General features: G+C 41.6%; 2 protein-coding genes across 7 annotated transcripts; one reads left to right on the top strand and one right to left on the bottom strand.

The window, feature by feature from the left end:
* Nucleotides 1-2578: 2578 nt before the first annotated feature.
* Nucleotides 2579-10540, bottom strand: Thnsl1 (threonine synthase like 1). 6 transcript variants are annotated; one of them, XM_036188132.1, is made up of 6 exons: nt 10405-10540; nt 9026-9118; nt 7495-7551; nt 6964-7123; nt 3242-5542; nt 2579-3098 (listed from the first exon to the last, which is right to left on the bottom strand). In XM_036188132.1, exon 5 carries the CDS (start codon nt 5496-5498, stop codon nt 3255-3257), a length of 2244 nt encoding a protein of 747 aa, XP_036044025.1. In that variant the 5' UTR covers nt 5499-5542; nt 6964-7123; nt 7495-7551; nt 9026-9118; nt 10405-10540; the 3' UTR covers nt 2579-3098; nt 3242-3254. The 6 variants fall into 6 exon arrangements, with proteins under 6 accessions (XP_036044025.1, XP_036044020.1, XP_036044023.1 ...); XM_036188127.1 differs by having other exon boundaries at nt 2579-5542; XM_036188130.1 differs by lacking the exon at nt 7495-7551 and having other exon boundaries at nt 2579-5542.
* Nucleotides 10303-36173, top strand: Enkur (enkurin, TRPC channel interacting protein). The gene is made up of 5 exons (XM_036188133.1): nt 10303-11191; nt 19735-19880; nt 22036-22259; nt 27418-27564; nt 35671-36173. Exons 1-5 carry the CDS (start codon nt 11115-11117, stop codon nt 35842-35844), a joined length of 768 nt encoding a protein of 255 aa, XP_036044026.1. The 5' UTR covers nt 10303-11114; the 3' UTR covers nt 35845-36173.
* The last annotated feature ends 24775 nt before the right edge of the window (nt 36174-60948 follow it).

Here is a 60948-nt window from a genome sequence, read left to right as displayed (position 1 = left end):
CAGAGGAAGAATAAATGCTAAGAAGTGGCACAGGAGAAAATGTCTGTGTGGCATTCTGCTCTTGACTCCAGAGACTCAAGTACCTCAGTTTTTACTACCCACCCTACACCACACTGCACAGTGGAGTACCCACCCTACACCACACTGCACAGTGGAGTGCCCACCCTACACCACACTGCACAGTGGAGTACCCACCCTACACCACACTGCACAGTGGAGTGCCCACCCTACACCACACTCCACAGTGGAGTGCCCACCCTACACCACACTGCACAGTGGAGTGCCCACCCTACACCACACTGCACAGTGGAGTGCCCACCCTACACCACACTGCACAGTGGAGTGCCCACCCTACACCACACTGCACAGTGGAGTGCCCACCCTACACCACACTGCACAGTGGAGTGCCCACCCTACACCACACTGCATAGTGGAGTACCCACCCTATACCACACTGTACAGTCTAGTACAAACACAGTGGAGTACCCACCCTAGACACTGTACAGTGGAGAACCCACCTACACAGTGGAATACCCACCCTATACCACACTACAGAGCGGAGTGACCACCCTATACCACACTGCACGGTGGAGTACCCACCCTATACCACACTGCACAGTGGAGTACCCACCCTACACCACACTGCACAGTGGAGTACCCACCCTACACCACACTGCATAGTGGAGTACCCACCCTATACCACACTGTACAGTCTAGTACAAACACAGTGGAGTACCCACCCTAGACACTGTACAGTGGAGTACCCACACTACACAATGGAATACCCCCCTATACCACACTGCACAGTGGAGTACCCACCCTACACCCCACTGCACAGTGGACATGAGAAAGTGGGATCATACAGCCTTTGGCAGCTCTAAATCTTACTTAGAACATGGAGAAATGTAGATGGGTAGAAGTGTGGGTGCTTGGAGAGGTTTTGCTATGAATGCTAAACTATGAAAAGAGCATCTAAATACCACAGGGAGTCAGGCTCCCTTGGAGACACTGAAGAAACAGGAGAGGAATGGAGCAAGATACTAGAATGAAGCACGTTCTCAGAGCTGAAGGACACTGGACACAAGGCTCATCTGGACACTAGCCCTTGAAAGGAGGACCACCACCGAAATCGCATGGGAGGAGAGTGAGCGAACACTGCTGCTCATCTCCCCTTTACAAGAGGGAGCTGAAGCCGGCCATGGCGCACGCCTTTAGTCCCAGCACTTGGGAGGCAGAGGCAGGTCCATCTCTGTGAGTTTGTGGGCAGCCTGCTCTGCAGAGTGCATTCCAGGACATCCAGTGCTACATAGTGAGACCCTGTCTCAAAACAAACAAAAAAAAGAAGTGCTGAGGGATGATGCGAACCAAAGGCCACACGAAGACACCAGATAACCATTTAGACACCAAGAGAACCAACTAAGAGTAAATTAGGCAGACACAGCATTTTCTCTCTGCTGCCTGACTTCCAAAAACTGTCCTTCAGGACTCCATCTGCTTTGGAACCCTGATTACTTCATAGCAATATTTTCCTCTTGTTAGCTCATGTATTTATTCAAAGACTGAGTCTCACTATGTAGCACAGGCTGGTCTCAAGCTCGCAGTCCTCCTGCCTCAGCTCCCCTGGTGCTGGAACCACAGGTGTGTGCCACCACACCTCCTTCCTTTTTGTGTTCAATTCTACCCCACCTGGCTGTACCATTTGCTTTCCACTTCTTCACACACTGCTTGGCAGCAGATATTTTGTGTTGTACATCACTTAGCCTTCATGTGTTCTTCCATTAGTTGTTGAGTCCAAAAATCAAGTATTTTAACATTATCCCATTTTTTTTTTGAGAATGCATTACCATGCACACAGCAGCATGAGGATAATTTTCTAAGTATATCCACTGAAGTAAATATTCTGAAATGATAGACTGTATACACAAATACCCACAGAGCTTTGAGTCTCTATTATAAACTGCTTCAGGTTTTTCATTTCTGACTTTTTTTTTTTCCTTTTCAGACAGGAGCTCATGTATCCCAGGCTGGCCTCAAACTATGTAGCCGAACATGACTTTTAAGTCCTGCCTCCACCTTCCTATGTGCTGAGGATGAAAGCCAGGGTTTTGTGCAAGCTAGGCAAACACTGTACTGGGATATTCCCAGCCGACACTACAGGCTTTAGAATTCCATTTTAAAAGCCAAAGCCAGAGATCTGATGCTAATATGTAATTGGTTTAATTTCAAACTTTAAAACAAATTGTTCCTTACCCATGAAAACTATTAATCTTTTTTATCATTTTAATTTTTAATATAACGTCTCTGTAAGGTAACTAGACAGAATGTCACCAGCAAAGACCCAGTCTGTGAGGAATGCCATCTTGTGGTGGAGAGTAGCCCACTGCACTTCAGGTCGGTGACAACCTTTAATCCAGAAAGTAAAATACAGAGGAAATACACACACAAGTCACAGTTAAAATCACTGCCACTACACAGGAATGGACATTAAGCATTTGCATCAATTTGTATGGACTTAGGTGTCCAAAAGTGTTCATTAAAACTGAGACAAATAGAAACAGACTCCAAATAATACAGAAGGTGGCTGTCTATAATTATACTTTTATTAAAACTTTTAGACATTACTGATTTGGGAACACCTTCCTCTTGAAGTAGGTTTATTTATTTCTGTGTTCACTATTTCTGTTGACTGCTACACGATAGAGTTAAATGTTGGCTTGATTTTCAAACTTCATCGGCCTAACTATAAACTTTCTAAGAGCAGTGAATGGTCTGGGAAACACGTAAGCAACTGTTATCCAAAATGGAGTTTGAACAGGTTAAAAATACGATGACTCTAATATTAGTGAACTTCCTGCTTCTCTGTGAGTTAATTATCTCAGACAGCAAACTGTTAGAACAATAAACAGTAAATGGATGGATACAGATGCAGTACTTAACTGTGCTTAAGTATCTTTAAATGCTAAGCTAAATACCAGATATTTTGTTCCTCTCAGAAGTGGGGGTGAAGGAGAAACTGCCATACCCCACATGAGCAGAGACTAAACCTTGACAGCACGAGGTCCCAGGGACTCTGCTGGCATCTGTCTCTTCCGGAGGACCTGAGGAGGCACACCACAGGTGTAATGGTCAGTCCTGGGGATCAGGACACGGAATTTCCAACAGATGCACACATAAACATTTACACAAAACAAAATGCTATTGTAGTCCAAATCGACTCTTGAGATTTATTTTTGCTTCTTACCAAGAAAAATCCTCTACTCAGACTGCCTTAAGAACCGATGTTGGATCAGCTTCTCCACGTGACTCTTGAGGACATTGACATCCGCTGCACAAACCTGGTAGTCCTCCTTCCCTTCCTGCTTCATCCTCTCCAGTAAAGCCTCATGAGGAGGTGGGAGTGCCTTGTAGGAGCCCAGTAGGTAAAGCTGGCTTGATGACGTCTGGTTGAGTTCGTTAATCTTCAGTGCCTGCAGGATAGCAGGTGCAAACTTGGAGTAGTGAGCTATCGATGAGATGATCACTGGGCAAGATTTGTCTTGTGTCCTGTCTGCAACCACTTTTGCAACTGCGGTATGTGGATCCAAGATATACCCTGACGTGTTGTAGGTAGTGGTGATGGCTTCGAGGCACTCTGCCTCAGAACACCAGTCTGCAACCAAGTCCTGCTGCAGCTTCTCCACTAGCATCCTCTCTATTTGGAAGTGGAGCTGACTCTCCAGCTGATTAAATAAATCTGCCATCAACTGTCCATCTTTGTTAGCCATCAGGTATAAATGTCGCTCCAGGTTTGAAGGTTTGAGGATATCTATTGAGGGTGAAAAGGTTTGTGCTAATTTCCTATCCCGTAGATCATAATGCCCAGTTTTTATGAAATCAGTCAAAACATGGTTCTGATTAGAGGCACAGATAAACTTTCGAATAGGGATGCCCATCATCTTGGCATACACTGCTGCTAATATGTTGCCAAAGTTTCCTGTGGGCATACAGACATCTACTGGGCTTCCAAAGGAAATAAACCCTTGGCTTACAAGATCAAGATAGGCAGATGCATGATAAACGACCTGGGGAAGCAGTCGAGCCCAATTTATAGAGTTAGCTGAACTTAGGATTGTTCCATATTCCACAATCAGAAAGCCAGTAAAATCAGAATCATTAAATATCTGTTTTACAGCTGTCTGGCAAAAATCGAAATCTGACCTGACACCTATTGCCCATCCATTTTCTCTCTGACTTCCAATTATCTGTGCCTTCTGAAACTCACTAACTCCATTCTCTGGAAAAAATGTGACCACAGCTATCCTTTGTTTGTCATTTTTATTAAGGTGGCTAAAACCATTTAAGACTGCGCTCCCGGTGTCTCCAGAAGTAGCTACAAGTAACATGTAATTGCAACTTGATGGGATGCAGTAGGCAAAAATATGAGGCATGAGCTGTAAAGACAGATCTTTAAAGGAGCCCGTGGGCCCATAGAACAACTCCAGGATGAACTGATTGCCTGAAAGGTGCCTGACCGGGGCAATTTTGGAGCAGGCAAAGTTGTCCCCATAAGCAGTTTCAATCATTTCTCCCAGTTTGGAGGCAGGTATGTCTGCAGGGTGAATACACCTTTCCAAAAGTATCTGTGCTCTTTCTATATAGGTTGCTTCTATTAGGCTTTTCCACTCCCCAGAGCTTAATTTTGGAAACTCCTTCTCAGGTACGAAGAGTCCACCATCAGAAGCCAATCCCTCAATCACAGCCTCGCTGAAGTACTTCGGTGGGAACTGCTTGTCCTGGTCTTTAAGACAAACGTGCCTTGTTGAAATGAACGTCTCGGAGTCCACGTCTTGATATCTTCTCACGGCATCCAGCACTTTGTCGGCGACCTCCTCGGCGGGAGCGCCGCTCTCACAGAAGACTCGGGTATCGTACCACTTCTTATAGTACAGTCTTTGGTGTTTCAGCAAGTCTCTCACAGATGTTCCCGAGGCCTGACCAACAACCCTGGCAATTTTCATCGACTTCAGACGACTAATTATATCTACTAGAGGCACATCCAGGTATACAACGATTCCATTTTTCTTCAGATGCCACATGCTAGCATCGTGCATGGGATTGGACCTACTGAGGGAAATCACACTTCCAGATGCAGACAAGTTTAGCACGGCTTTTCCTTCCTCTTCTAAAAATCGCTCGTGACCAACATCCTGCAGTTTTTCAGAAGCGCTCATGTTCCAGGTTTTCTCAAGGATATCATTCTCCACGTCGATGACACAACAGCCTAGTTTGTGACCCAGTATTCTGCCCACCGTTGTTTTCCCTGCACCAGGAGCCCCCATCAGGATAATATTTTTGTCTCCAAGAAGAGAGTGGGTTGAGTGCCATGACTTTCCTGGTTCTGCACGTGCAAAGGCTTGTGGAAGCAGGAGCTGAGTGCGAGTCCGCACTCTAACCGGTACACTAGAAAAACACGTCCGCGTTATCTGTTTCAGATGTCGGCATCTGGTCAAGCTCAGCATTTCTTTATACTTTCTGTCCAAGCCAATCTATGGTTGGCTTTGGCCTTTTTCAAGACATAAAATTTAAAAAAAAAAAAAAAAAAAAAGACATGTGGTTACTTATTTCAACAAATGGTTAAAATCCTGATAGGACAGACTATATCCATGCCCTCAACACATAAGATGTTCAAAGTATTTCAAATTGATGAGACACTTAAAAAGTATTATTATAGACACAGTGCATACTAACTATTCTTCTTCATAAACTGTTACAATTATGACATATTAATTACACAAAGCAACGAGCTTCACTGTGCCGCTTCCATTATGCTTTGATCAGGCCCTGATTACCCTTTCTCCGCCCCTTCCCATCCCCCTCCACCCCTCCTCTCCCATCCCTCCCTCCCAGTCCCTGTTCTATTATTATGTCTATTTGGTTGTCTGAGAAAAAACACATAGTATTTTTGTTAGTATCTTTTCAAATTTCAAGATACCAATAAAATAAAACTTTAAAAAGATGTGTATGACTCCTAGTATTACAAAAAGCAAATATTAAGGGCAGAAATCTTATTTAAAAATATCATATCACAGAGTCTTTTTCAAAAACACAGTAAGTCCTATCAGTCTCTGTCTTTTTTGTAGGAACACTGTTACAAATACTGCATCATGATTTATTGGCTTATAACACATACAGAGACTATGTGGAGTTGTAGTAATAATTACTTGCAATTTATAAAAGCTGAGCCACACTCTTAATATTCAACTTATCTTTATGATCATGTTGATAGACTATCATTATTTATTAATTTCTAATACAAACCATAACAGGAAACTAGAATAAACAAGTACACTTGCTTATAAGATGCATAAACAATTTTCTAAATTGCAAGTCTAAGTGTGCCCTTTTCTTCCCTATATGCCTTTAACCTGCAAACTGTTGAGGCTCATGTTGACATATTTTCATATTTGATGCCTTTAAAAGGCCATAGTGAAATGGATAATTAATAAAGATTAATTAATGAGGTCTTCATTTATGTTCTTATAAGCATTACTAATGGTGGGACTTAATTCTAGACTCAGAGAAATAAGGAAACTTGGGAAGGTACTCAGTGGTGAAAAGAAAACTTGTTTTGGCATATGGAGATGATCTACTTGTCCATATCAATCCAGCCCGTCTTTGGGAATGTACTCATCCTTAAAAGAAAGCATGCCAAACTAGCAAACCTTCTGTTACAATAAAATTCAATTGATCATACCTTGCAATATTTCTCAAACTGGCTGAGGTAACTTTACAGGCACGAAGTTGGAGCTTTTTACATGCTCCCCGACAGAACTATTTTGCAGCTAAACTATATCAATAGTTTATTAAGTGGCTAATTAATTATGAAAAGTTCCCAACAGTACACTGCTATTGATACTACCTAAAGTCTGTCTGCAATAAAATCTTTAGACCATTTTTAAAAAGCTAACTCTGAATTTTACTTACAAGCACTCTGACCTATCAAGAGAAAGAATTCATTTCCTTATTTGGCTTTGTATGGCGTTGTGTTTAACTCCACTGAAGCATACACACAAACTAACAGGAACCACAGATGAAGAAGAGTCTATTAAGTCTGAGGCAAAGCTGATCTTGGCAAACGTAGGATCTACAATGCAAAAGAATTTCAAGTTAATCAGAACTTTATACAGTATCATAAAATTTCATGCATAAATATTTCAAAATGGCACCTGAACTTTGTAAATCACAAGACAATTATTTTTTTCATGTTTCTAAAATCTATTATTGAATGATTAAGATATTGGGCTTTTCTTTATTGCCACATTTATAGTAAGATAGCGAAGAGTTTTGCTAACAGCAACAAAGGTATTTTTACCATCAAGCAATAAAAGACAACATAAGCAGGCCTGCAGAGGGCACTTGTTCTTGCAGAGGACCAGGATTGATTTCCAGCAGCCACACAGCAGCTCACAACCATCTGTAGCTCTAATTTCAGGGGATCTGGTACCCTCTTCTCACCTCTATGGGCACCAGTCAGGCACGTGATACACAGGTATCTGTGTGAGCACAACACTCCTACATACAAAATAAAATAAATTTAAATTAAAAGACAACATAACCAAATAGTAACGATTGCAAAATCTTTCACAGTGACATCTGATTTTAATCATTTAATTGTATGTTTAATGAGGGGCAGATCAGAACTAAAAGCTATAAAATGAGGACCTAAATTGTTCTTTCAGATTTTCTTACCCATCCAAGTACCATGAAAAGCCTGTAAGCACCTGCCACCCACATACACATCTTAGCTACTGAAATAATAGGTCTGTGATAAATGCAAAGCATATATTCTGGTGACCAGCACAAAAAATATTAATATTAATCATTGCCAGTCATTGACAAATATCAAAGAATCTATAGACCAAATTGAATTATCCAGGGATAAGGCTAAGCATATCATTTATAAATTTTCAGAGAAAACAGTGGTGCTTACCCCAAATTAAAAACAATTTTGCTATGCAGTCTGATATACTCTCTAGAATAAAGCAAAGCCTAAGGAAAATTTTAACTTAAATCACTCAACAATTTGTAAAACTGTACTCTGGTACTGTGTGTTAGCACTACCTGTTTTTAAGGACACTGTGCAGAACAGCATAATTAAGTTTCTATTTATGCACAGGTAACACTCTTAGTTACACACATGCATCAAATACACACACACACACACACACACACACACACACAAACACACACACGCACATGCACCTTGGAAGAACTGTATAATACCTGAGTAGCTGGTTTGTTTTTATTGATTGAATGGACAATGAATCTTTCATGTTTAATTCAACTTTATATTGGTTGCTTGATGTCTATTGCATAAAGAGCAGATAGTGGAAAAGCAAACACGATCCACGTTAACTTTATGTCTCCAGTCTTCTTTGGCCTTACCTCCCCCATGCTCTCATTTCAACTTTCTCTCATTTCCTCTTTACAAACGACTTTGGGAGAGCAAAATAAAAACAAGGCTACTGCAGAGTTCAATTTCTAAGTCCTGCTTCACTGTCATTTCATAGTAAAGGTCCCCATTAGACTGGCAGAAGGTGGGCAAGTGCTGTGACAAGTGAGACAGTACCCTTCCTAAAGAAAATCTTTGTCTTAAATGACATCCTAAGCTTTGCTTTGTAATACTGAGCCATAAAAATAACTTGGGAGCCTCTCTGCCAAAGTCTAAAGGAAAAAGAGGATAGAATGACTCCCCACTGTTGAACATCTAACTGAATCTGAGTCTATACTACAGTTGCTTGGCATTCAGGTGGTTAGGCTCTATAATGCCCTGAACTGGTGAGCAAGGCCACTCACTACTCATTCTTAGGCAAAATGCTGGGTTGGGTTCCTATGAGCCTCCAATCCTTTTTCCCATGAATGAATATATTAACACTACTCCATATGCCTATATGTGCAATGACATTACGTACACAGCTCATTAATTACTATGAACTAAGCCTGCAGCACTCTGACTCATACCTGAATGAAGCTCATCTTAACATACCTGTTTTATCTGTAAAACACACCAGTCTCTTCAATACGTGGAACTACTACAGAGCACTTGAGTGCTCAATCTAGGAACCTGTTCAAGTGATCACTGAAACCATAAGAATGAAAAATATGTGGCAGTAAACAAAATATAAAAAGAGTATCTATCACTGAAACCCCACACAAGGCAACAAACACCTTGTTTGACTTCAGTTGGGAATGTATACATACCACACTTCAAAATTTTCACTGCCATGTGCACGTCCACGAATAACTAAAAATGTGCGGCCAGGTATTGATTTGGGAGATTATGAAAAAACTTGAGCACCCAGGACATTAACATACGGAATCCACAAATAATGTGGATTCCCTTTATTGAAAGCTGCATTCTTGCATCTTTTTTCATGTATAGATTCCTTCCAATTAGAAAACGAATAAACCTTGGGGTGTTCACGTGGCTCCAACCACTGTCCTAACATATCTGAATCCTTGGGTTCAATCCTGAGGCCAGGAAGGTAGAAATGTCTTGGCTAATGACTGTCAAGATGGTTAATACTGTTGTCATTCTATGAATTCATAATTCAAACTTTAGCATGCACAGAAACAGATTCCCCCAGAGAATTTTTTCTCTATCCATTTTAAACAAAAAGAAAAAAAGCAATCACTTTTTCCAAGGCAAAAATGGGTAATCTCTGTTTACACCCAAATCTATATAAAACGTCTTTCTTAAAAACTCAGTGTGATGTGAAATAAGGAGAATCATCCCCCAAAAGATCATTCATCCCCCCAAAAATTAAATTCTATCAAATCAAAAAGCAGAAAATTAAATTTATTCTTTATTCTTACAGAATAAAATTTAGCAAGAGCCTCAAATTAAGATTTGTATTGAGCGAAGTCTTCCAAGTAGGAACTGAAAAGCTCACTAAGCCACCAGGCCATTTAACCCATCCACAAGAAGTCAGAACTGCATAAGTGATGTGCTGGACTTCCCGATGGACACCTTCCCCAGGGGATTCAGAGATACGGATTTTCCCTCCCAAATCAGTGTGTGACTGGGGTCAAGGCTTCCAAATGAGCTTGCAGTTACAAGTGCATAAGCATGAGCGGAAGAGCAAATGGCTTAAAACGGAATAAAAGCACTTCTCGCAGAGGAAAAAAAAAAAATGTTTTCACAAAAGGATCAGGGGGCTGAAACCTGGGCAAAACCGGAGGCTCTCTTCTAAAAGCTGGTCCACTCGTGCCCGCGCCTGCGCTCTGGAGATATAGAGGAGCGCAGGGCGGGCCGCGGGGACCGGTGCGACAGGTGGATGGCCTCGCGGGGCCGATCGGGCGCGACGGAAGGAAGGACGCGAGGGCAACGCCCGCTAGCCTTTCTTTCCTCCTCCATTAACTCACCAAGTAAACCACCCAGAGAAGACCAGGGAGAGGAAGAGGAAAGGAAAGCAGCTTCGGCACCGCCAAGGCAACCTCAGCCGGCACGGGGGCCCCAGAGCCGCTGCATCTGCGCTTGCGCCGACTGCGCTGCGCCGCTAGGCCGGCCACGTGACTGGTACGCCCCGCCCACTGACCCGCGGCTCCTCCCCTTACCGGACCGCTAGCTCCGCCCCTGAAGAGGCACGGCCTGCGTGTTGGAGACTATTGTGTGACGCCTGCGCACCAGCCACGCTCTCTATTATGGTAGAATTTTTCTTCTCAGGTGCACCGAAGACAAAAAAAGCATTTTTTTTTTTTTGAGTGTGTGTCTGGGGGAACACTGTTTTCATGTCGTCTTTCCCAAAGGCGCAGGAACGTTCTTACGTATTTCTCAGGCTGGAGTTACAAAATAGGGACCAGAGAAAACCAGCTTGCCACTTCCCGTTTCCTAGCAACTGTTTCCACAGCAACCACTCGGTCGACAACGCTAAGCAGTCTCAGGAGGAGCACAATAGTTTCTTCCTGAAAAGGGGTCGCTACGAAAGGGTCAAAGGGAGACTATTATACGAAAGAGAAATTTCAGTTTCTTGTTAAGAGACCAAGACAAGAAAAAAAAGCGGCGAGAAAAGGAGCAGAGACCGTGGCTTAGGTAGCCAAAAGTTGAGTAGTTGTTAAGGAATCCTTTGGTGGCCATGGACCCATCCTGCACTTCCGAGAGTATTTATAACCTCATACCCAGTGACTTGAAGGAGCAGCCCCAGCCTCCTAGGTATGTGGGTAAGCAACAGTGACTTCGGCTCAGAGGAAGCATGGAGACTCCTTTTAAGGACTTACTGGGCTTGCATATCATAGGACTTTTAAAATCTATTTTTGTTATAATGAAGTAGCCTTGGGTGGCAACTTAAAGAACAGGTGAACAGATCTATTTAGCTTTTCCTAATTCACAGAGAAGGTGGGCTAGTGCTGTGAGAAGGTCATATTATGGCCATAGTCTCCTGCTAATACGTAATTATTGATCCAGTTATATGTGGTGTGGTGTCTAGTGCGAAATTTCATGTCGTGAGAAAGAGAAAAAACAGTTGTATCAGTCCGTTTTTGGAAATTCTATGTTTGATTTTAGGAATTCCGTGTCGTATTTGATTTCATGATCTCTCTTTTTGTACTCTTTTGCCTCCCATACTTTTCATCTAAATTAAATTCTCATTTGCTTCTAGGCCTTGGTACTTGAAGGGGTTTAACAAAGATGGTGGTCTAGAGAATATTTTCTAGGATTTTTTTTTTCCGAATCTTATGGTTTAATGGAAGGAATATAGGTGGATGGATAGAAATTCAGAAATATATAATTGAGGGAATTTTTTTGGTTATTTATGTATCTGTTAGACCCTCCACCCACCCCCAAATCTCCAAATCTCAAAAAGGAAACTGCAAAATAAATGTCCCGGATACTCTGCCCTGTAGCTACTTCTTAAACTCTGTTGATGTCTAAGAGAGGAGAAGAGGGCATTCTCATTTTGACTCATGAAGGTCACAGCCACTTTAAAAGAACCAACACTTAGGTTTGCATGCCTATTCCAGCATCCAGGAAGCTGAGTTCAAGGCTAGCCTGGGCTACAAAGGCAAACTCTGTCTCTAAAACCAAACAACCAAGAAACCATGTGGCCTCTACCCATGCTGCCTCAGCTGGGAGCTTGTCTTCTGTTCTGGTGTTCCTGGAAGGAGGCTCTTCTCAATCTCTGGGCTTTCTTTAGAATTAAGTTCTTAAAATGTATTTTGTTATAAAAAAAATTATGAAAAAAAAAGGAAAAGAAACCAACCCTCTGAGCTTTAAAAGTCAAGATTTACAAATTATTATTTTGGAGGTATTGAATTAATTTTCAGTTGTTCTCTGATTTGAAAAATAAATTAGATAAACATCTCTAAGGTTCCCTCCAAATGTAGTGGTCAACTTCTTGTTACTTGGAGTTGTAACAGCAAAGTGTAATGCCTTCCATTTTAAGCCTGAGTAGCTTAAACCAGAGCAATCACAAATATTGTACTTCCATTGGCTTATCAAAAATCTAGTTGAGGTCAAGGTTGAGGTCAGGCAGGGACATAAATGCTGACACACTTGTGGAGTTTACAATGTTCACATGACTTGTGGCTAAATTTGGTCCAAAATTCCCATATACTGTACCAGATAAACTTCCTCTTCTCTATAACACACTGAAAGAAACTGCCTTCTATGGAATACTGAATTTGGATGTCATTTTATTAGTTCAGCATTCTTTTATTAGTAAAGAGCTTACTGCACCTGGGAATTTTTTTTTTTAAATAACAGAATCCATTTGGTTCCTGTTCTGTGTATAACAGTGCCCTAGTATTCTTGCACATGTATGTCTAAAGAAATAAGTACAATAAAATAAGTACTTAGTATGGGAAGGAATAAAGGAGGTGCCCTAAATAACCCAGTTAGGTGAAGTCAGCTTCAATGTTAGCAATTATGGTGAGAGGGTTTTGACAAGATGCCACACATGCAAACTACTGATCTGTTTTTAAAAAAATTATAAAAGTCACCATTCTCCTTCACCACACTACTGTGAGCTTATTCTCCTCAGCCTTCTCATTAATAGACTGATCACAAGAAATATATTTAAGTGTACAAATCCTGTTTGCATCACTGAATTATAATCCGAGCTCCAGGGGAGCTTGCCATGGCTTTGAAGTCCTGACGAAGACTCATCACTGGCTGCACCATGATGCCCCACCTGTCAGAGTTAACAGTCTTCTTGTTGGACAGAAAGAGGAACATTAAAGTGTTGATTAAGCACAAATATATTATTTAAATCCCTAATGAAAGTCTCAAAAAAAATGAGTGTAAGAGTTATTTCAAAATGGCAATTTGCACTTTCTGACATATGAATGAAGAGAAGGACATAGCATACCAACAGGGTTTTGTCAGCAAGGAAAATTGCAGCTGCCGTGTTAATCTGAGTCACCAGGACTCGGGCAAAACAAAGTATTAAATTTATTTAGTTTAAAAAATTAACTCAGCTGGGTATGGTGGCCCACACCTTTAATCCCAGCACTTGGGAGGCAGAGGCAGGTGGATCTCTAAATTCAAGGCCTGCCTGGTCTCTAGAGAGAGTTCCAGGACAACAAGGGCAACACCTCGGGAGAAACCCCCGTCTCAAAATTCAAAACAAAAAACCCCAATATACATATCTACTAGTAAGAAGAAACATAGATACTGTTGCAACTGGTACTACCCAAAGAATCATGGCTAACCTTCTAGTACTTCTGATGCTCCAGACACTATTTTTTACAATCACTATTTATTCCCACAGGAACTCCATTAGATGATTAGTATTACCTTAATTTTATGGAAGAGAAAACTCGAGTCCAGAAGGTCAAAGCAAGTAAGAAGGACAAGAGCTAGGACTGGCACATGTCTTACTGCAAGGTCCAAAGGTGGCTCGGCTTGCACACTGCCCAAAGAAAGGAAACTGGAGGGAGGCCGCTGCTTCGGTAGCATTCGCCTTTGGATGCTGACAACTTCTCGAGTATCAGATATTGTTAAGTGTCCATACATTGTTTTTTCCCCCGTACAATAAGAGATGTTGTGATGAGACTACCGGAGAGGAGAGATTATGGTGACAGAAAAGTACGATGGCATTACAGATGAGCTGGAACATGGCATGTGAGCTTGGAAGTCTTACATCTGTCTCAGGTTAGACTTGGCACTACCAGAAAGCAGTCAGTCATCAACAAATGAAGAAATGTGACTCCAAGTCACTACGTCATGGCAAACATTAAACTGTCGTTGAGCAGAAGTATGGGTCCCTTTATAGGGAGCCTTGAATATACATCCTCATGGTTGCTGGTTCTAGGACACACTGTAGGATGAGGACAGGGGTCAGCATCAGTCCCACAAGGAATGTGCCATGTTTCATTGGTCTGATATTACTCCAGTGCCAGCATAATTTGATGAAAGCAGTTTGAACAAAAGTGTTGTTCTCTAGTTTAATTGGGTAGATTTTCCTGGTATTTGGGTCAACACTGTCCAGTAAGAATGTAATACACTAAAACATTTTCTTATAGTCATTTTTAAAAGAAAAAAGAAGGCAAAAGCTAAATTCACCTTAATGATGTACCTTGTTTCACCCAGTGTATCTCCAGGATGGTTATTTCAGTATGTGGCACTAGACCCATTTCAAGTGTTTAATATCCACAAGTACTGAACAGCAGAAATCTAAATGAATATATTGACATTTGCCAAGTTATGTTTTTCTCAGTAGCTTATGAGAGAGCATAATTAGACTCAATGAAACACACCTGCATTCCTGGTGATCAATTAAGTACAGCATATACCTGTGATGACTAACCAGTCTGGGAATGGAATTCATCTGTTTTTGAAAAATAATTACTTTATATAGTCAAAAGGATGAATTGAAAATAATTTCAATGCCTATGGGTGAACTTACACAGTATCTAACTAAATGTAAAAAAAAAAAAAAATCTCCTCAAGAAATAATTTGGAGGACTTTCTAACACAGTTTGAGCCCCAGCGTCACTATTAATCTAAAATCAAAAGCATGAGCACACGCAAGCGCGCGCTCCCTCTCTCCCTCTCTCTCTCTCTCTCTCTCTCTCTCTCTCTCTCTCTCTCTCTCTCTCTCTCACACACACACACACACACACACACACTGTAGTTTCTCAGATGTCTCATTCACCAAAAGGAAAAGCTGAAGTTTTTTCAAATTACCAGCACATTTGAGTATATTATTTCTTTGTGTGTCAATTTAAAATGTTATAAAATGGATCACTATATGGTGATAGTTAGCAATAAAATAGTTATAGTATGTTAATTGAGGATGACAGTTTTAGTTTCAAAATAACATATCCCTAGCCCAGTCTAATGTAAGTAGACAGCAAATCCGGTTATCTGATAAAATTACCTGCTACATCTTTAGAGTAAAGCAATTCAATTTCAAATATGTAATGAAATGTAGCTACTTAAAAGAATATGCATTGCTGGGCAGTGGTGGCATGCTCAGGAGGCAGAGGCAGAGGCAGAGGCAGGCAGATCTCTGAGTTTGAGGCCAGCCTAGTCTACAAAGTGAGTTCCAGGGCAGCCAGGGATACACAGAGAAACCCTGTCTTGAAAACAAAAAAACAAAATAATAATAATAATAATAATAATAGAATAAGCTCTGCATATACTGATATGAAAAGGTATCGCACTATATCATATTTAAAAAATAAAGTTTCACATATACATGTACATATATCCATTAAACAAGTACTGTAAGAGAGTCCCATCAATTTGATAAAGAGCAAGAGAAGGCTATGGAATGGTTTGGAGGGAGGAAAGGAAATGGAGAAATATGTAATTATATTACAAATCTCAAAAAAAAAAAGAAATAATCAAATATATATCAGCAAAGCTGAGAATTTTGATGACTGTTAGTGCACTAAGGGGAAGAAAAATTTAAAAGAAAACAACAGATTAAAGCTGCAATTTACATAGATAAACACAAACTGAATTTATACTGTAAAATCAATTGGAGAAATTAATGGAAGGGAGTGCAATTATCATTCATTTGTAATTAATTTGAAATAAAAATAGTTACAAATATAGAATAAAATATCAGAGTTTTATGTAACCAATGAATATGTTTTTTGATTCATATACACACAAAAAGTACTGAATCACACGTTTTCAAAGCAAGAAGGAGGTGGCCATAGACATACCCTGTTTCACATAAAAGGAAGCCCCCTTATTGATGGTGACCCCTTCTCTGTCAACTCCCACAGAAGCTCTAAGGCACGGGTCTGGCCTGAAGATTGCTTCCTGAAGTTGTCTTGTGACGTGTACATTCCCATAATGTTCCCAGGTACTGACTGAGTTCTCGGTTGAGGAAAGGCCCTAAAATGTAGGAACAGTTTGTGTTGGCAAACACGGTTGTGTGTCCACAAGGGCATGAACTGATAAGGTAGAACCCTGGGCATGGAGAAGGGGTGTGAGCAGAGTGAAGCCATACAGACATGAGACTGTCAAAAATTAAAACCCAAATTAGAAACAGACCAGAGAGAAAACAGATTATCCCAAATTCTACACCCTAAGGGTTTAAACAGTTACATTTTAATGTATTTCCTTCCAACAATATTAGTGCAAATATTTTGATATATTGTTAACTTGGGTAGTAGATGTTATACATACAATTTTCATCAGGTTCTGGGAATTTTCTAAAGTTATTGAGTATTCCACAAAATGAAATCTATTTTTAATTACTATTAAACCAAAAAAAAAAAAAAAAAAAGATAGCCAAACTTCGGCTTCCACGTGAGGGTGGGGATTGTTCTCTCTCCAGAAAGAGCTGGGGGAAAATCACCTGGAACAAAGGGCTTCAAACACCAGAGAGTGGACAGTAGAGAGTAACTCCCTCCCCCACCCCCCACCCCCCACCCCCGAGAAAAGGACCAGGAATGAGGCAGTCTGTCGTTGCCCTAACAGACACTCTGGAGACTACTTCCTGGCCAAAGTCCAGAGAAAGGAAACAAAGCCCTCGATTATCCCAGAATTAAGAAGACAGTTTGGAGATGGAAAGACCAAGTATCTAGGATGCACAGCGTGGTGCACCAGAGAGCAGAGAGCTGCCCAGAGAGGGACAGCAGCCTGCATAAGATTTCCTTGAACTCCTTGGTTGATAGTGTACATGTGTATGAAATACAACACCAAGAAAATGACCCCCAGAAAGCAGCAGCGTTCACCAGCCAGTGGTGAGGACTTCCCACACACAGAGATGTTGCCACAGAGTAGAACTGGAGCCAAGTTCTGAGGCTGAAGACTGACTTAACATCTAGCCTTAAACTGACCACTTTTTCAACTATGACAACTGCATTCCAGACTCAAACTAAAGAAATGTTAAAACAATAGAAAAAGAAAAAGGGTTTAAAAAAAAGTCAGGAATCAACGCTATAAAATTCATATTCCTTGGCATCCAATAAGAAAAATGTAGAGGTAAGCCAGACATGGTGTTGCATGCCTTACATCCCCATACTTGGGAAGCAGAGGCAGGTGGATCTCTGTGAGTTTGAGGTTAGCCTAATCTACAAAGTGTGTTATAAAACAGAGTTATATAGACTCTGTATCAAAAAACATGCAAACATACAAACAAACAAAAATAACAATAATGTACAAGTGTGCAGAGAAACGGGAAAATATAAGATATATCCTAGAGGAAAAGCAGCCAATTTAAATATCCAGAAATGTCACAAATAAGAAAATTACTAGACAAAGGCATTTAAAGCATGTTCAAATGCTATTTTAAATATCACATTCAAAGAGGTAGAGGGACGCAGGACTAAGATATGGGGAGAAATGAAAGGGAAGAAAAGACACAAGTCTGCTGTGGGATGTTCTGTATGTCAAATGTGTTGCTCTGATTGGTTAAAATAAATAAAGTGCTGATTGGACAGTAGCCAGACAGGAAAGGGTAGGTGGGACAAGGAGGAGGAGAATGCTGGGAAGTGAAGGCTGGGGCAGGGAGATACGGCCAGCTGCTGCCATGACAAGAAAGAGATAAGGTACTTGTAAGCCACGAGCTACGTGGCAAAGAAATGGGCTAAATATAAGAGTAAGAGCTAGACAATGGTAGGCCTGAACTAATGGCCAAGCAGTTTAACTAATATAAATGTCTGTGTGTTTATTTTACATATGCGTTGTTGGACTAACAGGGCTTGGTGGCACCTGGAGAGAAGCTCTCCAACTACACAAGTCTAACTTCTAAACGTGGAGAAGACAATGTCCAAAGTGAAAAGAGCACGTTGGGTGGGCTTAGCAATAGCGAAGGCACTAATAAAGAAAACAGAAGCAAATACAATGACACCACAACACAAAATGAAACATGGGGAGTAAAGACCAGAAAAGAGAACAGAGCACTGGCAAGCTAGGGACAAAGTCAGCCAACTTGTAAGTCAGGCGTGGTGGTGCCTACCTTTCATCTCTCTCTCTGCCATGTGGTCCAAGGATCAAGAACAGGTCATCAGGCTTCCTGACAAGCCCCTTAACCTGCTGAGCCATCTCACCAACCCACAATTATAGACTAGAAAGCACATTAAAATGAAATGACACAGACATACAAACTGAAAGTGATTGGCTAAAATTTCTATGTAGTCTGTGAGAATATCCCTTTAAAAATAAAGATATCAAGCACAAGAACTGGCCGATTCAGTGATCTGACTGGCTTGGGTGGGGGTCCCCTTCCTCACCACCTCAAGTGTGTCCCTCTCCAAGCCCTGCATTGGGCAGAGGAGGAGGACTTTTCCCTGAGACAGGGAGCACCATTCAAGGGAATGCAATTGAGAGATGAGCTGTGTTTCGTCTGTACCGCGACCTCTCCAGGGTATATAGAAGCATTGGTTTCTGTTTTTAAGGACTCAAGACATACAAAGTATGTTCTCCAACTACAGTGGAAATAAATTAGAAATCTGAAAAGATAAATGGGAACCCCAAGTCTATGAAAACTGAGCAAACACATACAAGTAAACTTCTAAAGGAAGACAGTATAAAGGGTATTAGGGCTGCATGGAAATGGAAGGCATCCTTTTCTTTTCCTTTTTTTTCCAAGACAAAGTTTCTCTGTGAAGCCCTGGCTATACCAGAATACATTTAGTGGGCCAGGCTGGGCTCTAACTCAGAGATTTGCCCACCTCTGCCTCCCAAGTGCTGAAACTAAATGTATGTGTCTCCAAGATTGGTGAATGATGTCCTTTCAAACGTTTGGGATGCAGTCAAGGCAGTGCTTAGAGGAAAATGTACAGCTTTAAACACTCAGAAAGTCCTAAAAGGTAAAAATCAAATATATTTGTATTTATACCTTAAGAAACCTGTTTTTGAAGAGCAAGTTACATGTAAAGCAAGAGGAATGAATATTAAAGATCAGTGAAGAAATCATTTAAATAAAACGTGAGTGATCACTAGAGAAAATGAGTGAATTTGGGTTCATTAAGAAGATGATTAAACTGCCAGCAAGACTGACTGGCTAGGGCTTGGGGTGGGGAGACACAGCACTAAGATCAGCAGTGAGAGATGAGACAACCTAATCGATACCAGTGACAGCTGATAATACAGAGATGAAAGAACACTTTTGCCTCTGCACCTCCTTCAATATCTAGGTCGTAAGAGCAGTAGATGCGGTCAGATCACGAAGCTATGCCCGTTCTCCGTTATCAATACAGACACACATAAATCAGACATGTATGTCTGTTTTTAAGCTTTAAGTATTTTGCCCTAGAAATATAAATGCTATAACTCTAAATTTTGAATTTCAGGTACACGTCAGTGTTTCGAGCATCTGTAAAAGATGACGTGAAGAAATCCAAAACAGCAATGAAAACCATGGGGCCTGCCAAGGTTGACCTTCCTTCCCCAAAGGAGTTTCTAAAGAAACATTCAAAAGAAAAAACACTACCACCTAGTAGGTTTAATCACTTTCTGGTTTAAATATTAGAATTGTTGGCAAGTAATTTAGCTACCCCATTATTTTACTTTCAATCAATATTAAATATACGCAGGCAACAGCAACTTTACTTCATAGTGAACGGGGCTTGGGTGCCTAGGAGAAAGTGCAAGCGTGATAGAAAGAGAATGGTGGGTGGTGATTTGCCTCTGTACAGACCCTTTTTTTTTTTTGAACTGAGGATTGAACCCAGGGCCTTGAGCTTGCTAGGTAAGTGCTCTACCACTGAGCTAAATAACCAACCCCATACAGACTCTTGGTGAGGCAAGCATTGTAAGCTACTTCTTGACCTATCCAAAGAGCCTCCTCCTCCAACGTCATCTGCTTCAGCATCTTGTCTCCTGGCTTGTATCTTTAATTCTAAGCATTTATAAGATGGGTTGGCACCCCAGGTACAGTGTCTGATTGGTGGGCAAGGTTGCCCCTCATCTTGACTCCAGTTTTTTTTTTTTTCCTGAGAGATGAAAATTACAATGATTATTATCAGTTGTTGAACCAATATCAGATTGAATTAGGGACCACTCTAATAACTTCTTTTTATCTAAATTACCTTAAAGCCCTTACTCCCAAGTAAAACATTCACATTGTAAGATACTGGACCTATGGGTTCAATGTATGAATCCTGGAAAGATAGGTCAGCCTCAAGAAGAGGTCAATCCAACCCATAGACTTTTAACAGCAATTATGTTTTCCCCCTGAAAATGGAAGTAATATAATCTCACTTGTAACAGGACACCAAAGCTTAGGAGGCTCCCAGAACTTAGCACAACTGAATGGAAGTACCATTGAGGCTGTAAAACTCAGCTTGTAGACAGCACTACCTGCCAAAACTAAAACAAAGGCCTAACCGTCAAAGTCCATAGTTCTGGGAAAGTCTCCAAGTGTACTAACCTTGCCTTTTGTGCTTAACAGCTCACCCTAAGAAAGGCTCAGCGCTACATTGGTATCCCGATCAGTGTAGTTGCTGACTGGCTAGTAAAGACTTTCTATTGGCTTAAACCATGCCTGAACCACCTTCTCTGGTGAATGCCCCCACAACATCACTAAGAAGACAAAGGCAGCTAATGCAGAAGTGACTAAAGCCTGACCATAGTAACCATGGTACAGTTAAGATGGGAATAAGGCCCTGATAAGAGAGTAACTGTCTTAGTCCTTACAAACTTTAATTATTTGACATTTTAGAATAAAAAAGCCATGGTTATGTGACTGTGTCACAGTGGCTGGTTGGAATTGATAAACTGAAGAGGCTGTGTTCAGTGAAACAGTTCCATTTGCTATTATGAAGACTGTGTGGAATACAGAGAAGATGAAGTCTGGTGGTTTCTCCCTTAGGATGCTGGAACACACTAGGAAGGAAGGAGTGGGGGGATCTTGGTCATATTGGTAACTTGTTAAACTGTGTGTTGAGTACACAGCAATTACTCATTGTAATTAACTTCTGTAAAAATATCCACAGATCATTGAGCTTTCAACATCTTTTGTTTTTGTTTTTTGTTTTTTTGGTTTGGTTTGGTTTGGTTTTTTGAGACAGGGTTTCTCTGTGTAGCTTCGGAGCCTGTCCTGGAACTTGCTTTGTAGACCAGGCTGGCCTCCCGAACTCATAGAGATCTGCCTGCCTCTGCCTCCTGAGTGCTGGGATTAAAGGCTAACATCAAGGTTTGTCAATTTATTCAATGGCTTTGTTATAGTTATCTCTTTAAAAACATAATTATGGATAATACTGATAACATGCTGAAAATATATTTTTGTATTTAAAACTTACTTTAAATGGGAAAACTGAGTATGTGTTGTTGGAGTCTTTATAATTTCCATCAGAAATGTAGTAGTGATCTGTCATTAATATCCTCTTACTCTTTTGTACTGTTTTTCAACATCAAATTGCACTTAATTTTAAATTTTGATTATTTACAGTTGAGGTATGATTGACAAAAGGCAATATATTTGATGTACACAAATCAATAAATTTGTTGATATACACAATTTTTTATCTTAAGTATTTGCATCTAACATTAATGAAACCTCAATACCAGTGGTAAATATCTGGGTGTCCTCAATAGTGTTGAGTAACAATGGTTATTTTCGAACATTAACAATGAAATGTTATATTTAACAGAAAAAAAGTTTAATAGGTGCACTCCCAAGAAGCCTCCAGTGCCCTTGAGGACTGATCATCCAGTCATGGGAATACAGAGTGGAAAAAACTTCATAAACACAAATGCAGCTGACGTCATCATGGGCGTGGCCAAAAAGCCCAAGCCAATTTATGTTGACAAAAGAACTGGAGACAAGCATGATCTTGAAACTTCAGGACTGCTCCCCAAGTACATCAATAAAAAGGTAGTACTTGATTGTCAGTCAGCATGAGATCTGAGATTCCCAAGTCTTGCAGGGGGCTCCTAATCTTCTCCACGAGATAGCTACACAGTGTGTTCCCTGGACAGAGCACAAATTCTGTTCATTGCCACTGCTGTGGGGTCTGTGCACAGTTCATATCTAAAGCATGAATGCTGTCTTCCTCAGTCTGCGTTATTAATGTACTTAATAACTATAGCAGACATTCTCTAAAAGATGTTACTTATCAGCGAGGTAAAAATATCACTAAAGGCAGTCACTACTGTAAACCTGGAGGAACCCACCTTTCAGGAGGTGATGAGGCGTAGTCATTCAAGAGTGTCAGCTTGGGAACAGAGTGAGAGCACTTAACAGATGAGGCTTCAAAACCACTCATCCTGTCAATCTCTCTGAATAACCCACATTACTATTTTAGTGATTTGATTGGAGTTTGGGTAAAGATTGCAAGCTCTGTAAAGGGGTTAATTATTTTGGGTCATTAATTTCTGTCTGAAAAGGTGTTCATCAGAAAGGGATATAATTTTACTTGCCAAGTGTTATGTAAACTTATGTAAAAAAGGTTTTTGAATCAAAAAGCTTACAAGGAAAATATACAAATCCTACCATATCATATATATATATATATATATTTTATAGAGCATAAAAGTGTGTATGTGAACATATACTAAAATAGGCTTCAAAGTCCTAAATATTAATAACAAATAATAGTAAATTGTGGCCAGAAAAGAGGAAGGATAAAAGGAAGGAAGGAAGGAAGGAAGGAAGGGAGGGAGGGAGGGAGGGAGGGAGGAAGGAAGGAAGGAAGGAAGGGAGGGAGGGAGGGAGGGAGGAAGGAAGGAGAGCTTGAGGAACAGAGGGAAAGAGGAAGAGGAGAAAAAGAGGGGAGGGGAGGAGAGAGGAGAGAAGAGGAAGGTAGAGGAGGGGAGGGGTGTATGGTATTTTAATAGTGAGGAATGAGTCCAAGTAAGTCTAGTGGTCCTGCACACGCCCCATGAGTGCAGAAATTGAAAACAGCCTCCAGGCTGCTTTCAGAGCTCAGCACCCATTCTCTGGGAAACTTCTCTCATCCAGCAGGCTAAGAACACCTCTAGAAGAACTCGGCTGTCTTCTGGGCATCAGCCACAGGCTGAGAACTTTACTGAGGCTTCTCAGGATACTTCTTCCTCTTGTGGCACATCTAAGGTTCTTGAAGCATCTTTGGGAAAAGTGGACTCCTGGCTCCTTCAAGCTACTTCTAACCCATTATTGATCTGTTGCTGCATACATTCCTTCTCCTTGGGTGGTCGAGATGGAAACTGCTGCCCGCACTTCCTCCTCTCTGCTGTCTCTGTTTATGCTGCCCACATCAATACATTTTCCTTCGGAACAGAAAACAAATTGAAGTGTCCATCACAGAAACATATAGATAGCAGATTAATCTATTACCTGTGAATGTTTATCAATCCATAAAGCAGCACACACTTGTTTTCTTTTTGCTACTCTTCAGACTTATTCAATTTTTCACTATATAGTTAAGTCTTTTTTAAAAAGTCTATGATTGGAAAGGACATAGGTAGCACCTCAGTTTGGTTTCTATTGCTATGGTGGACATTGTGACCAAATGTAGGGAGGAGAGGGTTTGTTTACTATTACAGCTCACAGCCTGTCATGAAGGGAAGTCAGAGCAGGAACTCAGGGCAGTGACCTGGACTTCGGAGCTGATGCAGAGGCTATGAGGGGTGCTGCTTACTTACTGGCTTGCTCCCCATGGTTTGCTCAGTCTGCTTTCATATACAACCCAGGACCTCCCACCCAGGATGGCACTACCCACAGTGGTCCCTCCCACATCAACCATTAATCAAGAAAATGCCCTCACAGACTTGTTTAGAAGCCAATTTAATGGAGGCTCAAATTTTCTCAATTGAGATTCCCTCCTCCCAGATGACCGTTGCTTGTGTCAAGTGAACAGAAAACTAGCCAGCTCCAAGTGGTAAAGAGAATTCAATTTGGGGAAAAGCTAATTAGACTTTTTTTTCTTTTTCTTTCTTTTTTTCTTTTTTAATTTTGTTTGTTTGTTTGTTCTAGATGAAGTATATGCTATTTGTGCCTTAAGATTGTGAAGACAAACTAAAATATGAATGAGCACATGGGGTGTGTGGCATTAATAGTGAGCTATCATTTCAAATACCAATTTGTCACTTGCTAACTTTGGGATCTGTGACAATCCCATATTGAACTGACTATAGGGTAGAGTGAGCGTTAAATGACATTAAGGATACTAAGCATCTGATGATGTCTGGCACCTAATAAAAGAGCCAAAAGACTAGACATTATAATAGAACATTAGGATTCATCAGCCTCCAGCCATTTAGCTTGTAGGAACACTTAAGATCACTGAAGCTTTTGCTCATTTGCCAGACATTTTTTTCCCCTAAAATGTACAACTCTGGTCCCTTTCCTAACGTAATATGCCAAACATAATCTAACTTTTTAAAAAAAGATTTATTTATTTATTATGTACACAGAAGAGGGTGCCAGATCTCATTACAGATGGTTGTGAGCCACCACGTGGGTGCTGGGAATTAAACTCAGGACCTCTGGAAGAGCAGTCAGACCTCTGAGCCATCTCTCCAGCCCCTAGGAAACATTTTTTTTTGTTTTGTTTTGTTTTTCGAGACACTCTGTAGACCAGGCTGGCCTTGAACTCACAGAGATCCACCTACCTCTGCCTCCCTCCCGAGTGCTGGGATTTAAGGGGTGCACCACAACCGCCCAGCTATAATCTAACCTTTTAAAAAGTATTTTTATGATGAAGCAGGGTGGTATGCATGTGCCACAACTCACATGCAGGAGTCAGAGGACTTTGTGAGAATCGTTGTGAATAGTTTCCACAACTACGAGACCCCTCACTGCCACTTCCTCGAAGACACCTCCCCTGGTTTTTTTAGCTTCAGTTACTTCTATTTTCATTACGCTTCTTAGCCTATATATGCTTCTGGGCCGGCACACATGTTATTTTATACTTTTCCTTCTCAAGAGGGGCTTGGCACCCTTGTGGGTACCAAAATCCACAAATGCTCAGAGCTCTCATGTGAGTGTCTTTAGTGGATGTGTGTAACATATATAACCTGTTACGGGCTTTTTTTTTTTTTTTAAATCTCTAGACTTCTTAACACAATCAATATAGGGCAAACACTATGCACACCATTGGTACACTATGCTGTTTAAAGAATAATAACAAGGAAAATAGCCTGTACATATTCATTATGGATATAGTTTAAATTTTTAGGTATATTTATTTTTATGTGCATGTATATTTTGCCTGCATGTCTCTCTGTGTACCATGTGAGTGCCTAGTGCCTGTGAAGGCCAGAAGAGGTTATTGGATCCCCTGAAACTGGAGTTACAGATGGTTGGTTGTAAGCTGCAATGTGGGTGCTGGGAACAGAACTCAGGTCCTCTAGAAGGACAGCACTTTTCACTTCTGAGCCACCTCTCCAATCCCAGACGCAGGTTTTTAATGTTTTCCTCTTTTGAGGTTGATTGAACACATCTCTCTACACAAGAATAAGAATTCAGTGAGGAAAGAAACCCTACTTTCCTATTCACTATTATTTTTAGCACTCAAAAATTCTCAAATTCTTTTTTGAAATCTGAACACAGAGAAATTGTGTTTCTCCGGAAAGTGATAATGCATTCACTAATTTGAAGGAACCACAGTCGACAGCCTCCCCATCAGTCCCTGTAAGCAGCTCAGGAGTCGGAAAATGCAGCTTGCCTTTCCAAAACAATGTTAGGGGCCTGGGCCAAGCTTTAAGAAGTTGTTCTGCATGGTGCCGTTAAGTGTTTGTTCTTACGGTTTATAAAGACTTGTCCCCTTTTATTTAACCAGATTACAAAAAAGGAGACCTCTGTGATGTCTGAGAGATTTCTAGTAAAAGCTGAACTACATGAAATACAGGGGGAAAAGACCAACTCTAATTTTTTAAAGACTTATTTTATTTTTTTTAACTCTGTATGCATGTATGTTCATGTGTATGTGAACACGGGTACCAACAGGGAAGGGACATCAGATCCCCTGGAGCTGGAGATACAAGTGGTTCTGAGCCACCCAAGTGGGTTCTGGAACTGAACTCAGGTCCTCTGCAAAGGCAGGGCATGCTCCTAACCACTGAGCCTTCTCACAAGCCCCAGAGAAGCCCACCCTTAAAAGTGAATTTGCTGAGTATGGTGATGTTAGTCTCAGCACTCAGAAATCTGAGGCAGGTGGATGTCTGTAAACTGGAGGCCAGTCTGCTCTACACAGAGACATCAAGGCCAGCCTTGACTACTCTGTCTAAAAAAAAAAAGTCTAGACCAATAGTTCTTAACCTTCCTAATGCTTCTACCCTTTAATCCAGTTCCTCATGTTGTGGTAACCCCAATCATAAAATAATTTTCATTGATACTTCATAACTGTGATTGTGTTACTGTTATGAATCATAGTATATGTATCTATGCTGCATAATGGGCTAAGGCGATCTCTGGGAAAGGGTCATTCAAACAGAGGGCTGTGATGCACAGGTTAAGAACAACTGGTCTAGAGCTTAAGACTAGACACTGGTGACACTCAGAAGAAAAAAGCAAATTGCTGCAAGATCTCTCTTCTTTTAGTGTGTGTGTGTGTGTGTGTGTGTGTGTGTGCATGTGTGTGTGTGTATGCGTGTGTGTGTGTGTGTGTGTGTGTGCAGGGTGTGTGTGTGTGCGTGTGTGTGTGTGTGTGTGTGTGTGTGTGTGTGTGTGTGTGTGTGTGTGTACACGTGTGCACATATATGAAAGGCAGAGGACAACTTGTAGGAATCACCTCTTTGCTTCCACCATGTGGGTCCAGAGGATTGAATTCAGATTATCAGACTTGGTAGCAAGCACCTTTGCCTACTGAGCCAGCTTTCTGGTCCAGTATCTCACATTAAATGACGAGGTGGGGGGTGGGGGATGGGGTGGGAGCAAGGAGGAAATCAAGGAATTTTGTCAATTTGCAGTGTTTTTGTTTGTTGGGTCCTTTTTTCTTTTTCAATATTTAAGACAATGGAAGTGCTTGCTCTCTAGTCCTTAGTTGTTATGCTCACACACAGAAGACTGAGCACAGGATGCTGATTAGTTTTCTTCTGAAAAACCCTCACAGGATTATGGTGTCACTCCTGAATACATATGTAAGCGAAATGAGGATGTAAAGAGAGCCCAAGAGGAGTATGATAGTTACATCCAGGAGAACCTTAAGAAAGCAGCTATGAAGAGACTTTCTGATGAAGAACGGGAGGCGGTTCTGCAGGTGAGCCTTCTGGAATTAGCTCCGTCAGCCTCTCTAGACAAACCCCCATCAGCTCCACCACTGAAGCCAGGGCTTTGAAGTGTCTCTTTGGTTCTAGCGAAAGCACATAGAGTAACGCTTACTCTTTGAAAAGGGAAAGAAGAAAACCCTGTAGTTCAGAGATTCTTAAAATATTTTATTTCTAATTTGTGAGTATTAGTTGTAAGGAAGCCCACTTTCTCCTACAACAAACTGTTTTTTTTTTTTTTAAAAAGTAAGAAAACAGTTACTTTCATTCACTAAATTTATTTTTCAAAATGCTCATAAATGAGGTATTATTTTTCACTAGATGGAGCTCTAGAATAATTGAAGCTGTCCCCAAACAATCTACTTTTTTTTTTTCTTTCCAATGACTCAACTTTCCAAAGTATTAAATAAATGGGTGTTAGATTTTATATATGTTTCTTCTGTTTTGACTAAAAGGGCCGTAAGCCCTATTTTCATTGTAGTTTAATGGAAGAGGTCTGTCTGGGGTGTGAGACATCAAGAGGTGAGCAGGCCATGGCACTATCATTTGCATAGAGCATTCATTAGGCACCTGCGTGGACTCCTCTGCCATCACGCTATCCCTTAAAGAAGTGAAATCAAGATTCTTTTTAACATTTATTTGAAAGCTTTCTTCAAGACATTATCCAGTGACCTCATAAAACAGGAGGATATGTTTGGGGAGATGGTTCAGCAGTAAAGAGTTTGCCTAACAAATGTGAGTACATAAAAAGTAGAGTTTGATAATGCATGTCTGTAATCCCGGGGCTCCTGTGCCAGCACAGAAGGGGTTGATTGATAGGAGAGAAGCTCATGGGCCAGTTAGCCTGGTGAATGCAGGAGACCCTCTCTCAGACAAGGTAGAAGGCAAGAACCAACACTTGACATTGTCCTCTCACCTCCACACAGACATCATAGCACACACATGCCGTACTCATGTACACAATGCACACACACACCATAAAAAACAAAACTCTTTCTTTTATTAATTTCTTTTGAAAATGGGTTATATGCCATCACAGAGTCCTAATATTTAATTGATGGCATCATGATCACCAATAAAAAAATTATTAAATATCCATTTTGTACATAGTATTAGCCTGAGCCATGAAGATACCGCAAAAGGTATAAGGTATAATTTTGCTATAGAAAGTGCTATAATCTTATTGATGAGACATGATCTGTATAATGTACCTGGATAGACAGGAATGTGTATTTGTGGGTGTGTGGATCTCAAGTTTAACAGTGTCCCAAGGTAGTAGTCAGCACAAAAAGTTATAGATCTTAAGTGGAGCCCCAAAGTGCAGAGTGAGAAGCACCCATCCACCAGGGACCAAAGGGCAAGGGCTTCTCTGTTGAGGAGGTCATGATGGAATCCTGAAGTGGGGGGAGGGCACTGGCAGGCAGGGACAGGGAAGGCTCTTAGCCCATTATTTTTCCATTATTACTTGGCTTCAGGAAGCACATGCCTCTGCAAAAGCCAGGTCATTATACCTGCATACTGTGTGAAGCTGGAAAATGGGAACAGGAAGAACTTCCTTAGAGAGGGCAAAGGCTCTTCCCTCCTGTGCCTTTTGGCTTTAGTGGAGAGACACTTAAACTTCCTCCTCTAGTCACCCCAGAACCTCTCTTGGTGCGGCAATGACAAAATAGTGACTCCCTCATGGAATGCCTCACTCACTAGCCAGCACATAGTTATCCAGTTACAAAGCCAATTGCTGTCCTCCTCACAAGGCCTGGACCTTGCTTCCCACCCAGTTTGAAGATGCAGGGCTCTGTGGCACTGAGGCCACATGCCTTCAGCTCATTCTTCATGAAAGCAGCAGTCTCATGACACCTGGAAGGGACCATCTGCTCTAAGGATTCCAAACACCTCATTTTACAGATGAGCAGAGTAAATGCAAATATAATTCCTGGATTCATCCATGCACTCATCCGTTCCTTAATTTGTGGACATCTCTGTGTTTATGGGCAAGAGCATAACACACACAATAAGCACAGTCCTTACTCCAGTGAACTTGAACTCTAGCTATACTTGCCTTTGGCCACATGTTTTCAAGTCCATGAGTCAGGACTACAGTCACATCTAACAAATCACGGGCTGGTGTTTTCCCCACCGCAGAAAAGATGGGTGAAAGAGGGAAGTTGTGAGAGTCTGGGCTCCAGGAAACAGAAGGCACACTCAGCTTGGGTTGTGAAGGGAGTTCTAAAAGGAACTGTAGACAAAAGCGAAGTCCAGTGAAGGGAACCAGCAAGGCTCTAAGACCTCCAAGACTAGGGGCAGGGAATTCCAGCACCATCTACAGGCAATGAAGGCCTGTGAAGGATGGGGACAGAGGACTGTCAATGTTCTCAGAACTTCATGAGCCAGAGAGACCTCACGGTGTTGATAACACAATCTAAATGTGTCCACAGTGCAGCAGGTAAGGGGGCAGAGGCCAACCTCTCCTCCTCCTCCGAGCAGAGCTCCTTGAAACTCAGAGGACGGGAAGGACAGAAAGCAGGAGAGCCCACAGGATCAGCTGTCACAGGCAGGGCAGGAAGGTGGAGAGTATTTGGGAGCCACTGGGCCCAGAGACAGGAATCGGAAGGCTTTTCTTATGGATCGTGGCTTGCTCTTTGAATTTTTACCTCATGAGCTATTATTATTATTTTAGTACAAAAACAGGAGAAAGAAAAATGAAAAGAGGAGAAATTCCTATTGCTACAATGGATAAAAGACTATTTTACAAGATAAGATAAACAAAAATAAAAGGTTTAAAAACAGCACAGAGGCTGCATCAACATGATACAAAATTATATTGAGTTTCCATCCCTAGCTGCTGACTTTGATCCAAACACTGTTGTACATCCTAGAAGTTAAAAGCAAACTATCCTTCAGAAAGAAAGCCACAGGGGGAAAAATGTGCTTCTGGAACCACAAGTAATAAGAAAATATTCCCCAACTCGTTTGAAAACCCTTTGATATTTGAAAGTGTTTAAATGTATACATTTTCTCTCTGTGGTAGGCACCCCTGTGGTGCACTGTGGAAACATGTTCAGGGTTCATAATGAAGGACTGGGGAAAGCAGAGTCCCTCTGAGAATTTCTCTTAGGATACATTTTATGTGCTATTAAAAGTTGCACTGACCCGTCTCCTTCTTGAGAGAATTAAACCTCTATCTTTTGCCACCCGAGATCTTTGGTTTAATCTGATTCAACAAGGGCCCAAATCACCTGTCCCATTTCCCCAACCAATGTACCTTCTGGAGTATAACCTATCTTTTCATTGCCTTACCTAAATACAGAATTGAATCACTGAAACTCTGCTATCCCCCAAAGGTTTCTACCTAGTATATCCTTGTTATAAGATACTTCCAACCCTCTTTGATTCACTTATTTTGCTTAGTGGGAATTTCTTACACAAATTAGTGGGTATCACTGTGACATTTTTTTCGTGCAGGCACTTAATATGCTTAGATCATATTCACCCCTGCATTGCCTTCTCAGGTCTCCTCTCTCTGCTACTGATCTTTCCCTTTCTATTTCCTCACCTTTTTGTTATGTAATTGGCCCCCATAATCTCATAGGGCATGGCATTATTAAGAGGTGTGGCCTTTTTGAAGTAGGTGTGGGCTTATTGGAGGAAGTGTGTGTCACTGTGGGGGCGGGCTTTGAGGTCTCCTACTCTCAAAATACTGCCCAGTGTCTCAGTCTACTTCCTGTTGCCTGCATATCAACACGTAGCAGCTCCTTCTCAGGTACCATGTCTGTCTGCATACCATTATCCTCTCCACCATGGGGTAATGGACTGAACCTCTGCAACCATGAACCACCACCTCCACTAATAAAATGTTTTCCTTTATAAAATTGCTGTGGTCATGGTATCTCTTCACAGCAATAGAAACTCTAATTGAGACAGTCACCAATTCTGTTTTGTTTTGTTTCAAGACAAGGATTCTCTGTGTAGCTTTGGAGCATGTCCTAGAACTCACTCTGTAGACCAGGCTGGCCTCAAACTCACAGAGGTCCTCCTGCCTCTGCCTCCTTAGTGCTGGGATTAAAGGCGAGCACCACCACCGCCTGGCCAGTTATCCATTTTTAAAGTTAGCGTACATAGTGCTGGGGTTCAGTATGCATTTCATACATATGTGGCTTTAGTCTCTCTTCTAGTTTGCTCCCCTCCCATTGGCCTCTCCCATGTCCCTTGACCTGCTCTGTCCCTTTCTTCACATAGTCTTCCCGTTGCTTTCATGTCACATGGTTCCATTATCCTCTCTTCTAGTGCCTTACTTAAGACCTCCTTCTTTCCTCTCAAGACATGTTGTGCACCTTCACCCATTTTCCTTACCCATTGGTCTGTTGAACAATCCGGGCTTGTTCCCTTTCCTAGCTATTGTGAATACCACATAAGTAAACACGGAAATGCAAGGATCTCTGGAGTATGTTGGCTATGACTCCTGCTGGTACCTAACCAGGAGTGATGTAGCTGGGTCATGTGGCTTTTCTAATTTTGGAGAAACCCCTGTAGTGTGGGAGTGGCCATACCTAGTTCATAGTCTACAGCAGTTTGTAAGGATTCCTCGCCCCACGGCCTCACAACGGTTTGTTGTCATTTATGTTTTTGATGGCAGCCATGCCAACAGGGGTAAAATGAGATCTCAAAGAGGTTTTAATTTGAATTTCCTTCATGGCTAAGGTTATTGAACATTTTTCAGGTATTTATTGGCCATCTTTTGTGTTTCTTCTTTTGAGAACTATTTGTTCAGTCTCTTAGTCAATACACTGATTGATTTGTGGTTGTTACTGTTTTCCATTCTGAAGACAATCTCTTCACTCTGATGATTGTTTCCTTTGCCATGAAGAAGCTTTTTGTGCATTTTAATTTTATCTTACAAGTATGAGCGTTTTGCCTGCATGTATGTGTGTGCACCTCATACATGTCTGGTGCCTGCCGTGTCCAGGCAAGGTGTTGGATCCCCTGGAACTGGAGTTACAGCCGGTTATAAGATGCCATGTGGGAACTGGAAATCAAACCGTGGTCTTCTAGAAGAGCAGCCAGTGCTTCTAACCTCTGAGCCCTCTCTCCAGACCCCAAAGAAACCCTTGAATTTCATGTAATACCATTTGTCAATTTGGGGGTCATTTCCTGTGCTACTGCAACGCTTTACAGAAAGTCCTTGCCTATGCTGATGATTTCCAGTATTTCATCTGCATTTGTCTCCAGCCGTCAAAGCTTCTGGACTGACACTAAGATCTCTTTGGACCATTTTGAATTGGTTGTAGCATGGTGTGAGCAGCTTCATTCCTCTATACATGGGAATTCCATTTTCTCAGTACGATAATTTGAAGAGACTGTCTCTTTTTCAATGTATGTTTTTGATACCTTACTCAAGAATGAGGTGGTTCTATCTCTGGGTTGATTTCTGGGTCCTCTATTCTAGTCTGTCAGTGTGCATATCTAGTGTTATGCCAGTACCAGGCTATTTTTGTTACTATGACTCTGTAATATAATCTGAGGTCAGGGATTGAGATTCCTCTAGCATAGCTCTTTCTGATAAGGATTGTTTTTGGCTATTCAAGGCCCTTGAAAATTGGAAAATGACTTATATGTTCAGAGGTGGAGGCAAGGTCAGTTCAACTAGTGGACTCCAATCCTTCCCCAGCTTTATACTGTTGCCGAATCTATACTGAAAAACTACGGATGTTCACCAGGTCTATCTTCACTTTGGTAGCTTTCCTTTTCTTATCAGGAATCTCTGTTGGCCACAGGTAGCTTTTCAGCTTATGGGCTGGGCTGTTCTCTCACCCTTCAGATACCTCCTGGATTACATCTGTGGGGTGGCTAACATTCTAGCTAAAGATGGCTCTCAAATGTGGGCTACTTACTAAATGCCTTGGGAGTGTGAGAAGCAACAACAGTAATGAGCTCTGGTCAAGCAGAAAATGTCTTTATATTAGCAAGAACTCTTGAGTCCTCACCCTCATGTTGGAGGGATGCAGCTGTCAGGTAGACAGACCACGCGTGGAATGTTGGGTTTCTGGGGCTGTACAGCAGTGAAGGTCTGTAATCATGGTTCAGAGGTTGTTCACACTAAAAGCCATCTGACTGCAGGGCTATTCTGTGTTGATGGGATCTGTTCCTGGTCCCCAGGGTCAGATTATCCTTCCCCATGTACTTCCTTGCCCAGCTTCCTGTCGCCTACAGCCTGGACTTGTCAGCATCCAGACTGCAGTTCTCCACTTCCGCCTCCCAAGCCTTCCCACACCCTGGGGCTATGGCTGGCCAAACTGAAGCACCCAGGCCTATTCTCAGGCCTCAAGGAAGCATGATTTTTAATAGGTTATTGCTCAAGATGCTGCTGGTTGGCTGCCCTGAGTCACCCAGAGTGACACTATGGGATTTCTCACTGTCTCACCAAAATCCAAAGCTGGAATTGCAGCTTGTGAATGCAGATTTGGGTTTGTCCTGATGGTGGGACTGCCTGTCTCCTGCATGGCTCACCTTTCAGAAATGGCATCTGCTTCCTCTTACCCTGCATGGCCCAACTTGGCTTTCTCCTTATTCTTGTGGCAACTATTATTTCCTCTGCTCTTTGGGGGCACTATTTTACTTGCTTTGTGGATTTACAAAGCTCTTTCTTTCTGTCTTTAAGGTGGAGTCCACTTTTTCTTTGTGTCGATGAGTGTGCACGTGTGTGTGTGTGTGTGTGTGTGTGTGTGTGTATACTTGTGTGCTCATGCACATATATGTGTGGAGATCAGAGGTCAATGTGGGTAACTTCTTTCACTGTCTACCACATTTTTTGAGAAAAGGTCTCTCACTGAACCTGGAGTTTACCAATTCAGCTAGGCTGGATGATTTACAAGCTCCTGGTATCTTCTTGTCATGTGTGTGAATAAATGATCTATGATCTCACAATGAATAGAAAGTGCTAGTTTATAAAACTTCACTGAATGAATTCAATTAGTATTTTAAGCCCATGTTGTCAGTGGAGCCCCTGGTGCACTGTGATGAGAAATGTAACTAGGCAAAGATGGAAACAGCATTTATAGCTCCTAAGAGATCCTTAATTTTGAATTTGTTGATTTTAGAGCCCATAAAACATGAACTATGTTATTGAATTAGCATGTGTTCTACATTTAATGATATTCCAACCATGTCTAGAATACATTAACAGGAAGTATGGAACCCCAGACTATATGGAAGATGACTTACTCTTTGTAATATATTGAGAAGACATATAAAAGGTCATTGTAAAATTGAATTTTTTTCTTACAATAACATTTTGTCAAATAAAATATGATATGCCAGTCAGACATCCAGGCTTCTGGTGTGACTTCTGTGTTGAAGAATAAGGATAAAACAGAAAATGCCAGGCAGGGAAGGCGAAATGAGTGGGTGGGGGTGAGGTGGCCGGCCATGATGACATGTGCTGTGAACCAGCTTTAGAAGGAAGAAACAAGTAGACAGGGACTTGCTGCAGACTAGCCTAAGTCCACATGCTGAGCTCTAGGCCAGTGAGAGACCCTCCCTGAAAAAAGGTATAGGGTGGGGGGGGGGGGGGGGGTGGGAGGTTAGGGGTTTGGTCCTGAAGTTGACACATGGGACAGTTTCCAGCTTCACTCACTTGTACACACATGGCCATGCACACTCAAATACACATGTGCACACAAGTATATAAACATGCATTAGAAAGTAAAACTTTTCTAATTTATGAAAAACATTTCCAAAACCAACTTTTACTTGGGGCTATCAATTTTCAGATTGTTGATTTTTACCAAAACATTTGCTATAAGCTTGGTTCCACTGTGCTCATAACTCTGCATTTACCTATGAGATGCTAAAAACAAGTTACAGCCACACTGACCTGGATGCAAGTAAATCCTCCCAGCAGGGACGGAGCAGACAGCAGAGGGCAGGGCTTGGCCTCTGTGCAGCATGTTCTGGTACTGCGGCCAAGTCCTGGACCAACCAACGTGTTGCCATTTCTAAAGCTGCTTTCAGCAGCTCTTTTCACCTACTCCCTCTGGTCACTGGTACGGTTTCATCCTTTCCTTTCACAGCGTCCATGTTATTTCAAGGTTCTTTACCTTTTGCAGGGGCTGAAGAAGAACTGGGAAGAGGTGCACAAAGAGTTCCAGTCCCTCTCGGTCTTCATCGACTCCATACCGAAGAAGATTCGCAAGCAGAAGCTGGAAGAAGAAATGAAGCAGCTGGAACACGACATCAGTGTCATCGAGAAGCACAAGATCATCTACATCGCCAACAAGTGAATGGATCATTGTGGCAGTTCAGAAACAGAAGAAGAAAAAGGGAAAAAAATCCACAGAGGACATAAAAATAAACCCATGCTTTGTGAAGAGGACTGTGAAGAGAAAATGTTTTCACCGAACATGTAGGCAATGTTAAAAAATAACTGAATTATTCACTGTAGCAGAGAAACTTTTCTCCTCCAGTGTCACAGTTCTCCTTATAAACAAACCATTAAAGTTTGACACTCCGTCCTTGGTCTGTATTCTATGATATCAGGCCTATCACTGTGTACTCGTTTCGTATAAATATGCATTTTGGACCTTGAAAAATAAAAACATTTAGCATTTCAGTTTTTTTCCCCTCTTCTCTGGGTGACATCAAGAGCACAATTCAGAAAACCATGCATGTCAACCAGAGATTGGAGCCCATGATTTCCCGATACTTTGAAATGTTTCTTCCAAACTTCAGAGATCTGAAACATGTAATCTCAGGGGTCCGGTGTTATTTGTGATTATTCCTAACTAAATATTTTCAGTATCCACAGCATTATACTTGATAAAACATTGAAAGGAAGAAAAAATAAGACAACTCGTGAAATCCAGTGAGAATGCACCCATCTGGCAGACACTCTTTAAGGCTGAGCATGTAGCTCAGTGGCAGGACCTGAAGGAGCATGGAGCGGGCAGAGGGAAGGACTTTAGATTCCCAGCACACCACAAAATGAAACCACAAATGAACAAGAACAGAAAAAAATGATGGAAAAGGCCAATATCCTGATTTCAGACTGTGATGCCCTGCTGTATCATATGATTTGCTGTGAATACTTCATTTAGCTGGCATCTGTTTTTCTTAGGGGTCCTGTGGAAGTATTGATTTTGTGAGTTCCAAAATTATTTTTTGTAAGATTACACAACTTATTAAGCAACAGATTTATGTATCTAGAGTTGTTATCAACTCAAAATAAGAAACAAATCTACACTAAGAAAGAAATTGCTTATTTATTTATTTATCTATCTATCTATCTATCTATTTATTTATTTATTTATTGAAACAGAGTTTCTTTATGTAGCCCTGGCTATTCTGGAACTTGCTCTGTAGACCAGGCTGACCTTGAACTCAGAGCTCCATCTGCCTCTGCCTCTCTATACAATTTTAAATTAGAAAAAGTTGGTTAGGCACCAGTACTACAAACTATCAGAGCAATGTAGCTTATGCTATTTACACTGGTTTTTAACTTATGGGTAACACAGGAAAAATATAACGGTCCTTTTGAGACATTTCACATGGCACAAAATTTTACAAGTTCATTAAAAAGCTTGTATACTTAGGGGAGAATGTTTACATGGCCCTATTTTTGAAAATTCATTGTAAGATTTGTTTATGAACTTCTTAATTCCTTTATTAATCAAGGGCAATTATAAGTTAAAGGACAGAGCATGAAAATAAAAATATGTTACCTGGTAAAAGCCCACTTGTCCAGCTAAGAGCTGCAACACTAAGCCCAGAGGAACTAAATAGCCATAATAGAAACCTAGTCCTGATCCCATAGTTCTGCTCTGCTGGTCAATAGGAACCCTTTGCACATATTCAGAACCTCAGACTTATTGGAGTGGACAGATTCTATCTTGTCCAGAGACCAAAGGACCATGAACTAGTCAGCCTACAAATTCTGGGTACTATTCCAACCTACATTGTCTAAGTCACCAATTACAAACTGCCGTAACAAACCCACCCTAATCAAACAAAGATCAGCTTCTCATTTACATCACTGCTTGTATGAATGAGGGAGGAAGTACTTAGTTCTTGTCTAGTGGCCTCCCATGCGCACCAGCCTTCTCGGCCAGAATTCAGGTTCAGATGTCTGGGTCAGTATTTTGTTAATGACCTACCATGCAGATTCATTTTCAAATATTTCAAAATCAGTAGTAATACAAAAAAATCCTGATGATTTCAGGCTTAGAAATGGTCTATTCTGGAGTCACAAGTGGGCATTATCTTAAATGATAGTCATGAATGAGACTGTGGTTTTAACAGATAAGGGTTTTGCTTACCTTTTATAATTGTTCACTTAAAATTATAGACTCTTTCTGTTTCCCAGAAGGTTGTCTCAGATGAATTTGTTACTTTGTCATAATACTAGTTTCCTACAGAAATTTCTTCCACCATCAGGCTCAGGAAAGACCTTCCTGCCATGACTCTCAACCTTGGGTGGCTCCAGTGCAATCCCCATCCACATGCAATCCTGGTCACCCTAACAGCCAGGGGAGGGACAGACACCTGCCTCAGGCAGTTGGCCAGTGAGTAGTAAGATTCTCACCTTTAACTGTGAATTAAGAGACTCAGAGATGCTGGGCAGTGGTGGTGCACACCTTTAATCCCAGCACTTGAGAGGCAGAGCCAGGCGGATCTCTGTGAGTTCGAGGCCAGCCTGGTCTACAAAGCGAGTTCTAGGAAAGGTGCAAAGCTACACAGAGAAACCCTGTCTCGAAAAACCAATAAAGAAAAAGAACAAAAAAAAAAAGAAAAGAAAAGAAAAGAAACTCAGAGATGACTACTAAGGAGTAGACACCTGTTTAAATGTCCATACCATTATCTTAGCAGATCTGGCTTACCTGTGTTTCTGCTCTGAGACTTGAGAAGAACCAAGATTTGATGTGGTCAGACCCTCAGCTTGAGAGCTTGAAACGCTATCCGTCTCATTCCACTGTAATGAACAGTCCTTATGGTGCTTTGAATAAGAATGGCCCCCATAGGCTTATAGATTTGAATGCTTGGTCATCAGAGAGTGGCACTACTTGACAGGAATTAGGAGGTATGGCCTTGTTGGGGGAAGTGTGTCACTGGGGGTGGGCTTTTGGGTTTTAAAAGCTCAAGCCAGGACCAGCGTCTCTCTCTTTCTGCTGCCTGCAGATCCAAATGCAAATGTAAAATTCTCTGCTACTTCTCTGCACCATGTCTGCCTGTGTATTTCAGTCTTATTGGGGTTTCTATTGCTGTGAAGAGACACCATGACCACAGAAACTCTTATAAAGAAGAATATTTAATTGAGGGGGCAGTAAGAGGTTCAGTCTTACAATTCAGAGGTTTAGCCATTATCGTCATGGTGAGCAGCATGGTGGCATGCAGACAGACATGGTGCTGGAAAGGCAGCTGAGAGTTCTAGATCTGGATCCGTAGGTAACAGGAAAAAACAGTGAGCCACTAGACCTGGCTTGAGCTTCTGAAACCTCAAAGTCCACCCGCTAAGTGACACACTTTCTCCAACAAGGCTGCACCTACTCCAATAAGGCCACACCTCCAATCAGGCCACTCCCCATGAGTCTATGAGGGCCATTTTCATTTAGGTCACCACAGCTGCCATGCTCTCTGCCATGATAACAATGAACTAAACCTCTAAAACTCTAACAAGCCCCAATCGAACGCTTTCTTTTGTAAGAGTTGCAGTGCTCAGGGCGTCTCTTCACAGCAATAGGATAGTCACTAAGATGTCCTCCTCTCAGACCTGCAGGTATGGTCCCCTCTGCATAAAATAACACTTCCCCTTCTCACTGCCTAGAGGTCTGGCAGGTCCTTAGAGTCTGCTAAGGCAGTCATCCTCCTGCATTCTAAGTACTGGATAATTGCCCATTTCCCACAGAACCGGAGCCTATTGCAGGGAAGAGGCTGCGTCTTTTCATCTGCAGTTTTTAGAACCTAAAGAGAGCTACTAAATAGAAGGCTCTCAAAATTCTTTACTGAGGGCCAGTGAGATGGCTCAGTTTAAAGGTGCATGCAGCCAAGTCCGATGACTTGAGTTCAAGCCCCAGGACCAGCATGATAGAAGGGAAGAACTAACTCCTTTGGTTGTCCTCTGATCTTCATATGCACATGATGGCATGTGCATGTGTGGGTGTACACACACACACACACACACACACACACACACACACACCAAATGCTCTTAAAAAAAAAAAAAAGCACCTCTGTGGCTGACATTAGTGAATCAATACAATTCCAGACATGATCTCAAATCTGGGGACACCATGAATACTCTCAGGACCACATCTTGCACATGAACTGAAATCCATTTGAGCAGAATTGTTGCCTGAACATCAGCCTTTAAGAAATATCTCACAGCTGGGCAGTAGTGGCGCAGGCCTTTAATCCCAGCACTCTGGAGGCAGAGGCAGACAGATCTCAAGGCCAGCCTTGTCTACAGAGTGAGTTCTGGGACAGCCAAGGCTACACAGAGAAACCTGTCTCAAGAAAGAAAAGAAAGAAATGTCTCCCATCTAAAACACAAATCCAGCATGAGAAAGTCATAACTCAAAGGTTATTTGGGATAGGGTAAAAAAAATTTTTTCGTTGATTATTTCATCATAACCCCTTTAGCTAACATAGCACACTCACTGTCATTCTGAAAACAGTTACTACTGGGAACCATCCTATTTGTTGGGCATGTACAGACTAAAAAATAAATTAAATAAATAAATAAAAAGCAGTGTTCAAAGGATATGAATAACCAATAACCACGCAAACCCCTTATACTTAGAAAGTTAGTGTTTTGAGAAGAAAAAAAAAAGGATGTTATGCAGGAGAAAGAACATTAAGGAAGTCTTATAATGGGTTTTGTAGGATCCAGCATTTTCAGTTAGATTATAAAATCAGCAGAAGCTGGAGCTGCAAGGAAGCAAAGGTTGTGAGGTGAAAGAGTTCTGAGCAGAGAAGATAAAACACATGGCAGAAGCAGGGAGTCACCACAGCTGCATGGGGCTTAGGGAGAAATATACCACCTGAAGGAGGAAACAGGACCAGAGTGTTACGCAGGCATGATGTCATCTGTTTTCAGTCATTTGTCCATTGGCAGACTGTAGAAGATGGCGAAGTCAGTGGCATAGGTCTCCAGAACAAAGAAGCTTCCAGATACATTTATGAGCTAAAAATACAACTTGGTAATGACTTGAAAGGGGAAGAAAAAGCCAGGTCTCAAGAGGAACAAGTTCTGATCTGAGAGTCAGGTGACTGACTGGGATAACATCTTATGACTCCAGACAAGCTAGAAGTAGAGGTTGGAGGAAGATGTGGAGGAGAGACATTTTGACAGTTCTATGACATCTGCTTGAAGGTTTAGACTGATGGGTTGAGGGGTAGACTCACATCCACACAGGGAAGAGGGGGCATGAACACAAGTCAGGAAAGAGATCTGGGGAGAGCTGTAAGGCCAGCAATACATCAGCAGATGAGAAATTGTTTCCTGGACACTGTCATTGATGACAGGTCACTAATGAACTCTGAGCAGCTCTTCCATGAGGTCAGATGGACACACAAGAAAAAGTCAAAATACAAGCAAAGGGCTTGAGATATGGCACAGGGGTTAAGAGCACTGGCTGCTCTTCCAGAGGACCCAGGTTCAACTCCCAGGAACAACATGGTGGCTCACAACTCTCTGTAATTTCAGTTCAGGGGTCAGATCACTCTCCTGGCAAAACCCATACACATAATAACTAAATAATTTTTAATTAAGAAATGTTGACGGGGACAGCAAGATTAGCTCAATGGGTAAAAACATTTGCCATGAAAACCTGACAACCTGAGTTCATCACTGGAACCCACATAACAAAATGGAAAAAGCTAACTCCTTAAAGTTATCTTCTGATCTTTTTTTTTTTAAATTTCAGCCAATCAGCAGAGAAAACACAACACAATCTCATCTATTCATTTTCATCTCTCCATGCAAACTACACATTCGTTGAGTCCTTCTCTTTCACATTGTTTGCTAAAAGTACCAAGGAGCAGCTGACCTGCAACAATGTTCTGAGTATTGACAACCAGTTCCCTTGGAAGGGTAGCTAGACACTTGGGTGCTCTTCTGTGAATAACAAAGGTTAACAGCTTTCTCATCTGCTCTCAGATCTTTCCTGGGCACTACTGCATCCAATGACTATTAAGAAAATGCACTCTTCTAACATACAAAAATCCCACCAGGTGTTGATTTTGGTAGGACTCTCTTCAAATGATGGGATGTATGCATGTGACAGGAGTGACAGGAGAATAGAAGTCTGCTCTTGAGCACTCAAGGCCTCCTAGTGACCGATGGAGTTATCCAGCACAAAGTCGGCCATCTCACTCAAAGTTCTTTTTAAGCAAGTCAAACAAACAATGTGAAACAGAGGATCCCACAGCAGTCTACATCTCTCCCCATTTCCTCAATTTTCTGAGGCCTGCAAAGAGGACAAATGTAATCTTACGCAATTCCCACCCATGAGCTGTGCTGTTTTGGACTATGGAAGGTTTCTTTTATCTTATTGGCTTTGAGAAGACAGTCCATTTTTTCCTGGATAAGCTCGATGGCTCCACACAGCCAGCAGGCTCGAGGCCCAGAGCTCCCTGGAGGCCACATGTGGTTTCATCTGGACAAATGCTTTGAAACAAATTCCTGGCTTTCCATCAGGATTATTGAGCTGACAGGCAGCTGCCACCCACATAGAAGGATGATGTCTGGGGCTGGCTAACCTGGGAGCCCTGAGAGTGTAGATGGTATCAACCACAAGCCTGGTGAGTTAGCCCTCACATTACAACACCCTCAGAATTTGGATGGCCACTTCACTGGACCATCACACTTCTGTTCTTCTGTAATTCACCCAGAGATTTTTTTTTAAATTGCTTTGACACACCACACCCTTTAGCATATTAAAACACAGTAGTAAATCCTAAAAGATTGTTTCCTATATTCATATTTTATAACTTAAAAAATACAGAAGAAAATGTGCCAAGATTCTTGGTCTTCAAATTTTCTACTTATTTCAGCATAAGCCAAATAAGCTAGTGGAGATTGGACATTCTATTTTTTTTAAATTTAAAAACTTTTTTTTAAAGTTCTGAAAAAAAAATAAGAATATAACCCAAGGTTTTTGTTTGTTTGTTTTAACTTAAGCTGAACTGTAAAAGGCATCTCGTGTAGTCTTCTCATGGTCCCAGTATCGTCGCAGGGGTCTGAGCTGTACCTGCTATTAAGTCTCCATACGGCCCTTTCCTTCCTCTCTCCATTCTGCCTTCTGTTCCCCTTCCTTCTCCTGCTCCTCACCTAAGTGTCTTTATCTCTTCAAATGAAAGCATGGTTTATGTAATTAGACTGCGGCTGGATGAGTCATCAGACAACCCCCACAGTGCACATACCAAGCCTAATTTCCTTAAAAGCAAATTTTAGCTATTGTTAGAGTGCTAACGTCTTATTCTAAAGCTCACACCAGAATTCAAGTGTTCTGGTTCATTCATCTATTTCATAGAAAATGAGTTTTAAAGACAGCGTATCTACTAACACTTAGAGGGGATCTGGGGGAGTTTGAGTCCCGTCAGGCCCTTGTACTGTATTCAGTTTGCTTTTCCACCACAGGCCCGATGTGCTCCCCCTTTGTCAGTTAGTCTTCTTTACATGTCCATACTCCACCATGCCTGAGATGTCCTTCTAGAAGGACAGCAGACACAGCTAGCTATGTCCCATGCCACAAAGGAAGAATGTTCTAGCAAAACGTCACAATGTTTCCTTAGCTCTTTCGAGTTTTAACTTTATATTTGTTGCAAATACTCTATTCAGCTAAGATGACTTGTCTTCCTGTGTCATTGTGTGGGCCCAGAAGGTTAAGGCGAAGTGATCCTCTATGCCTTTACATCAGCAGTTGGTGTATCTTTATCCCTGCTCAGAACCATCAATGTCAGTGTTTCAGCACATGTTCTGTGCCAGCCAGCGTGGTGGTGACACAACTCGCCACGTGAAAGACTCCAGCACCATTTCCGTGATTCTATCCCAAGCTGCTTCATCCCCTCTGCAATTTGATGATCTTGGGAGCTCCTCTCTCAAAAAATCGCTTCCTTCAGCTAGCCTCAAACTTTGTCACTAAGAAATTTTCATCTCAAGAATGAGTAGCACAGCCTTTTGTATAACATTTTAAATGTAAGTCAAGTTCAGTGTGCACAGAGTCAGCTGTCGACAAAAGTCAAAAGAACAATGACCAAGTTCACTCATGTGCAACTGATGTCACATACATCATAGCGGCCATCTTTCTGGGACTATGAGAAATGATCAGATCAAAACTAGCCTCAATTCATAGACACTCAAGTGAGAGATCTGTGCATTTTCCTATTTATTTGTGTATTCATTTTGGAAATAGGAAAGATTGAGCCCAAGACATTGGACATTTGATCTTTAAGACAAATGCCAGGTATATCCCCCCCCCCCCGCCCCATGTTTGGTATTTTCCATTTTGAGACAGAATTACTAGGTTGCCCCAGCTTTTCTTGAACTTGTGGCCTTCCTGTATAACCCTTCAAGTAGCTGGGATTCCAAGCCTGTGCCACCAAGCTCAGCTGAGTCTGTGTATCTTAAAACAAATGGAAACTTTGCCTAAAGTTGAGCATGGTGGGGCACATCTGTAATCCCAGCATTCAGGAGGCTGATGCAGGAGAATCACTACAAGTGTCAGGCCAGCCTACATCATGAGACCCCGTTTCAAAAACACAAAAACATCTTGCTCAAAGCCAGCTCCTCCAAGCCTTCCAAGGTGAAATTCCTTTTGACACCTCATCTTGTTCACAGTGCCTCCTGTCTACCCATCCTGCCATATATTACCTGGGCTCTTGATTTCAGACCAAAGCTTGGAGCCAGGGTAGGAGAACCCTCCGGCACTGCTTAGTAGAGTGCTCTGAGAAATGGAGAAGAAAAAAACTCAGCAGACATCCCAAGGCTTCTTTAGTGCTGGTTTGGGTAAGTCCAAGTTTGAACTTTGGATGTGCAAAGTTTGTGAAGGGAAGCCCCTCCTCTCCTCCCCACAGTTCATGCCTGCTTATTTGAGAAAGTGCTCAAATACACAATCTGATGGACTTGACTCCCAACCAGTGTGTGATTTGTATAGCTTAGACATTTGTATGGAAATTTACTACAATGATTATCCTTCCATTCAATGGGGGAAAACGTTTTGTTTCTATGGTAACTATTCTAGACGGGTGTATACTTACATACTTACTATACTTCTAAAGTATGCAGCCTGTCCTTATGGGAGTACACATCATCTTGAAAGGACTTTTTTTGTGTTTCAATAAACATTAAATTTTTTAAGCCTTTTCACCTGATTTCAGGATAAAATAAAACTTTGTAAGAATTGCTAAGGCAGAGTTTCATGAAATGAGTGACTCTGCCCTTTGCAGTGGTCATGAGAGAGTAGCTACTCGGTCCCCAAGTGGTTTCTGGGAACACATGCCCAGTCTCTGCACAGCTTCATTTCTCCCAGTCTCTGTATTTCCCAAACATCATCATTTTTGCTGTGTTTGGGACGTTGCTATGCAAAATGCTATAAAAGAGGTTTTTTCCCTTGTCTTTTCTTTTCTTTTCGGAGGCAATCAAGAGCTGAGCAGATGCAAGTTTAGGAAGATACAAACATTTCTGAGAACAGTTTTAGAGTTCTGTGGGGTGTGGTAGAAGAAAGCTCATGATAAGAAAGGATAAAGCCTGAACTGTCATTCCACGTGACCAAGCTCAGCGTGCCAGCAGCTTTGTAGTTATTGACGGAACGTAAGCAGCGGCTTCAAAAACTTCCCTCATTCAGATTTTTGCAAACAGAGGCCTTCTCAATTTTCTTCTTCAAACTCATAGTCTCCACAGACTATTCCCTTTACACACCACATGGTGCAACCTTATTAAGGCAATGAAATAAATACACAAAGACTGCTACTTGTGATGCTTGTTTTTAAAGCATCGCGGCTTCATTTTTCACCTTTTCTTGCTTTTATATATGAATTTTTCTTTCGATTTGGCTAATAAAGATATCTGGATGCTGTAGTGCTGTGAAATGTGTTCATTATATCCTTAGCAAACATGGCTTACAGACTCTAAAATCCCGAGTCTCCACAGCCACAGAGACAGTGCGGGCTTCCTTAAGAGCTGGAGTAAGGGCTGGAGGATGGCTCAGTGGGTAAAACCACCAGCTGTGCAAACAGAAGGAGCTGAGTTCAACTGTCCAGCACCCACATAGAAAAGGACGGTGTGGCACCATGTGGGCCTGGGGTCCTGGCACTCTGGGGGAGACAGCATCACTGGGATTAGTCATCACACTAGCTCCAGATTCAATGTGAAACCTTTCAAAGGTATACGGAAGTGATAAAGCAGGATACCTGATGCCTGTGTTGATATTTTGTGTGTGCTCTAACAAATAAAGCTTGCCTGAAGATCAGAGGGCAAAGCTAGCCACTAGTTATCCATGGAGGCCAGGCAGTGGTGGCACACACCTTTAATCCCAGGACTTGGGATCTCAGTCCTTTGTTCCCAGTACTTGGAAGGCACACATGCCTTTAACCCCAGCACTAGGGAGGTTGAGACAGGAAGTGATATGGCTGGGCAGAGAAAGGAATATAAGGCGGGAGAAGACAGAAGCTCAGTCTTTTCAGCTGAGGAATTGGTGAGGTCAGAGGTGGCTGTGGCCTGTTCCTTTGTCTCTCTGATCTTTCAGCATTTACTCTGATATCTAACTATGGGTTTTTATTAAGACCAATTGGGATTTGTGCTACAGATGCCCTTCTTGGCTCTTACACACACACACACACACACACACACACACACACACACACACACACACACACAGACAGAGAGAGAGAGACAGAGAGACGGAGACAGAGAGTCAGAGACAGAGAAGACAGACAGACAGACAGACAGACAGAGAGAGAGAGAGAATGGCCATTTATGATTTCACTTCTGTGCCTGCAAAGGTGGCTATTAGCAGCTGTCTACAGAAGTCCCAAGTAAAATATGGGATACCCAGGTGGTATCTGAGTCTTCAGGCATCCTTCCTGCCTTCATTCCCTTAACACAGTGCCCAGGATCCCACCGTCAATCCTTATAAAGTACTACTGAATTCATTTGTCCATGTTGACAGGCCCCAGATAGTCAGAGACAAATAAAAGAGACCAGGTAGGGAACTGGGAAAAGTCACAGCTGCACAGTAACACTGGGCAAGGCAGGTGTATGACCCAAGAGCGAATCTGAAGACAACGAAATGTATCCAAGAGGACACGGGCCCCCTTGGCAAGCAGTGCCCACCTCTGCAAGAAGGGGGAATGGTTGAAAGCATGGAGAGCTTCCTCCTAAGTTCCCTGTGTTCACTCCACAGCACAACCTTTGCAGACCTCACCAGCACATTTCAGAACAGAGCGACTTCTACTCTGCTTTCCCTGTGCCAGCCCTGAAGAAGAATTCACACAAGAAAGGAAAATCCCCCTATATCGGAAGCAGGAAGAGCTTCAATACTTGCTTGCGGATAATCTTTTAAAATCTACAACAGGAGCTGGAGAGGCGGCTCAGAGGTTAAGATCACTTGTGTCTGTTGCAGAGGAGCCAGGTTTGGTTCCCTGTACCCACAGGGTGGCTCACAACCATCTGTATCTTCAGCTCCAGGGCTTTGACACCCTCTTCTCACTTCCACGGGTACCACGCACACACATGCTGTACCTACATATACACATGCAGACAACATACTCATACAGATTAAATAAAGCAAAGAAGTCTAATTTCTTTTATAATCTACTGCAATTTCCACTGGCATTTTTCATTCCTTACAGCTCCCCAGTGACGGCCAGAGTTACCAGGTTCCTTGTGAATAGGAATCTACATATATACATATACATATACATATACATATACATATACATATACATATACATATACATACACAGACACATATACATATACTGTACTGCTTTAGTCTTTATTCCTTATGTCTTTAGGCTGTGGTGGATCTCTTTCAGTCTGGGGAGTGTTGAGCTATGATTACTGGCCAGGTTACATCTGTGCTGTATTATATCTGTATCTGTATAAGAGAGTCAGCATGGATACAGAAAAATCTATTGTGGAATACAAAATTAGGTCAAGAGTACTACAATGAGAAAGATTAGACTTCATGAAACAGTGAGTGCTCAGCTTATTTGGAGGGTTCTTTTCCTTAGGACAACACCAGGCTTTTCATCATTTCTTGGCAGGGCATCCATTTAGGGCAGTCCAGGTGGTACCAGCTGCACATGATGAAAGATATTACACAGTTTCATTATGCCAGTAATGACATGAGGAATGAGCCGTCCAGACCAGCTGGACCCATCCATGACACTCTCTCATGTTTTAATGTGCACAGTGCATAGACACAAACACACATACACAGAGATGTTCATACACACAGAGATACATCACAGAGAGACATGTACAGATACATATATACATTCATACACACACAAAAATACAGAGACATACAGATATATATATATAATACATATATACATAAACACAGAGACATACACAGATACATATATACATGCATACACACACAAAAATACAGAGACTACACAGATATATATATATATATATAATACATATATATCTAAACACAGAGACATACACAGATATATATATACACACACATAAACACAGATACTTACAATTATACACACATACACTCATATATACATACACATTCACAAAGACAAAGGTATACATACACACATATACATGCACACAATCACATACAAAGACCACAGTTACATACATACATATATACATACACATACATACATATGTGTATATATTCATAGATACAAACATATACACTTACACACAAGATAATACATATATACACATGCATACATACACTCTTATACACAGATATACACCACACACACACACACACACACACACACACACACACACACACACACACACCAGTAGAAAAGTTCTGAACTTGTGGAGGCAGAACCTGAACCTGGGCCCTATGGCCTATTATAGTGATAAACAAAATGGTGGGCCTTGCTCACCTAGGAAGTACATCTGCTTATTAAATTAGGTTAAAAATAAAATCACTCTGTGTTTCAAAGGCCTTACATAGACAACAAAATGAAACACAGCAACATGGTTGCATTTTCATTTCTATAGAAGTAATAGACTTACAAAGGGCTTACAGGCATCTGCATCATTTAAAGGGCTCAACCTAAGTTAACTCAATCCTCCTAATCTATTATGCAAGTGTAGTTATTGTTCTATTTTACTGACAGGGAAACTGAAGTAGAGAAGATAAGGATCTCATCATTAATACTTAGCTATATAATGCTGATAAAGGAGCATATCCATGCCCCTAAGTAAACATACTCAAGCTGCTTTAGGGACCTAAGTACTCCTTCCTGAGGTTTCCTGACCCAGCTTCCATGGCCATCAACATCTGCATTTGTGGAGCAGCATACTCTGAGTGAGTCTGCACAGACACACAAGGAAAGGGTGTGAGGGAGCAGGGCTGGCAGCCCAGGCTGTGCAGGGGTGCTGGGAAAAGATGGGGTGAGGAAAGATGTTTGGATGTCCAGAATCAGGCCCAGTGTGGGGGAGGACTGAAGAAAACTAGAGAGCATTACAGTTCAAGAGGAAGTCAACATCGCTTTCAAAGCCACTGAGAAAGCTACACATACCATCTCATGGGATCTCTTGTTTGTTGGGTGCCTGACCATTCAGGCTGCTGTGCTTTGCCTGTAAATGACCCTTACAGGTTCACATTTGACCACACGGTTTCCATCTGGTCATGAAGACTAAGGAGATTGCGGATTTTTGGGGGAGGGATGAGACTTGAAGTTGATGGCCTGGCTCCACTTCCTGTGCATTTTGCTTCCTATTCTAACAGGATATGAGGAGTGCCAGGTGCACACTCTCACTGCCATGGAGGCATCTTCCAGTGTGCCTTCCTCATGATGGTGGACTGTATCCCCTCAAACTGCAAGCCAAATAAAGTGTTTGCTTCTGTCCTATCACAGCAATACGTAATATTAAAGACAGCATTGGAAATCGGGAGCATTGTTAAAAGAAATCTATTAGGTCTTCAGCCTTTGTGACTAGTTTGCAGAAATAGTTTGGTCTAAAGAACTTCTAGAACCCTATGACTAGAGTTTAATAGCCATTCTAGTAGGAGTATGGAAGACTAGCATGCCAATAGAAATGCAGACAGCGAAGGCACATGAGGTTTCCAAAAGGACCAAGGAACTGATCGTGCCAGAAGACATTCATGATGTATTTTAGCAAAATAATAAATGCTGTATTCTGTTTCTGTCCTAAACATTTGAGTGAAGATGAATTAGAAAATAACAGACTAAGCTGTGCATAATGGTACATTCTAGTGATCCAGCACTTGAGAGGTGGAGGCGGGATGATCAGGAGTTCAAAGCAAGGCTCGGCTATATTGTCAGCTTAAAACACAAGTAATGACCTCATTGGTTTGGCAGATGAAAACTCAAGATGTACAGCACTCAAGCTGTGCCATGGCTGTTACCCCTGACTCTAAACCATGATACATTGAAAAAGAGCAGCATACGGTGCTAAGAGGTATGGAAGCTGTGTGGCTCGGTGAGGAATGGAACATCAAGGACTTCAAGGCTTGTCTGCAGCCACAGACAAAGCATCTATATTTGTTACAAGAGATTTGAGCCACTGAGAAGCTACAGGCTTTGCTCTGGGACATAAGAAAGGTGTCTTAAGGGCAAAGTCTCACTCCTCTAGAGCTCCAGAGTTAACACTGGTAATTCATGGAGAGGAAAATGCCTGGAAAAACAGAGCCTTTAGGCTGAACAATGGACCTAGGGATTGGTTTCCCAGATTCAGCCATGAACTCACAGCTGCTGCTTCTGTGGTCTGAGTGAGTGGAGGGACAGACTCTGTCTTGAGTTGGTAATGGAAATTGGCATTGTCCATCTTGTGCTGGTTTTTTAGGCAAACAAGAGAGAGAAGTTCACCAAGATTTACCAAGGTTCCAGATATCCACTAGGGTCAAGTTATTTGTAGCAGGGTCAGATTTTCAACACAGAGCTCCTGAGTGCACCACTTGTCAAGCTGTGACAGTGAAGCCATGTTGTGGTGGAGATGTTAGAATATTGGTGATGACAGAAACATGGTATCCTGACTAAGGAGAGCTGCAGGCACTGCATGAAGCTGGCTCAAAAGAGAGTCATATGTGTCATGCAGCTTGGAGGTTGCTCAGGCCATGTGGAGTCCAGATGATGCCATAACAAACCCAGATGCTGGACACTCAGGGTTGGTGTTTGCCCTGCTATATTTTGGGCCAATCTTTTATTTTGTTATCACTTTTTAAAGATTTATGTTTGTGTGTGTGTGTGTGTGTGTGTGTGTGTGTGTGTGTGTGTGTTTGGGTGTGTTTGGGTGGGATTTGTGCATGTAAGTGCAGTGCCTGCAAAGGCCCAGAAGAGAGGGTTGGATCTCCTTAGAACTGAAGTTACAGGCAGCTATGAGCCTCCAGATATGGGTGTTGGGAAACAAAGTTGGGTATTCTACAAGAACCTTACATGCTCTTAACTGCTGAGCCATTGGGGCATCTTTTCTTTTTCTTTTATGTCACAAGGTGTCTTAGCCAGGGTTTTATTGCTGTGAAGGGACACCATGACCACAGCAACTCTTATAAAGAAAAACATTTAACTGGGGCTAGTTTACAGTCCAGAGGTTTAGTCCACCATCCATGGTGGATGGTATGCAGGCAAACCTGGTGCTGGAAAAGGAGATGAGAGTTCTACATCTTGATCTGCAGGCAGCAGGAGGAGAATGTGTGCCACACTGGGTATAGCTTGAGCATATGAGACCTCAAGCCTGCCCTCACAGTGACACACTTCTTCCAACAAGACCATACCTACTCTGACAAGGCCACACCTCTTAATAGTGCCACTCCCTATGGGCCAAACATTCAAATAAATGAGTCTATGGAGGCCTTATCCATTCAAACCAGCATACAAGAGCATATAGTTACAAGTTTGTCTAGTCTCAGACCAGACTTTAGATTTTTGAATAGTGTTGGAACTGTAAGACTATAAGGATTCTTGAAGTTTGACTGTATTTTGCATTGCAAGATGCCTATGAGCATAGCTGTGAGGGCAGTGGTAGAGTGTTAGCATTTGGATGTAAAATTTCTTTCACACACTCATCTGTTTGAACAGCTAGAGAGGCTGTGTTGGGAGATTGTGGCTCCTTTGGGAGGTGGAACCTCACTGGAAGAGGAAGTGGTTCTCTGGAGGGTGTTGCCTGAGGTTTACAGTCTATCCCCAGTTCCTGCTTCCTAACACACTAAGATGTGAGAGGCTGAGGGGCCCCAGCTGCATACTCATACCACTGCAGAGCCAGCCACCACCATTCCTTTCCCACCATGATGAACTGCATCCCCTCATTTAAGGTGCTTCTTTGGAGTGTTTTATCACAGTGATGAGAAAAAAAAAAATTAACGTGAAGGCTTTGCACAAATTTCATTTCCCTTCTTTATCTCTGCAGCCGGCATAAGTACCCTAGGAGCAAACTGCAGCACTGAATTTATGTCCTCACTGGAGCCAGTTTTTCATCCATGTTCTTCTGTCAGATAGAACTGCATTAGGGTGTATTCTCGTGAGGTATTCTTAAAGGTGTCATCTGTTAGTGAGTTACAGGCTGTGCTTGTCACTGTCTCTGTGACAAGACAGCTCAAACAAGCAGCTTAGAAGGGAGCCTTTATTTTGGCTCATGGTTGTAGAGGCCATTGGTTGCTAGGCCCCGTGGCAACATAGCACAACATAGCTTGCTCACCTCAGACTTCTGGTAAGTAAAGATAGAAAGGTCCCAATGTTCCCTTCAAAGACACTCTATAATGACTCAGGGTCCCTCCCATGAGGCTCCACTTCCTGAATGTTCCATTAAGACCAATAGCATCACAGATTGGTGACCAATCCTTAACATGCAGGTCTGTGGGGGCTGTTTCAAATCAATACTACATTATAGGTAAAGCTAAATAAAATTCTTTTCTCAGCCAATTGGGTCTCTTATTCTGAAGTTTTAGAATGCATACTCACTGGCAGTTCTTTAACAGAAGGTTTAGATTCCAGATAATTCTGGGTCATTCCAAGTTAAGCAGTCCATTAAATATAAGATAAGACAATGTTTCAGAGGGTTGCTGGCAATGGAATTAGTCTCTCTCTCTCTCTCTCTCTCTCTCTCTCTCTCTCTCTCTCTCTCTGTCTCTCTCTCTCTGTCTCTCTCTCTCTCTGTCTCTCTCTGTCTGTCTCTCTCTCTCTCTCTCTCTCTCTCTCTCTCTCTCTCTCTCTCTCTCTCTGTCTGTCTGTCTCTCTCTCTCTGTCTCTCTCTCTCTCTCTCAGACAAAATTTTCACTATGTACCACTGGCTAGCCTCAACTTCAAGGTCTCCTTGTCTGTACCTCCCCCCCTCCTGGAGTGTTATTTTGCACTTGACATTTTCATACACAAAATTATTGAATGTAGCAACTCTGTAAGTTCCATGACTTGCTTAGTTCATTAAAGAACAAGACAAGAGTTGTAGCCCCCCCTTTTTTTTTCAGAAGAAAATCCAGAAAGTTCAAACTTGTCTGTGATTGAAACTTCTAGAAAATGAAACAGTGTACTAGAAAGCACCCAAGAGTAGAAGGAACACCCATAGGGTGGATGGCCTCTAATAAAGATGCCTACTTGTTTACATTGAGAACTTACTTCTTCATTTCCATAGCCATCTAGCCATTTGGAGATTAAACGATCACTCTATATGGGAAGAAATGGCCTATCAGGACTGACTCTAAAGAGTGCACATTAAGTGGCAGAGACAGGTCATAGTAGACATCCTTAGTTTAGGTTTTACCCCACAAGCAGGCCAGTACCTAGACAACAGCTTACTCAGCGTTGTATGCTTGGCTCTATATTAAAGAGGTCTAAGAGGGAATTCTGCTGCAAGCCTTGTGTGTTTAAAATAGCATCGCTCTTGGCTGTCTTAAGTATGATGCTCAGCTTCCTGAGACTTGTTTACCACCTTTCTGTGTAGGGGACATGGAGGCCTACGTTCTCACAGGCATGCACTGGGGGAACCTGGAGTGTTCCACACACAGGGTTGTTCCTTCAAGAGAAGGAATGCAAAACCTGTTTTCTGCCCAGAAGGCTGAAGCACATGTGCTTAGTAGCCTGGTGACCTTTTCCCTATCTGTTTAGTAGAGACTTTCCAGCATCAGACCCTCCTCCAGACCCATCTCATAAACTTGTTTTTCTCAGTCAATCTATAGAACCCATCTTTACGGAAAGTGTCACGTTTTGATGTAGTCGTGTCTGATCTGTGTTTTACTTACTTTTTTGTTGCATGGAGGATTGAGTTTATCATCACAAGAATGGTCTTCACCAGATTGTACTGTGTTTAAATAAGCCCAAAATAAATCACTCAGGGTCAGACTCCCAAAGTGTGACCCAACACCAGCTAACTGAACTTCATTCTTGCCTCCCAAGGCTTGTCTCTCTGCTGCCCATGAAGGCCACAGAGATCCCTGCATGTCTCTATGAGAAATGAATAATATTAATTTCATTAATAATAATAATAATAATAACCTTCAGAAGGCTATTACTATTATGTTATTACTTACTCATCTGATTACTGCAACAAAACACCCAACAAAAGTGAATTAAGGACAGTATTTCAGCAACTCCAGGGTATACAGTCCATCATGGTGCAGGAGCAGGAGGAAATTGCTCACACAAAGAGTCCACAGTCAGGCTGTATGGAGTGGTGAGTGCTGCATTCTGTTCACTCTCTCCTTTCTGTTCAGCCTGTGGAGCAAGCAGTACTGCCCACACCTAGGTGAGTCTTTCTACTTTAACCCAATCTAGATAATCCCTCACAAATAGGCCAGGGGTTTGTTTACATGCTGATTTTAAATCCCAGCAGGCTGACAATCAAGGTCAACCATTCTATATTTATATTAGTAATATTATATGTTATAATCTCCCAATTCCCATTTTGAAAGTCTATGTAAGTGGTTCTCAACCTGTGTGACATGACCCCCTTGGGGAGAATCAAATGACCTTGTCACAGGGGCTGCCTAAGACCATTGGAAAACAGAGATATTTACATTACAATTCATGACAGTAGCAAAATTACAGTTATGAAGTAGCAACAAAGATAATTTTATGACTGGGGTGGTCACCACAACATGAGGGATTGCAGCAGTAGGAATGTTGAGAACCACTGATCTAGGTGAAAATAGAAAGTCATTGGTTATCAAGTAGAAAGGACAAATCCTAAGTTTTAGTTGTGTTCTCTTACCTGAATTTTGTTTGTGTTTCTCTGTATTCGCAATACTACCTATCTTTTTCTTTACATTCATGTACCTGGATTTCAGAAAGAATGAAGTAAAGTTCTTCTCAAAACCCTGCTCATACCATCCATACACAGGAGGGCCACAGATCTACTGTCTATGGGTCTACCAGTGTTGGGCCTATTGTTCTCTTAATTTCCTGAAACCAATGAGGAAACAATTCAGTCCAGTTCAAGAATTGTGTCATCTAGGGTTGCTGGACTTTAACCAGTGTTATATTCTCTACTATCCCAAGTGATAGCTTCAACTTTCAGGAGATACTTTTGAGTGTCACAACCAGGAGTATTTAGCCAGAGATGATGCTAGCTAGTCTACAACGTAGAAGATATTTCATAACAAGGATTATAGAGCTCAAGTTGTCTCATGGCTAATGTGGAGAAGCTGACTTGAAGCCAGGTTAAAAATGCATGGAGTTTACATGCCCAGACAAGCCCAAGGACAAGATCTTGCACAGTGTGTCCACAGAGCACCCCAGCCCCCTGGGCTCCCCTCTAGGCTTCAGATCATCAGAGGACATGCCATGTGGAAGAAGGCTGTTTCTGTGGTCATCACTACCTTCTGTATTCTGTCAATAAAATTGCAGACTGACTTTTTGGAAATTTTGATTATAATTTTTCATGATTCACCTTAATGTCAGAGTTTTCCCTTTTTCCTCTTTTATAAGAAAAAATGTTCGGAAAAACCTTTAAATCTTTTCTATTGTCTCTAGAGTAGGGGAAATCACTGGAAACCTATGTCCACTTCTAAACGGCACAGAACAACTTCTAGACAGCCATTTAAATGGTAACCTACACAATCACTTTCAGCATTTATCACGTTCAAGTTTGCTACTTCATTTTCTCCCAGTATTGGGGTGCTAGGAATTTAACCTGGGAACTCACACCTGCTAACTAAGCATTCATTCTACTACCAAGCTACACCCCCAAACCTTGTGTATGTCACTTTAAGAGTTCAACACAGTTGATTAGATAACTGGATTTATGACAGGATGTGTGTGACTCATTGAGAACTCAGAAACACACACTAGTTTTAAGATTTAGGAAAACAAGTTGAAAAAGAATGCATAAAGGTCATAGACAACCCTGAAACTCCAGAAACTCAATATAAAATGTAACATAGGGCCAGACATGTAGTGAATACTACAGAGCACTCACTTCGCATGGGCACGGCCCTGGGTTCAAGTCAGGGAGAGGAAGAGTCACATGGCCTGACTATGTAGAGGAAAAGTAAGGGCTCAAAGCCCAGGTATGATTTGCGCAATTGTTGAGGTCATTTTTCTATACCACTTAAGCTTCAATAAAGTCCTCAGTCCCACAGGGAAAACTGAGTCAGCCATGTCTCATGTCTCTGTTCTCTGTAAAAAGGTCACCAAGGTACCCGTTCTCCTGGCCGGCTGTGCGGAGTAACCCAAGAATGAAAAGCCCGCAACATCAGTCTTGGAGGCAGGAAGACAGTATAGGGTGGTCTAGCCTCACTATGTAAAAGAGATTTTTTTTGTCTCCCATTTCTTTGGGTCATTTGAATGAAGCCTGTTGAAATGTTCTCAATTGTGTGACTTTTATTATTAGATTGTTTGCTGCTCGTGAGTTTGATAGGAACCAAAGAGAACCAGAAAGAACTTTCGCAAGCAGTCTGGAACTGACCATGTTGGCCTGAGAGTAGAGTTCAGAAGGATCCTGGGGGGAGGGGAGAGAAACAAAGGCAAGGTGAATGAGAAAAACCCTGGACCACAGTGGTCAAATTGCATCTCAAAAGGCCTGTGGAAGCAGAAAGCCACTTCAGCCAAAAGCCAACTCTGGGCTCTGCACTGGTTAGTTTTTGTCAGCAAGACACAAACTATAGTCATCTGGGAGGAGGGACCTTCACTTGGGAAAATGGCTCTATCAGCTTGGCCAGCAAGCATGCCTGTGTGGCATTTCTTCATTCTTGATTGATTCAGAAAGGCCCAGCTCATCGTGGGCGGTGCCTCCCGTGGGCAGGTAGTCCGGCTGATAGACTGAACCCTCGACGGCTGTGGGGAGTTTGCAATGTTGCAGGTCCAGAGCCTAATTACAGTTTATCTTGGGCTACCTTTAGCCCACTGACTAGCCATGCCCTGCTTGCTACCTCTGTATGGGAACTAACATCCTGACTACATATTTAAAACAAAACAAAAAAACAAAAACAAACAAACAAAAAAAAACTTTCAGGATAAATTAAGAAAACCCCAATTTTTCACCAACCAAAAGGTCTAAGTCATCAGATAACATCTCAGGCCCAGAGCTAAAATGTCTCCACTTTGCTGTAATCATGTAATTAATGTTCTCACCAATGTACTTGACAAGTGCCTTGATTAAGGACTTTCTCTGTTCTGTTATAATAATAACTTCATGAGTCTGCTTTCACATGGGAACATGGAATTTGAGGTAACCTAAATCTGTGTTTCTGGGCTATGCTCACTCAAATTTGGCTAAAAATACAACAACAAAAGCTTATTCTTTTTGAGGTGAGTGCTGCTTTTTTGCATTGGCAATAGAAAGAGAAACCAAAGTAGGACAGGATCCCTTTCACACCAAGACAACTTTCAATGTCTACAACCCCTTCCCCAGCCCTTCTTTACAGAGACACTTGGGAATCTATTCTAATTTAATTTTTAACTCAGAATTTTCATTTGGTCCATTTATACTTTTCCTTATAGATAAACTATAAATATTGAGACTAGTTGGCTATTTATATATGATATGGAGTTTATTTGAAGTGTATTTATTTAGCTTGCAGTTAAGTTTTATTGTCCTTTATAATCCAAACATTAGGAGCACCAAACCAAGCTATTTGCTTCATAATACAAAATAAATGAGAAGACAATGGTTTGAAAACTAGGCCTCAATTTAGATTATCACTGTACTAATTCGATGAGAAGTTAGATTCTTTTGTTTTATGTACTTACACACACACACACAAACACACACACACACACACACATACACACACACGCTCCTAAGTTTACAGCATTCCACAGAGGGAACAAATATGCACAACTTCATGGGGATTTTTTAACTCACTTGCGTAAAGAACCTTTTTCAGACTGTTGGTTTATTTTTTTTAAATATAATTCAACAACTATGTTTATTAGTACAAATATTCTTTTTTAAGATTTATTTTTATTTGTTTGAGTGTTTTGTCTGTATATATGTCTATGTGCCACCTGCGTGCCTGGTGCCCTCAAAGGCCAGACTCCCTGGGACAGGAGTTACAGAGGGCTATGAGCCACCATGTGGTGCTGGGAATCGAACCCAGGTTCTCAGGAAGAGCAGCCAGTACTCTTAACTGATGAGTCATCTCTTCAGCTCCTTAATGCTACAATCTTAACTGATAAACAATTCCGTTTTTTAAAAAATCCAATTTAAATACTGGATAAATACATTAAGCAGCATTCTAGTAGTTGGGAATTTAGAATGTTGTTTAATTTTTCATTTTTACTGTGGTATCAAGGATGAAACTCAGAGCCTCGTACATGCTAGGCAAGTGCTCCACCACTGACTTACACACCTAGTCCCTGAGTATATTATTTTATATATGCTGTTTTTTAAAGATTAATGTTTATTATTTTTAATTGTGTATGTGTGTGTGCCTATGTGTGTCTATGTGTGGGTATGTGCACATGAACGCAGAGTCCCTGGAAGCCAGAGGCCTTGGGTCCTCTGGAATTGGAATTACAGGCACTGCCACATGGGTGCTGGTAACCAGACGTGAATCTTCTGGAAGAGCAGTCAAAGCTCTTACCTGCTGCCCTCCCCAATGCCCTATGTATGCCTTTAACAAGCCAAAGCTGGCACTATCTTCATTGAACAGATGTAGCATATAAAGCAAAGAAATTAAGAAATTTGCCTAAGGTCCGGTGATAGGAAATGGAGTCTGGTTTTAAAACTGAATCTGAAACCGAAAACCATAACTTGGAGCCAAAAGCCTGAACCAGAGCACCATAAACTTTTCATTGGTCTAGGTATAACTTTATGTTAAAACCACATTGTTTTAAAGTAGTTCATAGAGGAGAATGAATCACAAATTCAAACTGACTTTTCCTATTAGTTCCAATTACCAAGCTCTTACATATATGTCAATTAACAAACAGGCTTTACCTTCAAATCTTAAAATGTTTTCATAATAAAATTTTACTTGATTTTTAAAACAACCCATAAGATTTATTTTTTCCATTAATATTGTTCACTACATTTAGCAGTGCACATCAAAAGCCTTAAAATACTTATTTCTCCCAATTTAGAAATTCTGATCTTCTAGAAGTAGCTAAAATGCACACATTTTATTACAAACATATTCATTTATATAAATTTATAAACTTGAAATTTGTGAGTGACTTATAAACATGTTAAGGAATGGTTAAATAAATAATGGCCCTGGTATTCCAAAAGACGTTGATAATGGATCATAACTTGGAAAAACACTTGTGTTTTCTTTTTTAGCTTACTTGGAGTGTGAAGCTGAGGAGGAGGGTGGAGAAGGATAGAGGACACATTCAGTCACAATGTAAGAGCTAAAGCAAACCTGTAATCACCACTTGCCCAAGGACAGATAACTTCCAATAATGCTGGAGGCTGTTTTCCACCTAAGATAACGAGGCATGTGCTCTTGCTTCAGTAAACAAGGTTGGTTGCTCCAACAGCACTGGACGTGCTTGATCACACATAGGCAAGAGGTGCATAGGCAGGAAGTACGTCAGGATATATGCTTGTCCCCGATTGGACAAAAACAGAAAGACGTAGCCTTGTGGGTGTGGCCTTTATGGGCACCTGACTGACCTAATTCAGTGTCATTTCTCGGGGAATCCTGGATATGGACCTGGCCAGTATTTAATAAATCTTGCTTCAGCTGGACAGTCGTGGATTCAGTCTTTCTCCTTGCAATTTTCAAGTTTAACAACAACCATGTAAGAAGAACTTTCCACTGTCAGAGAACCTGAAGATATCAAGATATTAACCCATGTTTTAAATGCCTTTGAATTTTATTTCTATTTTCTCTATTTTCTTTTCCCTTGTGGATAGGGTGTAAGGGGCTAGGAAGTCACTTTTTATACACTAAAGTGAAACAGAAAAATACCTTCTAAACTTCCTTTTAAAGTTATAAACAGAATAGCTAAACCTCGGCTAGTTTGATCTTCTGTGTTAGGTTCAACGTGCAAAGACTCCCACAAGCCCTACTGAAGGAATGAGTGTAGTTAACCTCCCTGGTTAGAAACACAAACTCTCAGGCTTTTACTCAGAAGCCACAGAACTATCTGATGTATTTGCTGCAATTGCTCCCATGGTCTGAGCTGTAGGATCCCTGGTTAGAAATAGCCAGGAGCGCCGGGCAGCGGTGAGGCACGCCTTTAATCCCAGCACTGGGAGGCAGAGGCAGGCGGATCTCTGTGAGTTTGAGGCCAGTCTGGTCTACAGAGTGAGTTCCAGGACAGCCAGAGACACATAGAGAAACACTGTCTCGAAAACCAGAAGAAAAATAGTCAGGAGCTCAGCACACCCACACCCTGTGTGGCTTGTCATACCACTTTCCCAGTTTTGCTTTCTGGTTCACCAGTTACTCTATATGCTGATGAAGTTTAAAAACAATTATCTTCACAAGCCCCCAAAACTAAGAGGAGACAACACGGTGGCTTTCCTCTCTGCTGCTATTTAGAAGGCTAATATTGTTGACACCTGGGAAGTGGGACAGGTAGAAATAAGATCCTGGTCTTTCAGAACAAATACAAAGATTTGGGACGGGAAAGACAACTCAGTGGTTCCAAGCACTGATTAGTCTTCCAGAGGACCCAGGTTCTATTCCCAGCACTCACAACTGTCTATAACTGTACTTCCAAGGGCATCTGGGGCCTTCTTCTGAACTCTGTAGGTTATGTATTTATGTGGTGCACAGACAGACATCTATGCAGGCAAAACACCCAGATACATAAAATAAAAAATGAAAAGTGTAAAA

Source organism: Onychomys torridus, chromosome 5 (assembly GCF_903995425.1).
Source record: "Onychomys torridus chromosome 5, mOncTor1.1, whole genome shotgun sequence".
Lineage (NCBI taxonomy): Eukaryota > Metazoa > Chordata > Mammalia > Rodentia > Cricetidae > Onychomys > Onychomys torridus.
Note: the sequence above shows the minus strand (reverse complement) of the source record. Positions and strands in the feature narration are given on the sequence as shown.

Coding starts and splice junctions, on each gene's coding strand:
- Thnsl1 (XM_036188127.1), bottom strand. CDS start 5,498: ATGCTGAGCTTGACCAGATGCCGACATCTGAAACAGATAACGCGGACG.
- Enkur (XM_036188133.1), top strand. CDS start 11,115: ATGGACCCATCCTGCACTTCCGAGAGTATTTATAACCTCATACCCAGT. Junction 19,881..22,035: donor AGAAAAAACACTACCACCTA/GTAGGTTTAATC, acceptor TATATTTAACAG/AAAAAAAGTTTAATAGGTGC. Junction 27,565..35,670: donor AACGGGAGGCGGTTCTGCAG/GTGAGCCTTCTG, acceptor TACCTTTTGCAG/GGGCTGAAGAAGAACTGGGA.